The following is a 72,089-nucleotide window of genomic DNA, read 5'->3' on the forward strand; positions in this document are numbered from 1 at the left end:
CGAGTTTTCGTTAAATTATTTGTTGGACTTGAGACTTGACTTTGAAAATTGGCAACCTACATCATATTTCTGAGATTTAGAGCCTATAACTGGTGACATTCATGACCGGTTTATTTAGGAATGTGAGTAGTACTCCTTATGAGACATGTTTCCTTAATTTGCATAATTATGAATTTGATTTACTTAATACCTGTATGCATTCGGTTTGTGGTTTGTCGACACATGTGGTAGAGGGTTCCTTTTATTCATTTTGCCCATAAACTCCACACTGCCAAAAATATCCTTTTTGTCCTATTTACTACATCCTACATTTAGCCTGTCCTTTGTCGAGCTAGTAGTCTGTGTTCTTGGGGTTGTTACTCATTTTTGGTGGCATATGCTCTGTTGAGATGTTGTTGGGAGAATGAAAAAGAAGGAAAGAAAAAAAGAGAAAAGAAAGAAAAAAAAAAAGAGTTCTGTACTGTTCAAAGCAGTCGATCGACCGCTCCTTTAGGTCGATCGACTGAAGTTCGAGAAAAAAGAGAAATCAATTCGCATAGTTTACTCTTTATCTTATGGCGATTTTTGCTCCCATATTTTATTCATATTCTTATGGGGAGTTGGTTGATTTACTATTATCTTGGAGATTGTGAGATTTGTGCTTGCTATAGCACCGTTTAGTTCGTATTGAGCAAGAAGTTGGATATTGTCACATGGTTCTGTTACGGTACTAGCTTGATCACCTGTACCCCCATATTCCCATAAATGTTTTGCCTCTTCTTACCCATACCTCACATATCCCATATGTACCTCGGCGTGTGTCATGGTCATTCGTTGGTTGGAATGCATATGTACGGTCATAGAGATCATTTTCATATTTTATTGATGGCATGTCTTCATAGGTCGCAGTTAGGTGAGAGTCACTACAAAATTAATTCTTCCTATCTTACATATATTCACCTGTACTTATTGAGTGATTTGAGCGACCCGTGAGAGTCCAATTTGATAAGTCTCTACAGTTGACGGTTCAGTGGTTTTTGACGGCCTCATAACTCGTTTGCATGATTCATTTGCTAGTTGATTGTTGATTGTGCATTAAATTGGTTCAGGCTTTACAGTTGACAATTCGCTCTGAGATTGAACTCGTTCCATTAGGTCATTAGATCGAGTCTAGTTCTTGCTTGGGGACAAGCAAGGGTTTGGTTTGGGGAAGTTTGATGCGTGTCTTTTATATGATGTTTTACATCCTTTTTTCCACGCATTTCAGAGCTCATTCATGTAGTTTATGCTGCATTTATCCCTATTTCCGTCTACTTCCGTATTTTGTACATTAATGCAGAAATGTGAAGAATTCAACGGGAAAATCAAGCTAAATCCGTCCCCGGGTATCCTGCATTGCAAATGACGTAAAGGAATCACTTAAGGAACGAGCTTGGTGCGCATTTCAAGGCCCAAAAGACAAATCCACGAGTTTATAAGAGTCGATAGCAGCTCAAGCAGTCGATCGACCATACCCATCAGTCGATCGACCAACTATCGGGATCCAGAAGCTACTGTTCATTGCTATCCCAGTCAATCGACCATCTTGTCCAGTCGATCAACCACACTGCTGTTCCAGACGTGAATTAAAAGACCGAGGAACTTGAAGCCCATTAAGTTTAGGTTTTGGAATAATTGTTACGTATACTTTCTATATAACGTAACTGAGAATACCTAGTTTAGGAGGAAGCTTTATTATCAGAAATTTACATTGAGTTTAGTTTACTAATTAGGGTTTGGGATATTAATTTGCATTGGATTTCCGTTGTGCTTTCAATCACTGCGTTACATTCCTTCTGCGAAATTCGGTATTCCTTATGTTCTAATTTCCAGATTATTACTTATTTCGTCATTAGTGTAGAATTGCTAGTTAATTCCCGCAACCAATTTATTGTTCATGTTAATTGTTCTCTTTGTCGTTTCAAGCATGAATCCATTGGTTAATTTCATTATTAAAGTTATTGTTTTTACCCTTAGCATGAGTAGCTAAATAGATTGTGCTAGGATGTAGGCGAGTTGTAGCATAGGCGGCATTAGATTATACACGGCCTGAACCCGCGTGTTAGTCGATCGACCACCCTATCCGGTCGATCGACTGACCTCGTGAGCTTTGTCTCGTTTTAATTGATTTTAATTGTTATATTTAACGAATCGAATGCATGCGACCAGTTAGATACCTAATTCATGACTGACCCATTAGATCGAAAGATAGGGTAAGTTGTTAGACCATCAATTGAATCGACTAAATTGTGCTAAGATCGAAAGATAGGTATAGTTTAGACCATTAGTCACTTTTCAGAACGAAAGTTAGTATTAGTGATATTAGGGACCTATAGCGAGATCGAAAGATGCTATTTGTTAAGAGTGGACCGAGAGGACCTCTTTATTTCCCGCCTCACCTGTGTTTGATTCAGACCAACTTAGTTTGCTGCCGCCGAAGCTATAATGAACCGACCATCCTAGTACCCCCTTCTTTATCTGTTAAATCTACCTTTTTAGTTTATTGTCTTTTATTACTCTTAGCTATAGACCAATTCAAATCAACCCCCACAATTGTTACCTTAGACTAAATTTAGACAACTAGAATTTACATCTGCCTCTCTGTGGTTCGACCCGACTGCCACTAGCTATAGTTGTAGTTGGAAATTATAAATCTTATTTTTGACACCTCACGACGGGTATCAAGTGTAACTAAAAAGCAATACAAGTGTAACTGTAAAGCAATACGAGTGTAAATTTAAAGAAATATGAGTGTAAATTTAATAAAATATGAGTGTAAGTGTAAATCTGAAATGAGTGTAACTTTAATATAATACAAGTGTAAATATGAAAAAGGAGTGTAATTTTAAAGAAATAAGAGTGTAACTTTAAAGAAATAAGAGTGTAAATGTAAACAAATACGAGTGTAAATGTAAACAAATACGAGTGTAAATCTGGAACAATAACACCAACGAATATTAACAACTAACTTTATTATGAAACTTAAAATAAAAATAAAAACAGATTTTAAAAAGACAAAGTATCTATTTTATAGATCTAAGAATAAAAGTAGATCTAAAAATTTTAAAAACGCTTTTCGAGTGTATCTACTTTGAAGATTTAATAAGAATAAAATAAAAGTATCTCACAATATAAAAGAAGACGAATTTTTAAAAGAGGAGATTTGAAAAATATAAAACAAGACGATACAAAAAAACGTTTAAATCTGAAAAAAAGCAGGAAACACAAAATCTGAAAACGAGAAACAAAAAAAAAACAAAAAACAAAACGACCACATCCACCACCACTCCCTAAAGCCGCGGCAAAGGAGGTTGGCGGCAGAGAAATGAGGGAAGTGACGACGGGAGAGGGAGCAGCAGGAGTGGACTACCACCAATGACCTAGAGAAAACGAGATCTAAAAGGTCTAGAAAAAAATCGAGATCTGGTGGTGGAGGGCGGCAGAGGAGGAGGCGTTAGGTGGTGTTAGGTGGTTAGTGGGGTCAGTTGCGGCCTGCCGGTGGTGGGACATTGTGGGGAGGCCTGACATCGGTGGTGTGGAGGACGACGTTCGTCGGGGTGCTCGTGAAGGAGGAAGGTGGTGAGGCGAGGGAGGCCGTGGTGTTGTTGCGAATGGAGGGGTGTCATATTTGGCCGGAAAAGGGAAGAGGAGGAGGTGGCAGTGGTGGGTTGTGGTTGTGTCGGTGGTTGTGGGCGAGGGAAGCCGTGATGTTGTTGCGAAGGGAGGGGCGTTGGATTTGGCCGGAAAAGGGAAGAGGAGGAGGTGGCAGTGGTAGGTTGTGGTTGTGGTTGTGTCGGTGGTTGTGGGTGATGGAGGAAGAGAGAAAAGAATGAGAATTAAAGGAATGAGAGAGAGTGAGTTGTGTGAGATGAGTGAGAAGTGAGTGGAAGAAAAAATTATATATAGTAAATTAGGTTTTAATTAGAGTGAATTAGTGAGTGTAGAGAGGGAGTGGATTAAATTAGCTATTAATCACCTTTGATCTTAGCCATCCATCTTCCTCTTCTCAATGGCTTGGATGGGGACTTATAGACTCAATGATTTTGGATGGACTTATTAGATCTTATGAGTCCACCTATATATTTGAGTCCCTAAGTCCTCACTATATCCCTTAGATATCTCACTAAGGATGGTTGAGATTGAAAGCAAAAAAGCATACTTAACACTAATTAGTTTCTTATATACTAATTAATTTCACTTTCTCTCTCTAGCTTTAATTATATATTCACTAATTGATTATTATACACAAATTTTTTTTTTAGCACAATTTTTTTTTGACAGAAACTTTATACAAATTTTACGACACTTTCACTGTTTTAGAAGTGTAATTTTAGCGGAAAAAAATGTAACTTTAACAAAAAAAGCGGTTTGACGGATATTATTTTGAAATTTGAAAATTTGAAGCAAGTTTACGACAAATTTTGCGTTTTACGAGTGTAACTTTAGTTTTTACGACAAATATTAGTTTGAATTTTTCAAAATTTAACACAACTCATTGTAAATTGAGTGACTTATAAGTGTAACTTTAGTCTTTTAAAAGTGTAATTTTAGTCCATTAAAGTGTAATTTTAGTTCATTAAAGTGTAGTTTTAGTCCATTGAGAGTGTATCTTTTAGTCCATATTAAAAGTATAACTTTAGTCCATTAAAGTGTAATTTTAGTCCATTGAAAGTGTAACTTTAGTTCATTGAGACTGTAACTTTAGTCCATATTAAACATGTAACATGAGTCCATTGAGAGTATAACTGTAGTCCTTGAGAGTGTAATTTTAATAGTGATAAGTGTAACTTTAGTAGAGAAAAATGTAAACTTAATAGAGATAGCTGTAACTTTGACTTTAAAAGAGAGTAAGTGTAATTTTAATAGAGAAAAGTGTAATTTTAATAGAAATAAGTGTAACTTTAACTTTAATAGAGATAAGTGTAATTTTAATAGAAATAAGTGTAATTTTAATAGAAATAAGTGTAACTTTAACTTTAATAGAGATAAGTGTAATTTTAATAGAGAAATGTGTAATTTTAATAGAAATAAGTGCAATTTTAATAGAAATAAGTGTAACTTTAATAGAAAAAAATGTAACTTTAATAAAGATAAGTGTAATTTTAATGGAGAAAAGTATAATTTAAATGGAAAAAACTATAACTTTAATAGAGAAAGTATAACTTTAATAATAGAGAAAAATATAACTTTAACAAAGAAAATTGTAAGTTTAATAGAAAAAAAATGTAATTTTAATAGAGAAAACTGAAACTTTAATAATAGATATAAATGTAATTTTGAAACATCAAACAAAAGTCGAAAAAAAAGTCATACTAGATCTCGTTTAAAAACCTAGATCTTTTAAAAAAACTAGATCTAAAATTTAAAAAATATACCTAATGTCATACTATCACCCGGAAAAACGAATATAAAAAAGACGATATTTTTAAAAATATAAAATAAGACGATATTAGAAATACTAAATATGAAAAAAAAGACATTTATAAAATATCACACATTTATTTACAATTTAAGGAGATCTAAAAGAAACAAGAAAATTAAATTGACACAATTCCACCAATATCTCAGAATCCTTCAAAAAATGGAGATGTAAAAAAAAAAAAAAAAAAAAAACCTACAAAACATCACGTGAAGAAAAGGGACAAGGTGGATTTAATTTTAAGGGAGGTTTTTCTAACGTTAGGGCACACATTAATAACCTAAATATGATAAGATTTGCAAGAGATTCTCACTAATTATGGTAAAAATGAGTTTATACTTGAATATTTGATGAGAATCTCTTGCAAATCTTACCACATTTAGGTTATTAATGTAGGGCACACGTTAGAAAACCCTTTTAAGGGATTCTGAGATCACCTAACTTTACCACCATTAAAAAAAAAACATCGCCTAACTTTACCACCATTAATTCTTTTTTTAAAAACATTAGATCTTAAAAAAACGAACTGGGGGTGATGTGGATAAATAAAGAAAAATATGGAAGGTGTTGAGAGGCGGCAGTAGGTTTGTTGTTGTCGGTGTCGGTAGCGGCAGTGGGGTTTGTTGTTGTCGGTGTCGTCAAAGGAGGAGGAGGATGGCGGTGGTTCGTAGGGTGAAGAAGTAACGGGTGACGGTGGTAGTGCGGCGGAGGATGGTGGTTGTTGCGATGGTGGTGATGCGCATTTTGTGGAGGTGGGTAATGGGAAATGAGAGAGAGAGTAGCCGAGGTTTCAGGAGGAACGCGTGAGAGGCGAGGGAGGTGAGGTGGTGGAAGTGCGGTGGTGGTTGTGGTGGTGGGTTGCCGTCAGGTGGAGAGGGGTTGATGGTAGTGGTCGTGGCGGTCGGATCTGGAGTAGTGGGCCACACTTGTTCTTGTGGGTGGTGACGGGGGAGTATTGGTGGTCGGTTGGTGATTGTGGCCGTGAGGGCTGGTGGCCGTGTCGGATGACGGGTGTGTGTTGCGGGTCGTTGGTTTTTGAGTGGGTGGTGGGATTTTATTTTTCTCAGATTTGTTTGGGTTTTTTTAGAGAGGATTTATTTAGGATTTTGAGAGGATTGTAGTGTGAAATGAGGGAGAAGTGAGGTGAAGAGATAGAAGAAAATGTATATATATTAAATTAGTGAGGAATTAGTGATTAATTAGTGTTGTAGAGAGAGAGAGAGAGTGTGTGTGTGTTAAAACTCCTCCTTAATCATCATCATATATTATATAAAAGCAGAAACCATCAGCCCATTTGATCGCCACAGGTCAACACCTATTTATACGTCACGTGTAATTTGTTGGATTTATAAGACGTAAATTAAAAAAATAAAATAAAAATATTCTAATGTCAGTCGACAATCATGACAAGAATATTGTGATATTTTCTAATGCAACACTTGCTTATGAATCTTGGAATCTTAAGCTGACCTTACTTTGAACAATTTATGGTAAAAATCAATCTATTTAAGATTATTCAGTTAAAATCTCCCCCAAATTATTCATTCATAATCATATTTAACTTAAAATCTGATTTTAACGGTTTTAGATGCATATCATATAAAATATATAGGTCACTTTCACGTACCTATGCCTACATCGTACTTTCGAAGCCACCATTACTCACAACTTACAATTATCGTAATTTTATTTCAAGATCAGAAGTTTAAAGAGAGAACAAATTTAAAACTTTTTAATAATGAACAACGATGATTTATGAGTTGGAAACGAGATAAATCAATTGGATTTGTTTTATAAGTTTTATTAAATTTTCGATGCACGCTTTTCTTTTTGAATTTCGGATTCGTATCCTTTATAAGATTTGCGCCCCTAACAGATTATTAACGTATAGTTAGTTTGTAGTTTGTACATAATTTAATTGCGGACTACAAAATGTTGATTTTTTAGAGTGTAATTAGTTTGCACATTTTATTGTCATGTGTCGTCCTAAAAAAATGGCAAAATAATTACTATTTTAAAAATTGATACTATCCCAATTTAACTTGCCCAATTAAATGCTTGAAATAAAAAGTCGATTTTATTATGTTAAAGACAATAATAACCGACTAACAATATTTTTTTTACTGATAATAATTTGTATAGAAAAGAAAATAGGGTAACTGGAATATGTGAAGGTAGAATCCATGGTAACTATATCATACATTAAGCATGCCATTCAAATTTAGAATCAAAAGTTCAAAACACAATTGTCTAAGATTTCGTCAAATCCGGAACCTATACATAGGCGAAATGAATTTGGTAAATGTATTTAGCTAACTATTGCGGATGATCCCTAGCGCACACGTCAAAAATAACAGTTTTTAATATTAACAAAAAAAATATATCAGTAAAATGATATTGTTTTATCCCACTTTTTTGTCTTACATTTTATTTGATAAAAAGTTAAGAAACTTGGGTAAAATAACTATTATATCCCTTTAATTGAAATGAACGGGGACAATGTTATTTTGAACAAGGAATTGGACGAGTGGTATAGTTAAAATTTTATGAATAAGATTGGTGGTTGATCAATTTAACATACAAAATTTAGATGAGACAATTAATTTGAAATTTTTGAGAAAATAAGAAAACGAAATTTAGGAGTAATGACTCAAAAACATTATCAAGACAAACATATAACTAAAAAATGAGTCATTTTCTCAACTTAGGGGGCTTGGACCTTAAGAGAATATCATTCAGTCACCTACAAGTCAATTACAAGGTACTTAATCATGAGACTATTATATAATGGAAAGGGAAAATAGCTAATTAAAATTGTGAAATGATGATAAATGACATGAAATGGTTTCGAGGATTAATGAATCTTAACCAGCCCACCAATGTCTAAAAAAACCGATTTTGTTACGAATACAAATTTGTTTATTTGTGTAAAAATATAAACGAGGAAAATAGATTTTAGGTAAATACCAGCCGACCAGTGGCTAACAAAACTGATTAATTTTGTTACGAATACAAATTTCTTTATTTGTGTAAAAATAAAAACGACAAAAATAGAATTTAGGTAAATGGAAAAAAAAAGGTTTACTGGTAAAGGAAATATTAAACTAAAAAAGGTTAATAATTACTTGACTAAAAAAATAATTATTGAAACCTCGGAATGAATATCTTGAGATATAAACTCAATTACATATGAGTTTGGGCAATTTAGATTGTTATTTTGTATTTGTAAACGTAACATTATTTCACGCCTAATATACGAACATTAAATTTAATTAACATTTTTTACTTAAAATTTGTTTAGAACATTTCATTTATCATATGCCATATATAAAATGCAAATGAATGAACGGTGTTGATGGTGGGAGGTCGTGATAGGAAAGGCGTCACAATGGGTAGGTAATAATAGGGTGGGGGAGTCACATAAGGTTATGAGAATTCCATACGTTTAGGCGATGGTGGTGGGAGAGAAAATAAGGGAGAAGGTAGTAGAGAATTTAGAAGAGAACCAACAAGATGGGTAATATGATTAAAAAAAGGTACAACAATGAGTAAAATTAAATCTATATTACGTAAATAAACAAGTTATGAAATCTACAATAATTTTATATCCACTTTTTAAATTTCAGCTCTCATAAGTTAAAAAGTCAAGAGGAAAAAAGTAGAGTACTTCGAGAAATTAAGCAACATAAACTTATCAAAACTGTGTGGATAGGCAAAGTAAAAATTTCTAAAATTTAGTTATTCACTAAAGAAAAATACATACGTTCTTACTTTTAATAATATTTTCGTTACCACCTGTGCAGTGCACGGGTTCCAAAACTAGTTTTGTGTTCAATCTCTCCCATCCATTTTCCTCATCCAATGACTTGGATGAGGACTTATGGACTCACACTTAAGGGGTGGACTTATATGATCCCAAGAGAGAGAGAGAGAGAGAGAGAGAGAGAGAGAGAGAGAGAGATAATGAGTCCACCTTAAGTCATTGAGTCCATAAGTCCCATTTAGAGCCCTTAGATTGTGAGGATGAATGGCTAAGATTACACCAAAAAGCAACTTATAACATTATAATAATATGTAGAGAATTTACCTCTCTCCTTAGGGTGATAGACTTACTGTTCAAATTCTGCATGTTTGTTCCTCCATCAGTCATACGCACGTTATTCAACTTCCCTCCACTATCTCATACAACTCCTCTAATAATTTCAAAAAACCGTCCTTACTAATTCCTGTCTTTCATCTCACATTTCTTCCATTTTCTTTTCTACATATCCTCTTCCTTACCAAATACAACAAATCCATTTTCTTCTCTATATTTTATACCATTCAACCGCTCGTAGTTCCTATCTTTGTTTCTTTACCTCACTTTGAAGGTAATTCATTGATCATCCTTTATTCTTTTCTTTGTTGTAATTTTTTAAATTTGTAAATTATCCTTGAGTCGTAATTGTTATATTGGGGTTATTTCATTTTTGTATTTTGTTATTTATGAGTTTAGGATTTTATTGCATGCTTAAATTTATGTGATTTTTATTATATTTGATTATCCATAAACATTTTGATTCATTAGCATGTTTGAATTTAATTCTAAGTGGGTAGTGTAAATATTATAGTCTTTGAATTGCTAATTGAATTGATAGTGTAAATCTGAACTGATGGGTAGTGTGAATGTATTTGTTAGGGTTTCAATCGAGCCTGTTTTTGGGGATTGTAAATGTGATGTAATTGGGACTGTGAATGTGAGGACAGCCCAAGTGTAAATGTGAACCAATAAACAGTGTAAATGTGAACAAATAGAAAGTGTAAATGTGAATATATGAGAAGTGTAAATGTGAAGAAATAAAGTGTAAATCTGACTAAATTGGAAGTGTAAATGTGAAGATACTGGAAGTGTAAATGTGAGGGTAGGAGAATTGTAAATGTGAACAAATAAAGGGTAAATCTGACTAAATTGGAAGTGTAAATGTGAAGATACTAAAAGTGTAAATGTGAGGATAGAGTAAGTGTAAATGTGAACAAATAAAGGGTAAATCTGACTAAATTGGAAGTGTAAATGTGAAGATACTAAAAGTGTAAATGTAAGGATAGAGTAAGCGTAAATGTGAACACTTAAAGTGTAAATCTGACTAAATTGGAAGTGTAAATGTGAAGATACTGGAAGTGTAAATGTGAGGATAGGAGAAGTGTAAATGTGAACAAATAAAGTGTAAATCTGACTAAATTGGATGTGTAAATGTGAAGATACTGGAAGTGTAAATGTGAGGATAAGAGAAGTGTAAATGTGAACAAATAAAGTGTAAATCTGACTAAATTGGATGTGTAAATGTGAAGATACTGGAAGTTTAAATGTGAGGATAGAGTAAGTGTAAATGTAAATGTGTAGACTGTTATAGGTTGACTGATATTGCGCATTTCTTATGTACTTTTTTTCCTGATTCAGATGGTATCTGATGGAAAACTACCTGAAAACGAAGAACAACCACAAGTGACCCCTACTGTTTCCGTTAAGTGTCCCCCCCCCCAACAGGCTTCACAAGCTTAACATTGCTCAATGAGCCGCCGTACAGAGGATTGGATTTGGGGGGCTGCTTCTCTTAAACTCAGAACTTTCCCGCTTTCACATGTTCCTGAATTTCTCGAGGCTTTCAGCGATGGTTCTTATGTTTTCAGGGCGTCGGAGTTGAAGGAGTTTATGGTTACTAAGTATGATGTCTATGACTATTTCATGTTACCTGTTGGTGAGAGAGAGATAAAAGTAGTACCTACTGGACATATGCCTGGTGCTAAAGATGAAAAATATGTGCGCATAAAACAACTGTGGTGCAAAAAGTTCAAAGTGAAATCAAATTCTGATTCTATTCCTTTAGGAGACGTCTTCAATTATATTGAGTCAGAGCAATTCAAAGATGGAGGGGATGAATTCTACCGCCAGTTTGTACTGCTTAGCATTTCATCATTCCTTACGCCGACATTGAACAACGACATTGAAATGAAACTTTTGAAAGTGGTTGAAGATGTGAGTGCCATACCGGAGTATGACTGGTGCTCGTATGTATTAGAATGTTTAGCTAATGCTGCAGCTGAGGCTCGCAGCGTGCAGTCACATCTGCTTGGTTGTATCCCTTTCCTTATGATTACTTATTTTCAGCGGTATGATTACCGTGGTAGGAGTTGCCCAGACGGCCTTCCACTTATTCAGCATTGGGATCTGAAGACCTTATCGAAGAGGTTAAAGGATGAGCTGGACGTGGGTCCATTGGTTCGACTAACTTTGTCCAAGGTGAAGTATCCCCGATGTCAAAACAAGACCCCTGATGAGAAGGACACTGGTAATACGATGTTGGCCATAGCTGGCGCGCCCAAGGCGCCATTGGCAAGCCCTACGCCTCTTCTGATTTCAACGTTGGGTACAACACCCGATAAGAAGTTTATTCAGATTGAACTCCCCCCCGGTGTTGAAGATGACGATGAGTTAAAAGCTAGGGCTGTAGATGTAAGTATTATGTTATGAATGCTTAATTAATGGCCTATTTTTTTTAATATATATATATATTGAGCAGGTATATTTTGTGTATCTGGACTCTTAAATCTTTTTTTGTTACCAACTGTAGGGTGTACACGAGCTGTACTTGAAGATTCAAAGGAACGTTGTGGCCTTCTATTCCTGGTATGCGGATGCAGCTGCAATGCTTAAGAATTTAACAACATGTGCTACTTCTTCAACTGGTCTTGTTCCGTCACAAGCGACGCAAGCTTTTTTTGAAGATGCAAAGGTGAAGGAATATGTTGAAGAAGTTGGAAATTTAGCTTCCCAATTGAAGAAATCTAATGATAACGCTCCCTCATTGTCAGATGTTGGGAAGGTGGCCAAGAAAAAAACAAAGGCAAGCAAGAAAAAAAAGACCAAGGTTCCTAAGTTCGAGTTTACGTCTACTATAGAGCCTGTATCATGTGCAGAAGATTCTGATTTGGGTGATAAAGTAGGTGATGCGGCGATGTCACAGGTAATGGAGACCGCTGATTTCTACAACACCGCTGAACTTAACGAAGCCTGTCGACGAGAGGAAGAGGAATGCAGGCTAGATTTAACTGACGACTTGACTCAATTAACGGATCGGCAGATTCTAGAAAGAATTTATAGCCCGGATGAAGTTCAAGAAGCTTACACAAAGCCCTCATTGAACGAGGAGCAGGAAAGTTTGGGAGGGGAAGTGCATGTTACTAGTGGTGCCCCTGAGAAAGCTGAACATGTTGTTGAGAAGGGTAATTCAGAAGCAACGAATAAGGTGGATGCGGATGTGGTAGTTCAGGCAACTGAAGATGGTTCATCTTCAGTTCAATTAAAATTTATTTCGACTACTGATATTGAGAACGCGTTGCAAGGTTTGATAGATATTGGTGATGGTGAAGGGGCAGAGGGCTGCATACAGAGAGGTCAGGATGAGTTTGTGCAGGGTATGGATATGGAGCTGGCTCAAGAATAGGGGCCTGTTACTGGTGAAGGGGAAGTGTCTTATTCAAAAGTAGCGAACAAGGTGGATGCGGATGTGGTAGTCCCGTCAATTGAAGATGGTTCATCTTCATTTCAGTTGAAATTTATAGCGACAGCTGATATTGATAACGAGCTGAATAAGTTGTCAGACAGCGGTGACGGTGAAGTGGCACAGGGTGGTGCACCGAGAGAACAGGACGAGGATGTGCAGGGCATGGATATGGAGCCGCCTCAAGATCAGGGGCCTTGCAGTGGGCCCGAATTACAGGTGGTTGGACTAGGGCCTGGCGAGGATGTGGACGTTAGCGATGCACCGAGAGACCTGGACGAGGCTGTGCAGGGCATGGACATGGGGCCCTGCCGTGGGCCCGAATTACAGGTGGTTGGACTAGTGCCTGGCGAGGCTGTGGATGTTAGCGGTGCACCGGGAGCAGAACAGCCCGTTGACCGACCCCAATTTAGTGGTACGAAAGTACCGGATGTTGAGCCGGTCGTTGTTTCGACCACAGACCGTGAAGATGCATCTCAAGAAGGGTTAGAGAGTGGCATGGTCAACGAGCAAGGTGAACGCCCTACTGCACAACCCGCTTGTCCCGGTTCATTTCAGAATGATCACAAGCCCATGGATGTTGTAGAGGGAGCAGATAAGGTGGTTGTTGAAGCACCCTCCTCCGAGTTTAAGTTGCCGGAATTTCAGTGTACGTTTTTATCTACTGGAGAGCTAGCTGAGGCATTTAAGGGGGTTCCAGGTGAGGAGTTTGGAACGACTGATGCGGCAGGCCCTTCTGAACTAGCCGTTCCTGCGAAAGGTCGGGAAATTTATGTCCCTCGGAGTAACCTGGATCACCACCCTTTCCTATTTCATTCAACTGAGCCCTTACAGTGCATGGAAGTGGTCCCTGAGAATCTGACTTGCACCATGGATTGTGGGGAACCCATGCCTGAGCAGGGCTTTGTTACTATAGATCTGCAGCTGAATAAGAAATTATTTAGGAATGTTTTTAAGGAAAGGAAATACGTCCTGGACTACGTATTTAACAAATCAGAAGCTTGGTTGAAAGAGTGAGTCGATTAATTTCTATGTCAAACATATTAATACTTATAAGTCGTCGTAATCATGTTCGGCTTATATAATTTTTTCTTTTTTTTGTAGGGAAGAATTGGCAGTATTTTCAGACTTTTTCTTCGTGTCACGGGAAGACATGTTAACCCTTGAACCTGGACAGGAAGTTATGTCTTCTGTAATCGATTGTTGGTGCCTACTAATCAATAAGATGATGTATGACCAAACTGCACCAGTTGCATCCTCTCGTTGTTTCTTCGGGCTTAGTCACACCGTATTTGTCCTATCCTCACTCAATGCAATTTGTATAGTTTCAATTTAATTATAACGTAAGTGTCTAAATTTAATAGCGCTACCCTTCGTTTGAACAGAGTGCTCGCTGGATATTTGGAAAGCCAAGAAGAAAGGAATTGTTCTTGACAAAAAGGACGAAATCTAGGCTGGGTGGGATGCTTGGATTCAATCCTGTTTGTCTCCATTTCAACTTGGATCTGATATGGTAAGTGTAAATGTGACCTATTGTGAAGTGTAAATGTAATCACACAAAAAGTGTAAATGTCATCACACAGAAAGTGTATATGTGATTTACACAGAAAGTGTAAATGTCATGACATTTAAAGTCTGGATGTGATTAAGAAGAAAGTGTAAATGTCATGACATATGAAGTGTAAACGTGAGACATAGTGAACTGTAAATGTCATGATGTATAGTGATACCCGTCGCTGTGAGTACCAAAGATAATATTTATAATCTCCTATTAAGACTAACCTAGGCTAGTGGTAACAGGGTCGATCCGCAAGGAGGCAGTTGTAAACTTTAGTTGATTTATGTTCAGTCTGAGGTAACTATTTTGGGGGTTGATTTTTATTGGTCGACAGCTAAAGTGAACAAAGACAATAAACTAAATAAACGAGATAAACAGATAAAAGAAGGGTACTAGGATGGTCGGGTCATTATAGCTCGGCGGCAGCAAACTAAGTCGGTCTGAATCGAACACAGGTAAGGCGGGAAATAAGAGGTCCTCTCGGTCCACTCCTAACAGATAACATCTCTCGATCTCGCTATAGGACCCTAATGTCACTAATACTAACTTTCGTCCTGAAAAGTGACTAACGGTCTAAACTATACCTATCTTTCGATCTTAGCACAGTTTAGTCGAATTAATTGTGAAGGAAATGTAGATTCATATACATACTAACATACTCATATATGTCTAAATTAATTTGTCATAAAATTAAATACGGATTTTATGCATGCAAACAAAATATAATAGAGAAGAAATCATGTCCTTACATTGAAGATTTCGGTTATATTGGGCACAAGAGAGATCACCTTTCTCTCTTGTTCTTGAGCTTTCCCTTATGGATGAACAAGATCTAAGTATAAGATCTCTCCCTAAGCTTTATACCCAAGGCTTTCACTTAATCTAATTAATATTATTTGATCTAGTATAATATTAATCTTGTGAAAATTGAACCAAAATATTTTCTAACACTTATATATTTCGGTTTTAATGGAGGGAGAAGTAGAGAGCATTTTATCTCTCTAAAACACTAATTTTGGATGATTGAATTAATGAATATAATACACTACTTTTAGTATATTATTAGGTAAAAATTATAGAAAAACAATGATAGTTTTTCTTCCCCAAAACCGTGTAAGAGGAGAGCCATTGGGGAGCCAATGCATGGAGAAGTTGTTCTTCACAAGGAACAATAGGCTTGCATGGCTAGGCTTGCTTTTAATCATTGTGTTTTCCACTAATTACAATCAACATATAATTAGCACATAAACCCTCTAATTTTCGGCCCACTTGGTAATATGGATTCCATATTATTTTTTTGTCAATTGTCAATATGTCACATGTCATATGTGACATAAATTTTGTTATGTATTTTTAACATATTAAAAATCAACGTATTAATAAAAATACGTCACATACAAAAATTGACTTAGTAATTCCATAATTACTTGTGCCAAAATATTTTACCATTTATAAATCACAACAGATTGTATTTATAATAATTCATTGATTTCGATTGTTTCTTTAAACAATTTATTTCATCCGAGTAATTATACAATTTGATTACTCAGACCGTATCTCATTTAATCACATTTCAATTTGATACGTAAATTATACTTCCAAAATCGTCCGTCAATTTTCAAGTAATTTAATTAACTCGCAACATTATACGATTAATTAAATAATCAATTAAGAGTATTGCCCTTTAGGTATGACCTAGGGGGTCAACTGATCACCACCGTCACACACGAAGTAATGTCAAACTCTAGTCGCCCAATCATTACCGATATATGTTGACCGGTTGATGATTACTTCCCAATTGTATTCTTTAAAATGAGATTTAATAATGATATTTAAATCATGTGATCGCACTATTGTTGAGGACACATTTCCCAACAATCTCCCACTTGTCCTCGACAAGTGGGCGTCACCAATTCTCTTGTCCTATTACTATCTCCCACTCAATGCAAGGTGTCTTTTAGGTCGTACTTGCAAGTGATCATATCGAGAGTGGTTTCCTCGATCCGGAGAATAAGCGATTGACCGGATTTATCCACTCGGATACCTTCCGAGCGTGGCCACGCATTTACGATTCATTACTCCTCGAGTGGCCCCGAGATATTGTTATAACCCTGACAAGGGGATGGACAATTCCTATCGCACTCATTCCCTTCAACTAGCCACAACCATCATAACCCAAAATATGCCCATTTGACCCCATTTACGAAGGTCGTAGTAACACAAATCAAAGTTAATCAAACCGAGCCATCTTAGGTGAATAGTCTTTAGTCAAAAGAATCGACTCATTTGAATACTATAGCAGCTCTCGCCACGACCAGGCTATATAAATTTGCGAGAACTCTATAAGCGGTCATTAGGCCCGACAAAACGTTCCTAACAGTCTGCCTATGTGATCGACTAGTCATCTCACATGACTCTATGGCACTTGAACTTGCCATCAATCGCATCACACTCTAGTCACTTCGAGACGTCACCTCATACAAGTGACTATGGGCGAATACAATGTTAATCCGTGTTCACTTTAACGGGGTTCAATTGTCACTACAACCCGTTTGGATGTAACAAAGTATAAAAGGAGTTTTTAAAGAAAAACTCGAACGACAAATGCGATTATCACATATGAATAGTCAATGCCTGATTACTATTTCATATTCTATAATCTAATTTGATCTTGTATGTAGTTGCTCATTTCAATTCAATTGAAATGACATGACTCATCATGTTAAGCCTATGAGAAGGCTTTGGTTAGTAGGTTTTATCAACTTCTTGTACTTTACTCAACCCTACTACATACTCGTTTTCCTTTGTAATGTATACATTTGCATTACAAAACTTTCCGAGTACGTGTCGAGATCCAATCAAGACATAGGCCCTCTAGCCTAAGAATAGCTCCCACTGTTTTCACAGTGTGCGGGACTCATCCTTCTTGCACATCTCATGATTGCAAATGTACTCAATTTCCGTTATAAATATCTCTCATTGTTCTTTATTGCCTAGAATGATTCTAGAAAATGTACTTCTTAATTATCATAGCCACAATGGTATCTTAACCATCCTAATGTGTTTTGATTATGGTTTTGTCGGAAACCATGCGCAACCTCAATTGTCAATTGTCACTTGTGTAACACCCTTACACAAAATTGCATCATAAACACTTTGCTTTACTTCCTTAATGCTTCTGCAAGCACTTAAGGGTAATCTTTATATACTAGGTAAAGATTACTTAAATTCGATTTTGAAAACAATTCATCATACTCAAAGTATATGAAGTGTTATACATCATTACTCATTTAATTGATCCGGCAGCGGAAGCAAATGGAATCAATCAAATATGTTCAATTTAATTGAACTAGTCATGAATCTTATCAACATAAGACTTCTTACTGACGCTAATATCATGTGGATTTATCTTCATAAATCCGGATATTCAAGATGTATTATAATACTCCAAAAGTCTTAAATCATTCTCAATGATCAATATGTCATCCACATATCGGACTAATTAAAATTTCCGTAACTCCCACTAAACTTCATGTATAAACACAGCTTCTCGACTTATCGAGAAATGTTTCATCACATGATCAAAATGTTGATTCTAACTCATTGATGTCCTACTTAAGACCCTCTCTTAAGTTTCACATTATCTTAGGATTGCAAGAATCTTCAAAACTCAAGACATGTATTGAATACATTCCTTCTAATTGAAGAAGTGGGCTTTAGATTCACTTGCTATGTATTTCATAACCTCATAATGAAACACAATACTTAAGAAGATCCAAATAGACTTAAGCATTTCAATTGGTGCAAAACCCTTTGCAACCGATCAAACCTTGAAATCTCTCTTTATTAGCGCAAAACCCTTTGCAACTAATCAAGCCTTTTTGTTTCGGATTTTCATGGCTCTAAGCCTTATATTAAGTTGTGACTTAAACATTCTTATGTAAGTCATATGTTCATTACTTTCTAGAAGTAATCAATTTGAATCAAACGATTTCTTTGTAAGTTATAAGTTTTTTACTTCCTTAAAAGTAGCATGAATCCATCATTTTCAACAATTTGACGAATTTAACCTCCTAGGATTTAAAGAAACAGCATCTTACACAAAATGTCTCATGTAGCCAAGAAAGACCAGTTTCTTGCGACATAACATTCTTTGTGGCTCTTATCTTACACAAAACGTCTCATGTAGCCAAGAAAGACCAGTTTCTTGCGACATAACATTCTTTGTGGCTCTTGAATAAATTCTCCCACTCTGTCTTCTAGAAATAAACTTGTATTTTTAGAAAGACAGCTTCACGAGCCGCAAACCCGTCGTATTCGTGATAATTGAAAAGGGAAAATGAGCATTTGTTTCTTGTGAAAACTTACAAACATGGTACCCTTACCATTTCATATCTCATATGATTCGTTTTAGTGGAAAAATAATTTAGACAAAAATGATAAAATCCCCAAAAGGATCAAGTAACTCAAAGTAACTTGATAGAAGTCCAAACCATATCGAATAGCATTTGAATTCATATCCAACCACACATTATTCAATAATGCGTGTTAAGAGAGATTAATTTGTGATACTATATCACATTTCCTTTGGCTTATGTCAAAGTCTTCACTTTGATAATCCCATCACGACTAAATCGTGATTCCTTGAACTTTTGAACTTCTTCAAAGATTTCTCTATTTACCTTATTAAGTGAACACACTAGTGTCAACTTAAATCGTTTGTAAAAGAAAATGATCAACCTATTTTGGATTAATGATTTACAACCTCGATCTCCTTTTCAACCAAAAGGCACGAGACATCTTGCTTTGAATACAAGATACGCATATACCATTAACGATCTAATGGTTTCAAGAGTACTCGATAACTCTTTGCGTTCATCATTCCAAAAATTTAAGGTTTAATCTTGGGTTACCAATTTTGAGTTTTGCATCATCTTCATGATATATCATTCTAGTTTGGTTTGGAATATAATCACCTTGATAATGGGCTAGCCATAAATCAATTCGTGGTGTATAAGATCACAAAAGTGAAACCTCTTTTGTATCTTAACAAGTTTATATTCTTATTTAGAGTTTATGTACTTAATAGTCACAATTAAGTATAACTCCAAACCCAAAAACTAGATTTAGTACACAATGACTCTTTCTCTTAACTTCATTGTTGCTAGTCGTCATATTCTAATCATCCTATGTATCAAACATAACGATGAAAACCTCCATTGGTTTCTAATATTGACGAAGTAGTACTAGCAAAAATTTATGTTTAATCAAATAAACATTTTTAAAGAAGAATGTCCCATTAGATGTCCCACAACTAACTTGTTGATTCTTCAATAATTTGGGGTAGTTTCCTTTCTCGTGTCCAACATTTTAAGACAATGGAAACTTAATCGGTCGGGATTGACAGGTTTAGTATCGTTATTCTCAACAACTTTACCTTTAACATTACCTTGTATCAATTCCATTATAATCTTTACTTTCTTGAACCTCGTCCTCATCTTAACGGTTTAAGAGAATGCTCCCACTAAATTCAATGAGTCTTTACTTAGAGAAGCAAAGTTGAATCTTATGAAGATTACTCTTCATTTGTTCGTTTTAGTCTTAAAACTTTCATTGAAGTGGTTGCGTTATTTTGGTCAATTACGAATTTCAGCAAATCTAATTACCAAAACAATTTATCGCTTCGATGTACTTAATGCATTTAAGTACATGGAAAAACAATCCATTGCAAGTAGATGTGTTAGTCAAGAATCAAAAACCTGTTTGATAATGAATAACTTTAATCTATACTCTTTACAAGAGATCCTTAGCAATGGCTCATTTGAGGTTTTAGAAGCAAACTCATATTTGTCTTTAGTTACGATATTTTAATGGAGATTTGAATTAAAAACGAAATGATATCGTATATGAACTGTGGTAAAGAAATAGAACAATATAAAAACGGAATAGTGGAAAACAAAACATTTATCGTTATATTAATACTTGTAAACAAGTATAGCATTTACATAGTGACCTCTACCCAACTATGATAAATGATTCCAAGACCCAAATTCATATCGATTTAGGCACGGTGGGGCCGATACATCCTTCATCAATATAACTCGGTGGATTAACGTTTAATCAATTCTACTTTTAGAACTCTCGGTCGATAATATTACATCAATAATTATCTTTAGCCCAAAACACATCGACAAGGGCACGGTGGGGCCGATACATCCCTTATCAAATACTTTTGTTGAGTTCAATCCAAATTTCGAATAAATGTGTCCATGATCCAAACCCACATTAACTTGGGCACGGTGGGGCCGATACATCCCTCATCAACATGAATTCGGTGGATTAACATTCATCACCCACTTCTCCTACGTAACAAGGTTTGTACCCCGGTGTGGCCGAGTGCACTCCCTCACGAAATAGGTTTTCATGGTTTCTACTATTTGGTAAGGCTATGTCTCAATTGATAGTTTTAGCGAGAGGTCATGTCAATTTATTATCTATCACGTTTTAAGTGAACTAAAGCGGTGAACTACGATAATTCTAATTGACACGGTCGATAAACTCGATAAAAGACAATGCATGTTTAGTTATGGCGATTTAGCAATGCATGTGACATAAAATAAAATGCAAGCATAAAAGAATAAATAAATCCTAGTATGGCCTTTCCTAAAATAGAAAAAACTCTTTAACTATTACATATTCGGAAACCAACTCCATTGGTCCCTTGAACTTCGGTTGTGGCACGCATCTCGATGTAACACCGTCTTTATGTATCGCCATTCTTGAAGAAATCCGTTTTTAGGAACTCCGGAATGAATAAAATTACATAATAAATTACATAATTCCTATTATACATTTGTAACTAAAATAAAATAAATCTATTAAATTACAAAACGGTGATACGAGATCACAATAAAAATTACAACCGAATCGATACTCCCATACATTTCGGGAAATACCAATTAAAATCTAAGGCCATACTAAGTAAAATTACATAATTCAAAATTACATAAATTAAAATTATGACAATCATAAGAAAAATGCAGCATTATAATATGTATGAACATGCTCAATTTTATGCTAAATCGCCTTTAAATTGCCAATATCGTATATTACTCGGTTTTTACGGATTTGCGTGATTTCAACATTTTATAATCACAAAAATGCATAAACTCATATTTATGCACTAGTTAATTACCCTTACCACTTAGGACTCAAAATATAGTCTTCACTAATAATTTGACCATAATTAACCCATATCTTATAAAATTGTTCATAAATGGACCAAAATTACAAAAATAAGCTATTAAACTTCAAATAAATCACAAAACTTCAAATAAATTCAAAATTTTGAAATTTAAATTCATGAACATTCTGGAAAAATACCATGACACTCATAATGTTCAAAATCTTAGGTTAAAAATTTCGAAAATTTCCGGGAAAAACAATGTTGCGGTTTATCGATTTTAACTAAAATAATCATAAAACATGAGGAAAAGTTATATTCATTAACTTTTCAATTTTAGATCTGAAAAAGACAATAAAATGCAACATTTGAGGTTTTTCCTAAGTCATAGATTATTTTTATTAATTTTTTCACTAATAATGTCACTATTTATGCTATTTTTCTTCAAAAATCCATAAATCATGCATAAGGACTTATTTATGGCCAATTATTTTACACACATCTTGTAAAATTGCATGTGACAACATGTAAAATTTCTATGACCAGATTCGAAATTTAACTCATATTAACCTATTTTTCACTTTAAATCCGAATTAAAATTGAAAAATCCATTTTTCGAGCATAACAAGTCCTAAAATTATGAAAATTTACAGGTTATCGCAAAATAATATGTATCACAACATATCCAAAAATCAATGAAAAATTCGAAGTATAGCAAGTTTTAGACCAAAAATGACATTTTTACTCATAAAATCACATTTAAATGCCATTATTGTAAATTATGAACAATAAAAATCCGAAAAATTAACCAAAATATCCCAAAACACTTTAGGACCAGAAATATTAACATGCATGTAATGATTTCGTGATATATCATAATAACACAAAATTTACAAGTTTTATTTTGTTATTCTTATAACTCGGAAAAACTTTTAACCAATTTGCATGCAAACAACCGTGGCTCATGATACCGATTGAAGGAAATGTAGATTCATATACATACTAACATACTCATATATGTCTAAATTAATTTGTCATAAAATTAAATACGGATTTTATGCATGCAAACAAAATATAATAGAGAAGAAATCATGTCCTTACATTGAAGATTTCGGTTATATTGGGCACAAGAGAGATCACCTTTCTCTCTTGTTCTTGAGCTTTCCCTTATGGATGAACAAGATCTAAGTATAAGATCTCTCCCTAAGCTTTATACCCAAGGCTTTCACTTAATCTAATTAATATTATTTGATCTAGTATAATATTAATCTTGTGAAAATTGAACCAAAATATTTTCTAACACTTATATATTTCGGTTTTAATGGAGGGAGAAGTAGAGAGCATTTTATCTCTCTAAAACACTAATTTTGGATGATTGAATTAATGAATATAATACACTACTTTTAGTATATTATTAGGTAAAAATTATAGAAAAACAATGATAGTTTTTCTTCCCCAAAACCGTGTAAGAGGAGAGCCATTGGGGAGCCAATGCATGGAGAAGTTGTTCTTCACAAGGAACAATAGGCTTGCATGGCTAGGCTTGCTTTTAATCATTGTGTTTTCCACTAATTACAATCAACATATAATTAGCACATAAACCCTCTAATTTTTGCCCACTTGGTAATATGGATTCCATATTATTTTTTGTCAATTGTCAATATGTCACATGTCATATGTGACATAAATTTTGTTATGTATTTTTAACATATTAAAAATCAACGTATTAATAAAAATACGTCACATACAAAAATTGACTTAGTAATTCCATAATTACTTGTGCCAAAATATTTTACCATTTATAAATCACAACAGATTGTATTTATAATAATTCATTCAGTTTCGATTGTTTCTTTAAACAATTTATTTCATCCGAGTAATTATACAATTTGATTACTCAGACCGTATCTCATTTAATCACATTTCAATTTGATACGTAAATTATACTTCCAAAATCGTCCGTCAATTTTCAAGTAATTTAATTAACTCGCAACATTATACGATTAATTAAATAATCAATTAAGAGTATTGCCCTTTAGGTATGACCTAGGGGTCAACTGATCACCACCGTCACGACAAGTAATGTCAAACTCTAGTCAGCCAATCATTACCGATATATGTTGACCAGTTGACAGTATTACTTCCCAATTGTATTCTTTAAAATGAGATTTAATAATGATATTTAAATCATGTGATCGCACTATTGTTGAGGACACATTTCCCAACAATCTCCCACTTGTCCTCGACAAGTGTGCGTCACCAATTCTCTTGTCCTATTACTATCTCCCACTCAATGCAAGGTGTCTTTCGGGTCGTACTTGCAAGTGATCATATCGAGAGTGGTTTCCTCGATCTGGAGAATAACTGATTGACCGAATTTATCCACTCTGGATACCTTCCGAGCGTGGCCACGCATTTACAGTTCATTACTCCTCGAGTGGCCCTGAGATATTGTTATAACCCTGACAAGGGGATGGACAATTCCTATCGCACTCATTCCCTTCAACTAGCCACTGCGCCTTAGGTGAGATGGACGTTATCAATCTCATCCGGGCTGAAGTGGTGTCGATCCTTATCCTGAGTGACCATAACAAAGTGAGGGAGAGCGTTCGCGCAAGGATAACCCAATTCAGGGAAAAGTATGGTCAATGCCTGAATTCGGTCTCCAATGCTGCACAGAAGCGGAGTCTGGACGATGAGGAAGAGATTACGTACAGTAAACGAACCCTATTGCAGATCCACCCCCTAAACGCATAGAAGGAAGCCTTGTGGTTAAACCTATAGCCATACCGGTGGAAAGCAGCCCCGTCGTTATTCAAGCGTCAGTGCAGTCTTCAGGTAGCCAACCTTTGTCAGCCGTAAGGAGCCGGAGGGGGGGGGGGGGTATCTTGGGATGCTTAATTGATCAGGGTGCTGTACGCGAGACTCTTGTTGTCTCGACCTTCTTACGGAACAATCAAACTTTGGTCAGGGGTGTTCGATCACGTCGAAAGCATGCGGTGGACTATTGCTTGTTAGACGACTAATACTTTGAAAATTCATTAGTATCTCTCAGACTCTTATAACAGGGCCAATTAGTTACGATATTTAATTTGTAACTAATTCTCAATTTCTTACTACTATACGTGTGTTTCATTGCAGCGAATCAATCTCTTGGTACAGTAGGCATGCCGCGCTACGCCGGTCCGACATCATGTCTATGCTTCCTGAGGTTGTAATGTCGCCTGTTGTCATTGAGTCCTGGGCTGTTTTGCTGAACCATTTGGAGTCTTCTGAATACTTACTTCCTAGGATTACCTTCTTTGGGATACGTCATATGGTACCCCCCCCCCACACACAAAGCCAAAAAGTCATAAATTATTTTTACTTTTATTATGTAGGCTTACTCACTTCTCTGAACAGGAATGTATCATGCAGCTTTTGGATATACGTGAAGCAGGCTCACAGTCTAATGACATCATTGATCATCTGTATCACATTTGGGATACCTTCATCCAGGACTGTGATAAAACTTTCAACCTGGATGCCAAGTTTATCTTCGTACCTGTCAACATTGGTGGGCACTTTGCATGCGTATGTATAAATTTTGGAGAACAAACTGTTGATCTCCTTGACTACCAACATCATGCCAACTGGGAGCAGTCTGAAATGTGCAATGTTACTCGCCAAGTGGTAAGTCTGATGCCAATAATTCATTTTCGAAGAGATGAACAATATATGGTTTATTTAATTGTTAGTGCTTTAATGGCATGCATCAGCTGTTAGCGATTATTTGGATGTCAGAACGGACAGGGGGTACGAGATTACTAGCTTTGACCATCGGCAAATCCCGTTCAGGCGCCAAACACCCCTTCCTAACATAACAGAATCAAGGATTTTCTGTATGATGTATATGCTGATGTACAAGGGTCAACCTTTTGAGCATCCAGACTTGGAGAGGAAGAGGAATCGACGGTACTTGGTAGTCGAGTTGGTGGCGACCCTTGTACTAGCTGACATAAATGTCAACAGAGACGTTTTTGAAGCAAAGTTGAATGGGTTTATCGCTGGAAAAGAAGATTTATGGGGCAAGTTACAAAAGAAGCGCAAAATTAAGGCTGTGTTATCGAAAAAGTAAACAATTTGTGGACATATTTTTGATTGAAATGTATTTTGTTTAGCAATGTTGAAGTTAGAAAAGAATGTTGACTATTTGTATTTTGGTTGGCAATGTTTACACTAATGTGTGTAATGGTAAATTGCAAGTGTAATCATTACAGTAATGAAGTGTAATGGTTGACTATTTTTTGGCAGTTATAATCATAGTTTTTTCAAAGTGTAAATGTGACTAAATTGCAAGTGTAACTGTTAACACACTTGCAAGTTAGTCACATTTACACTTTAAGTGTAACTGTTAACACACTTAAAGTGTAAATGTAAACACTGAAATTGAAGAATAGTTTCATTCAGATGAAACTATTATTGAAAGTGTAAACTTATCATACTGAAAGTGTGAATGTAAACACACTGAAATTGAATTTCAGTTTCATTCAGATGGAAGGTAAATGTGAATGAAAGGTAAAGGGTAAATGTGGTGACATGGGAAGTGTAAATGTTAACACAATTTACTTGAAAATAAGTGTAACTGTTACTTGAAATAACATAAGTAATCCAAAATAAGTTCAAGTAACACAATATTTGGCTATCTAATAAAACAGAGAGATTTTGGTCTTATGACAGTGTAACTTTAACGTTGGTGTTACTAAAAGTTACACCAACTGCAGTTCAAAGTTACCCTGCCATGAGACCAATTCCTAATCGCTCGCTCCAGTTATAGCACATCAAAGTTTTAAGTTACACACTCAAAATATATAGAGCAACATTTGTCACTGCTCTGACGTCTATTCTTGTTCTGATTCCAGCTCTTCCTCCTCCTCTCCTTCATCCTCTTCTGGTTCAGACGACCCTTGGCACAATGGCGTGTGTGCTAAGAAGGGGTTAGGGCAGTTCCTCTTGTCGTGATTTGTCATTCTCTTGCAATTCTTACACTTACGTTTGGGTTTCCTAGCCAACACCATTGCTTTTGTTTTGGTGACACACAATCTTTTCCAGGTACCCTTGTTTTTCGAATTCTTTGGTGGCAATATCGTCACTGCCTTACATGCCGTACAATTCAGAAATTTCTCCATTTGTTGATTTTTATTCAACACTTCCCCTAATGGTGACATCGACTCTTTAAATGCCCTAATTACAACGGAAAAGCTGTCAACATCAGCTACTCCTTTGTCTTGAAGGAGCCCTACAGCTTCATGAACTTCTGACCACATTATTGACATTGCAATTTGTTTTTCATCGATGACTTGTATGTTTTATGTCCCTTCACCATTACTATTAAAAATCCTTAATCGGAGATACTCTTTCATCCATCTATTTACAACATAATCTTCTGGTATAGTCTTTACCCCAATTGCTGAAAAAATCCATATTATATGGCGACATAGGATTTCGGTTCTTTCAAACATCGTACAACTGCAGCTTGCTTTACGTGTACCTGTGTCATCAGTCAAAGCTAGCATGTAAGTGTGAATGTTAAAAATAGTGTAACTGATTATATAGAAATTTAAATGAGATAAAAACAGAAACTGTAAATGACATATCATGGAAAGTGTAAATGTCATATGATGTAAAGTGTAAATGTCTTGAATTATAAAGTGTAAATGTTAAGTTATTAGAAGTGTAAATGTAAACTTATAGGAAGTGTAAATGTCATGAACTGTAAAGTGTAAATGTTAAGTTATTAGAAGTGTAAATGTTAAGTTATAGGAATTTAAATGAGATAAAAACAGAAAGTGTAAATGTCATATGATGTAAAGTGTAAATGTCATGAACTGTAAAGTGTAAATGTCATGAAGTGGAAAAGTGTAAATGTTAAGGTATAGGAAGTGTAAATGTAATATCATGGAAAGTGTAAATGTCATATAATCTAAAGTGTAAATGTCATGAACTGTAAAGTGTAAATGTTAAGTTATAAGAAGTGTAAAGTGTAAATGTCATATAAGAAGTGTAAATGATATGTTATAGGAAGTGTAAATGTCATATCATTGAAAGTGTAAATGTAATATCATGGAAAGTGTAAATGTCATATAATGTAAAGTGTAAATGTCATATCATTTTAAAGTGTAAATATCATTGAAAGTGTAAATGTCATGAAGGGGAAAAGTGTAAATGTTAAGTTATAGGAAGTGTAAATGTCATATCATTGAAAGTGTAAATGTAATATCATGGAAAGTGTAAATGTCATATAATGTAAAGTGTAAATGTCATATCATTTTAAAGTGTAAATGTAATATCATTGAAAGTGTAAATGTCATGAACTAGAAAGTGTCAATGTTATGAACTGGAAAAGTGTAAATGTTAAGGTATAGGAAGTGTAAACTACCTGGACTGTATGCAACTTCAAAATTCTTCTTCCTGGATGAATCTTTGACAGTATTTACCTCTAGCTCGCCTCTCTCAGTGAAACCTCCTGTTCTACATGTATCAATTGAGAAGATGGCTTCTTCTTGATAAAATTGGCAAATTACTTAAAATTCCTAAGTTTTTAGAGCCGTATAACTGGTGTCATTTGTGACCAGTTCATGTAGGAATTGAGAGTAGTTACTCCTTGCATAACATGTTCATTAATTTGCACTTTTATGAAATTCAATTACTTTTTGCCTACATACATTCGGGTTTGTGGTCGGTGTCACATACAGGGAGGCGCTTGCAATTTCCCTTTCTTTCATTTTCACTCATTTAGCTCCACATTAGCCAAACTTAGCCTTTTGACCCTTAACTACACCCAATCAAGCCTGCTCGTCAAGCTAGTTTAGTGTGTTTTACGGTACATATTTTGTTGATCAAGTTTGGTTCATATTGTATCGTTTTGGAGTTGGTAGAAAAAAACAAGGAAGGAGGATGTGTAGAAATTGAAAAAAAAAATGAAAAGAAAAAAAAAAGAGAAAAACGTGAAAGAAAATAAAAAAAGGACCGTGTTGAAAAGAAAAACAGAAAAGTTTGTGTTTGTGACGGTCTCACTCCTATGCCTTACTTATACCTTTTGAGGAGTATATTGTTGGTTAGTGACTGTTGTGCCAATTTAAGGGCATTATGCTTGAATTTTGAGATGGCTAAGAATCGGATATTGTTCAGTATGGTTCCGTTAGGTAGCTAGCTTGACTATTACCTCACATATCTCATAAATGTTTGGGTTATTTAACGAGAATACTCTAAACTATTACACCCCTTCTTAAAATACCACATACTTTAAATTAACTACGAATAACACCAACTAATGCACCCCCTCCCATCTAACAAAATTGCTTTCTTTTTTACCTGATACAACAGGTAATTTGTTAGGTGACGTCACTTTTTTCTTCATTAAGAGTTTCATCTTCTTCCGCTCACCTCTCCCAGGGATACCTGCAAATTTTTTTATTTGTAAATTATCTATCTCAATATACCCACGTCACTATTCATCCAATTCATCATGAATACTCAATTTACAAACTCCATAAGTTAAAATTATCATCTTCACAAACTCAAATAAAAACAGATTTTACCTTATTCAGATTCACCCAACAAAGACCATGTACAAAAGAAGGCACAAACCTTGAAAACATGATCGATTCAACAAAAAGTTGCAAAAATTAAAAAATTTCAGCAACAATTAAATTTTTCTGATTCATCCAACCAACTTCTTCCCCAAATCAACATTCACCATTAAAACACTACTCTTGTTCATTTTTTTTCTTCCCCAAATTAGTGTTTTGAAACAGGAATGCAGATTCATACATAACAAATTCAATTAGCTTCGCAAATAATACACAAAATTAGTGTAGTTTAAATCAAGCAAAAGATCCAGATTCAATTAAATATCCAGATTTTCTGACGAAAAATCCGAAATTTGCTCAATCAAATCAAGCGATTAATCGTATATTTCAGATTTAAATAAATAAAAACAACAAATAATTAATTAAAGCACTTCAAATGAAAATATTAACTTTGAAAAAATTAAATTTTTAAAAAATAAATAAGTAGCAACACTAATCAATTGAGGCCGAAATTGATTTGCCTTGAATCAATTGAGAGCGAAATTGAAATAGAACAGCCTTCGCTCAGATGATTTGTGTAGAGAAATGAATGGCGATGAAGATTGATAATGAGGATGATGGATGAATAGGTGGAGAGTACAGGAGGGAACAAGAAAAAGGAAGAACAAAATGTAACAAATGAAGGTAGAGGAGAGTAGGAGACGTAAAAGTGAAAACATAATGAAAAATTAAATATTAAATAAAGGCAACCGGTAGAACAGGTAGCCCTTCCACCCGTTTTATTATGTGAGAGATGATGCTTTAGTTGCTAGTATTCTGAGTTAATTTAAAGTATATAGTATTTTAAGAAGAGGTGCAATAGTTCAGAGTATTCCTATTAAATAACCCTAAATGTTTTGTCTTTTCTTACCCATTGCCTCACTTTCCCATATTTTTGTAAGCCCTCGGCTGTGACAAACATTGTTTGGTTGGAATGTATGTATGGTGATTAGAATTGTCTGTCATATTAGTTGCATACATGTTTATGTGGGTCGTAGTTCAGGTGAGCGACTGTTTTTCTTTCTGTAGATACCCAGTATCTGCTGAGACTCCGACAAACACTCGATGATTATCGGACTATAACATATTTTGGAATCGCGGCGTTTGATCGACAGTTTGTGTACAACTTTACGTCGGAAAACTTAAAACGATTTTGAAAATAAAACATCTCAAAACATTTCAAAAATACCTGGAGTGTTTAATGCACGACGACGGGGTCGCAATGACACTAACTAGAGTTAAAACCGACACCGGACCAAAAACCGACTCAAAAATTCAAATCCCGACTCCAACAACGAGTCAAACCGAGTCAACCACCAAAAACAAAACATTTCAAACCTTCTACTTTAAGTTTTCCCGGATTTATGTTTGGTCAAGTACCAAACATATGACTACAAAACCTAGGATAGAACAAATCATGATTGCATTTGTGTGAAAGCGACAACACACCTCAAAGACCCGCGACGTGGCTCGCGCCTCTTTGAGCAGCCCAGGTGGCCACGTCGCTCAAAACTCACACAACCACTCATTTTACTATAAATACCCCTCAAATGCCCCTCATTTAAGACTTACGCGAGTGTCCGCCCCCTCTTTTCTCCCTTACAATTCTCGACTCGACTTCTTAAGTCACAATCCGACGTGTATTTACGACCTACCGATCGTAAATACAAGCCTTACACATTGTTTGGTACCGTCATCGTGCATTAAATCACTTGACTGACCACTTCGACCACTACACCGTCACTAATCTTAAAACACCCTTTTTACTTACCAAAACGGTTTTAAACCGAGTTTTTTCCGACCAAACGAGTTGTTACACTTACGTCGGTCACTCGCCATAACCAAACATGTAAGTATGAGGGTGTAAAAATCCTCTTTTTATCATGTTTTCATTTGTTTCATGACTATATCATGCTAAAACGTGCATAACATGAACCAAAACGTGGGATAAACGAGCCAAAACTGATTTTTGGTCTGAGGCAGAAGCCCCTTGGTTCGCCGGCTTGCCCGCGCCTAAATGGGGTGTTCAGGTCAGAGATCAACCGTGTTTGTTCTCGTCTTTCCCCTTTAATTCAATTTCATATTTGTAATCGGTTTTTACCATTTCAAATATTTTCAAACCTTTTTTATTATATTTGTTTTAACCATAAAACATTTTTCACCCTTGGGTCGTCATACCATGACGGTTAAATCCGTGTTTCGGTGATAATATTTGGTTAATGACATTTAAAAGGCATTTAAAACCTTTTATTTCATTTCTTTACATTTTGGGAGGTATTTTAAAGCCTTTCATCATTTCTTTACATTTTCGAAACAAATATATTAGTCACCAACACAAAGTCATCCTTGGTTCTACATACCATGCCGGATTTTAACCCGGGTACGATCATGAGTATCGACTAATTATAGTCAAATGAACTTAAAACAATTAGTTCATAATCATTTTCAAAACTATTCATGTCAAGCTTGTCAAGTCGAACCCGACACCGAATATTATCAAGATAATGATGATTATTCGAGTCTAGTTCTTCAAATCAACAAATGCGGTCTAAACGACCCTTTCAAACCAAATCGGGTTCAAATACCCATTTCTCAACACGTTTTGTAACGTTTTCAAAAGGTCAGAACATGTCATATAACCGTAGGCTGACCCGCGCCTCAAGCAGGCCTTTTCTCTCTCGTTTTCAGAACCAGGGGAGGCCCCTTTACACCGCCGGTTGGCTCGCGCCTCATGTAGCCGTCTGATACAGTGCCTGTTCCCTTTCCAGCATTAGTCTAGGACGATCCCGACTCCGGTTAGCCCGGATATAGGACGGATCAGATGACTATTTGTTTATTCCAAAATCATATTTGCAAATTGCCTTACTAAGACAAATGGATCACGTTATGCACCCTAAACCTAATACGGTAAATGGATGTTTAGTTATCGTCTTGTATGCAAATCAATCATTAATCCAACCCGACATCTTATACTTGATACTTGGATTAAATCAATCGACTTAGAAAGCTCTCACATGTTAGGTTTAAATTATTGGATGTGCATTCATGCATTTAAACTGTTTTATCAACTTTTGCATTCAACCAACCAAGATCGATCAGCAGAGGCCGCTACCGCGGGCGGGATTGGGTGTCTGATTAAAGGGCTTCCCAATACGTACCTTCACCTCTTACTTAGAAACTTTGGATAGTGGACGACATTATCCAGAGCGTACGAGAGTCATTCTAGAGATAGGATGCTAAAGAGGGACGATTTCTTTATCTTTAGTACCTATGTCAAACGCTGCTTTGTGCTTCGATTTGACCGAGGTATAAAGTGGATTTCGAACGGGTTCCAAGTATCCCACAAATGCTTGGTGGCGACTCCGAACATCTCTAATCATTTCGAGACCCTTACCGAGACGAAACCGACCAATCTAAAACGATCCGGTCGAAAGCATTTTTACGCCGCCGAGCGTGGCTTTCAAAAGACCGCTGCATGTCCACGGATCTAAGTGGGCTCGCAGGTGGGCCATGTCCACAGATTGGCGACTCCGCGGCGGAGAACTAGGACACTTACGTCTTTGTGATTCCTAGATGGTGAGACTCGAACGAGGTCTTGATTGGAATGCATTAATTGATATTACGGTCACGGTCGGGTTCCTTGTCCGGGCCCATAACCTAACCCTTTTCGACCAGTTGGCTCGTCTCGTCGGCGTGAGTTTTCTCATCCCCGCGTTTCGAATCCCGATTGAGTCAAGCATACCATTGACGTTACACATTTCTGTTTCGTCAAAGAGCTTTCATCACTTTCGAGCACGAGGCTAGGGCACCCTCCTTACACATTTTGTTTGGATTGGTATCCCTCTCACAAATCGGGGTTTGATCGCTTGGTGTGTAACCCACCCTCTTAAGCCAAAACCCGTGTCAGCATAATGCATAATATAATGAACTATGATTGCTTATGTGCTACTTGATCATAAGTCCTTCCGTGTCATTTTGAAAACTTTCAAAAAACACCCTTTTGCGCCGTTATAATGGCCGTTTCAAACCTCGGTCTTTCGCCGACCGTTGCACGCCTTTCCAGGCCGTCGTAATGACGATTTTCAAACCCGGTTTTTATAACCATTTCAACACGCCTTTCAAGGCCGTCGTAATGACGATTTTCAAACCCGGTTTTTTTCACAACCATTTCAAATCACCTTTTTACGCCATTGTAATCACCGCGTCTAGACACTGATTTTAACCTGTTTCGCGCCGATAATGGCTCTTTCAAAACCCGAGAAAAGCACACACCCTTTTCTCGAGACACTTTCGAGATCCCGAGGACCATGCACCGTCCCCGAGACCTCTTCAAACATTTCAAACTCGATTTTCAAAACATACAATTTTGAATTTCAAAACCGTATTGGGAAACAATACACTGTTTTCCGAGCCGACTCAAACTCAAACCGTCTTTTGCAAATAAACTTAAGATAACCCTTTCAACTTACCGACTTGCGGAGATCTCTATCTTCGGAAGCCGTCCATAAAGCGACGAATGAATCTTTTTGAAAATTTCTATTTTCGAAAACTTCAGTCCACCATTCCAATTCCGCCTCGTGTCTATCGAGTCGAAGCAAACTTACTTATGGGTCTTTACTTATGAGTCGTCTCACCACGAGACCCGTCCAATGGCGTCGTGCCATTATGTTGGACTCGTGTCAAAAGTTCGGTCGACACCGTCACATCATAAATCGAGTCAGCACCGAGGAACCATATACGGTCACCCTCGTCTTGTTGAGTCTGATCTTTGTCTCGTCCTTTGTGTTGTCTGCGTTCATTCTTCGAACCGTGTCGGATTGAGTTGTAATGTGAGCCATTTTTTACTGCCTCAGAGCCATGGCCCCGTCTTCAACTTCGTCTGTCAACAACAACAACAATGATAACAACAGGGATGTCACAACTGATCAGCTAGCCAGCCTGCTCACCGCTCTTAAGGTCACCCTGAATCGCGTCGAGACCCGTATCGACACCCTGGAAAATAAAGAAACTGGATAACATAACGCTCCACCTCTGACTGAAACTGAGAAGAGGCAAAAGCTCTTGGAAGAACAGCTCCTAACCCGGGGTAACAATATCCATCTTGAGAACAACCGAAGGTTCGAGCCTGTTGGGGATCAATTACCTGACAACTTTACCCTGACTGACGTACCTAAGTTCAAAGGAGTGGAGGACCCGCTCAATCATATCCGTGCCTTCAAAGACTACATGGCCATTAAAGGGGTCAAACATGAACTTTTCACCCGGATCTTTCCGTCCTCTTTGGAACCGATCCCTCGCCAGTGGTATTACTCCCTTGATCCGAAAAACCTTACTACTTGGGATGAGGTCGCAGTTGAATTCGCCAAACAATACGCTGACAATGTTAAAATCCAAGCCAATACCCGTACTCTTGAGGTTCTAACCCAGAACGATAAGGAAGGGTTCACCGAGTTCTTAACCCGTTGGAGGAGGGTGAGTACTCAATTGGTCAGTAAACCGAGTGAATCAACTTTGGTGGAAAAGTTCGTCAACAATCTCCGCCCAGTGTATGCCAACTTGCCGAGGTATCAAAATATTAAGACATACCAGGATCTGCAAATTCTGGGGACACGCATTGAAGATGACCTCCGGAAGGGTGTCTTGGCCAAGACTACTGGAAGAGGCCACCAAGGATCCACCTCGACCGGGTCTCGCCCTTACGGCCAAACGAACAAGATTGATGAGGTCAACCTCATTGAACCATCTGCTAAGAGGGCTGAGCGCCCCCAGAGAGTGTTCACTAATATAGGGCCAACTTACGCAAGTGCTCTGAAGAGGCTCATGGACCAGGGAAAGTTACAACCAATCGGACCCACCCCGGATCCGACTGATGCTAAGAAGTCCCGGTTCTGGAACCCCAATGCCTACTGTCAGTACCATCAAGGGAAGGGCATGATACTGAAACCTGCTTCAAACTCAAACACATCATCCAAGACATGATTTAGAAAGGGGATTTGCCTTTACCCCCGCCGACTAAGCCAAACAACAAAACAAACCCTCTGGGGATCCACGCCATCTCCGACGATGAGCCAACTTTGGACTGCTCACACCTCATCCTGCCAGTTGATGACGAGGTGAATGCCTTGGAGAAAGATCCCTCGGATGGGGTATTCGTGTTCAGTGCCGCCACCATGCTCACTATGTTCCAACAGGTCAAGGAAGCTATAGCCAGTCTCTCCGAGAGGATCACCCGACTTGACGATGCCTACCGTCGACTTATCTTCAATCCTCCACCGCCACGCCCGAGGGAAAGTCCCCCGAGCGCCCAAAACTACCCACACCAGGACGGATTGCTCCCGCGACCATTCTGGCATGCACCTCACAATAATCAACCCCACAATAATCAACCTCACAATAATCAACCCCACAAAAACTACCCCCACAAAAATTACCCTCACAAAAATATCCCTCACAAAAACTACTCACCAAGGAATACCCCTCCAAGGCGCCTTCGAGATCCTGAAATCAACGGCATCTGGAGAGACGACGTTGAAGATGTCTACCTTGTCCCAGAAAAAGAGAGACGGGCAAAAAAGATCGGTCACCTTACCCGGTCTGGACGCCCCTATCAGAATCCGAACAATCCAACGGTCGTTCCAATGACGAATGACCAAGTCGTCCCAGAAGTAGACACTCAACAGAGGGCTCCTGAGAATTCAATCCTCAAACAACTTCAGAAGGCAAAAGCCGAGATCTCAATCTGGCAACTGATCGCAAAGTCATTTGAACATCGACAGGCTTTGCTACAGGCCTTGGGAAAATTAACCGTGCCCTCCACCTCTTCCCCTGAAGAAATAGTGGCACATATGACAAGGGACGCCCCTGACTTGAACAACCCAGTCGTCTTTTCTGACGAAGATATCCCTCCCTTCGGAGCCAATCATAACCTTGTCCTGTACATTACCGTACAATGTCTCAAGAAGAATGTGCCCATGGTCCTTGTGGATGACGGATCCGCGGTGAATGTCATTCCCCTCAAGACTGCTCACAAGCTGGGTATTAAGGAAGCCGATTTGGTCCTGAAAAATCAAGGAGTACGCGCCTACGACGGCACTCGTCGCAAGGTCGCGGGGCTCATCACTCTGACCGTCGCAACCGGACCGCTGGAAAGACAAACCAGTTTTCAAGTGGTCGACATCGACGCCTCTTTCAATATGCTCTTGGGACGTTCCTGGATTCACGCCGTCAAGGTGGTTACCTCAACTCTCCACCAGAAGATCAGGGTCCCCTTCAACGGGAAAACAATCACAATTCCTGCTTCCCCGATCAAAGCTGTCATGAGAAAGGGAATAGCCTCCCTGGCCATTGAGGAAGATGATAATGAAATGTGGGGATTCCAAGCTGTGAATGCCATAACTGATGAATCAACACCCTTTGATTGTAACCCGTTTGCCAACCTCACAGTCAACCGCATCATGATGCGCCAGGGTTACTTCCCAGGTTTGCCCCGCAATCCACTGAAGAGCACCTTACCTCCCTTGAAACAGGCTAAGGTCCCCAACATTCCCTTCGGGCTGGGATTTGAACCTACCGATGAAGATATCCAGGAGATAAACCTCCTAGTACGAAAACGCAAGAAGCACGAAGTTATTCTCCGTCCCTATCATCTGACCCTCAATGGATACTTTGTCCCCGAGGGAGAGTCAGAGCACTACCATGGCTTTCCGGAGCCGATCTATGGCTCTGTGGCCATGGCTAGGTACCCGTGTGTGGAAGTCTTCCAGGACTGCTACTTCATCCCCAATAACACCGAAGCTGCTTCAACCGAGTCTAAGCCGTCGTCATGCCTTGATGGACAAGCTAACACTCTCCTATTTGGGGAAGATAACATTAAGCACCTCGACTATGAGGACATCATCAACATCACCCTGAAGGACAATCAATTTGACCCAACCGCCTTGATCTCTAACACTGACCCAGAGAAAGCTACACAGGGCTGGAGGAAGACCGTCAAGTGGACCGATCGCCAAGGCCGCATTCTCAAGATCACAACTGGAGAAGGCCCTATGTTCAAGGAGGGAAGTGAAGAAGAATCTGAATCTGAATCTGAGTCTGAGTCGGAGTCAGAGTCTGTCATAGCTCCTAACACTCCTGATGTCCCAGTCAAGGTCCCCTTCCCACTATTTTATCACAAGGTCGTGGCTGATTCAGAGGCTGAGTCTACTAGAGTCACCCCCACTCCCATTAAAGGTGATAACCTGGAGCACATTCCGGGGCCACCTCCTCTCTTTGTGTCGCCCGACCGACCATGGGATGTCTGTCCTCTCCGAGCTTTTCGCCCGTGTCAACTTAATGAACGCTAAGTTTCCTTATGACTCGTCTCAATTTAACTGCAATGCAATTCTGAATAACTATGAGGAATTTGACTTGAGTGACTACCCACCTCACCTAGCCAAAGAACTTGACAAACGGGAAACCAGGACCCCCATCATTGAGGAGACCGAACCTATTAACGTAGGGACCGACAATACACCTCAAGAACTTAGGATAGGGACAACCCTGGACCCCTCGGAAAGACAACGGTTAATTGACCTCCTCCACGAATACAAGGACGTATTCGCCTGGTCGTACAGAGACATGCCTGGGATTGTCAGGGAAATTGTAGAGCATCGGATACCCATTAAGCCCAGAGCTAAACCTGTGAAGCAGAAGCTACGCCGGATGCGTCCTGAATGGGCCCTAAAAATCAAGGAAGAAGTGGATAAACAGTTCAAGGCTGGTTTCATCAAAGTGTCTGAATACTCTGATTGGGTGGCCAACATTGTGCCCGTACCAAAGAAAGACGGAAGAATTCGGGTTTGCGTCGACTTCAGGGATCTGAACAAGGCGAGTCCAAAGGACGACTTCCTTTTGCCACATGTTGACATTCTGGTGGACAACACCGCCGAATATGCCCTCCTATCATTCATGGAATGGTATGCTGGATACAACCGGATTAAAATGGCTGAGGAAGACATGCACAAGACAGCATTCACTACACAGTGAGGTACATATTGCTATACGGTCATGCCCTTCGGTCTTATCAACGTCGGGGCTACTTATCAAAGAACCGCTACCACTCTCCTACATGATATGATGCACATGGAGGTAGAAGTGTATGTCGATGACATAATCGTCAAATCAAAAGAACGGAACGGCCACATCGACGCCCTTCGGAAATTCTTCGCCCGTCTGCGGAAATATAACATGAGACTAAATCCTCAGAAGTGTGCATTCGGGGTCACCTCCGGAAAACTCTTGGGGCATGTCGTCAGCAAAAGAGGCATTGAGATTGATCCAACCAAAATCAAAGCCCTTCAGCAAATGCCTCGGCCTAGGAACGAGAAGGAGATTCGGGGATTTCTCGGCCAGGTCCAATACATCAGCCGCTTCATTGCCAAGCTCACCATGATTTGTGAACCGATATTCAAGAAGCTTCGCGCTTCCGATCACACCGATTGGGACAACGACTGTCAAAAGGCCTTCGACATGATAAAGGAAATCCTATACAAACCTCATGTCCTCATGCCACCTCAACCGGGGATCCCTGTATCCCTATACCTGACTGTTACCAACACAGCCATGGGAGCAATGTTAGCGCAAAGAGTCGACGACGAAGAACGAGCCATCTACTACATCAGATAAAAGTTCATTGAGTACGAGACGAGGTATACCTAACTGGAGAAGACATGCCTTACCCTAGTGTGGTCAACAAAGAAGCTGCGGCATTACATGCTCAGCTACACGGTCCACATCTGCTCCAAGATGGACCCGGTCAAATATATCTTCGAAAAACCCGTACTAAACGAAAGGCTGTCTCGGTGGACGCTCATGCTGTCTGAGTTTGATCTCAAGTTTGTACCCCTCAAGGTTATCAAAGGAAGAGCGGTTGTCGATTTCCTAGCTGAAAATCCCGTCAACGAGGATCCAACGACTGACACGTGGTCACTTCCTGACGAAGACATCCTTTGTGCCAATTCCGACGCATGAGACCTATACTTCGACGGTGCATCTAATCAGAGAGGCTTTGGGGTAGGAATCCTTCTAATATCACCAGAGGGAGAACATGCTCCGATCTTAGTCAAACTAGACTTTGCCGTCACCAACAATGCCGCTGAATATGAAGCATGCCTCATCGGCCTACAAGCAACCATCACGCTTGGCATCAAGAGACTGAGGGTCCACGGCGATTCCTTGCTCATCATCAATCAGGTGTCCGAATCATGGAAAATACGATCCGACAGCTTAGCTTCCTACCGAGCAAAGATCAATCAAGAGGCCGAGTTCTTCGGCCAAGTCTATTATTTCCACTTGCCGCGAGAGGAAAATCAATTTGCCGATGCCCTGGCAAAACTTGCCGCACTCGTCAGCATACCTGACGACATGACATCGATGCCCCTATGTGTCGAGAGAAGGAGCGAGCCGACTCACGTTTGTGCCATCATCGACGATGAGGAAAGCCATGATGAACCTTGGTACCAAGCCATCCTCAACTACAAAACCAAAAACGAATTCCCTCCCAACTCTGATCAAAGAGGACAAAGAGTCATCCGCTTACTTGCATCACAATTCATGATAAACCAAGATCAACTATACAAAAGAACACCCCAAGGAATTCTCCTCCTTTGCATTGACCATCACAAATCCAAAAAAGTAATAAGAGAGGTCCACGATGGAGAATGTGGCCCTCACATGAGCGCAATGATGCTTACTCGAAAAATCACACGGCTAGGCTACTACTGGACCACCATGGAAGCCGATTGCTGTAACTACGTCAAACATTGCCACAATTGCCAAATCTTCGCCAACATACAACACATACCACCATCCCTTTTATACACCATGACGTCACCCTGACCTTTCTCAACCTGGGGCATCGACATCATCGGGAAAGTCAACCTGGTAGGCATCAAGGGGCATTGCTTCGTCCTCGTCGTCATCGACTACTTCACCAAATGGGTGGAAGCACAGTCATATGCAGTCTTGACCGCCAAACAAGTGGCCAACTTTATCCAGAACAACATCATCTGCAGATATGGGGTACCCCATGAGATCATCAGCGATCAAGGCTCACACTTCCGGGCGGAAACTCAAGCTTTGCTGGAAAAATACAAGATCAAATGACATCGATCATCCCCCTACCGTCCCCAAACCAACGGAGCGGTGGAGGCAGTGAACAAAACTCTTATCACCATTATCAAGAAAATGCAAGACAATTACCGCGATTGGCCGAGCAAACTCCCATTCGCACTCTGGGGATACCGAACCTCCATTCGAACACCGACAGGTGCCACGCCCTTCTACCTAGCATACGGTATGGAGGCGGTTCAACCGGTAGAGTTAGAGGTCCTTTCTCTACGCATCCTACTGGAGAGTCAAGTCCCTGAGGCGGAATGGACCCGTCGAAGGTACGAGCAACTCACTCTTCTAGACGAACGGCGACTCAACGCCTTGCACAACGTCCAGCTATACCAACGACGTATACAATGGGCATTCAACAAGAAGGTCAAACCCAGGAACATCAAGGAGGGCGACTTGGTCCTCAAGTCGGTCCGAGCACTGCTGCCCGTCGATCCGCGGGGAAAATTCAAACCTAACTGGGCCGGGCCATACCTGGTCAAGAAAATACTTTCGGGGGGCGCAGTGAGACTGAGTGACCTAGATGGGGAGGACTTTACAAACCCGACCAACCTGGACCAACTCAATAAATATTACCCTTGAACCATAGCAACCAACGACCTAAGCCTAGTTTTACAACTAGCAACCACCTCGACCCTTTTTAAGTCAAGTTCCTCAAACGCGTTCTGATTTGAAATTGCATGTTTTATCGAGTCTAAGTTGCGGCACCTTGCCCGTTTCGAATGTCCTTTGATCTGTCAAAGGCAACATCCATTTGCACTAAAACAAAAACCCCTGAACTACGAGCATGGTTTGATTTCACCTCTTCAGGTGGATACGTAGGCAGTCCCTCTTGTGCCTGAGGTGATACCGTCGTAGGGTACCAAAGATAAATTTATAATTCCAAACTACTACTATAGCTAGTGGCAGTCAGGGTCGAACCACAGACAGGCGATGCAATTATTAGTCGTATGATTTTAGTCGAAGGTAACAAATGTGTGGGGGTTGTTTTGAATTGTTCTATAGCTAAGGGCAATGAAATTAAGAGTAAACTAAAGAAAATGTAAGAAATCAAATATTAAAAGGGTGCTAAGATGGTCGGTTCACTGTAGTTTCGGCGGCAACAAACTAAGTAAGTCTAAAACAATCACGTGAGACGGGAAAATAAGAAGTCCTCTCGGTAGATTCTTAACAGGTAGCATCTTTCGATCTAGCTACAGGTCCCTAATATCACTAATGCTAACTTTCGTCCTGAAAAGTGACTTAAATGCCTAAATTAATTTATCTTTCGATCTCATTAATCTAGTCGTCTTAATTAGGTAGTCTATTTCCCTCCCCTATCTTTCGATCTTATCGGGTCGGTCAATTCCTAAGCATTCAACTAGTCGCGTGCACTCGATTCGTCAAATATAGCAATTAAATTAATTAAGTCGAAGCTAATCTCACGGGAGCCAGTCGATCGACCAGGTAGGCCGGTCGATCGACCATGGCGCGATCTAGGTCTTCCTATTTTTTGCCGCCTACACTACAGGTCCCCTACATACTAGCACATGGGGTTTAGCTACTCATACTAGAAATAATAGCAACAATAAAATTTACTAATAAAGCAAACGAATTCATACTTAAATTAACGAAATAATTAACTATCATGAAACGATAATTTGGCTTTGGGTAATCTAAACTAGCAATCCTATCCTATGAACGAATTAAAGAAACAAGTATTAAACGAAGGAACAGAAAATACCGTAGGGAAGAAGAATTGCAGAGTAAAGATCAAAACCAATGCAAAAGGAAACTTTATTGATGACGAAATAATCTAAAGAACCCTAATTATTTTCCTGACTAACTGATGATAATAACTTAATGATAAAACTGGATCCAAATCTCAAAACATCAGGTTACGTTATATAGGAATATAACGTAACACTTATTCCTAAACCTAATATACAATGGGCTTCTTAATTCTCGATCTTTTTATTTGCGCCAGCATCACGATTTGGTCGATCGACCACTGGGACCGGTCGATCGACTGGACTGCATTGAACAGGAGCTACTGGAAGTCGTACCCTGGTCGATCGAGCATAGGCATCAGTCGATCGACCACTGTAGCTGGTAGTCCGTTTCCAAATTCTTCATAAAGTTGTCTTTCAGGCCTCGAAATGCGCACCAAGTTCGTTTCTTGAGTAAATACTTCACGTCAAATGCAATGCAAGGTACTTAGGGACGGATTCGGCTCGATTTCCGCTGGATTCTTCACATTTCTGCAATATAATACAAAAACACGAAAGTAGACGGAAATAGGGAAAATAGTAGCATAAACTACTTGATTGAGCTCTGAAATGAGTGTAAAATGGGGTGTAAAACATCATATTTAGGACGCGCATCAAACTTCCCCAAACCAAACCCTTGCTTGTCCCCAAGCAAGAACTAGACTCGATCCTAAAACCTAATGGAACGAGTTCAATCTCAGAGCGAAATGCAAACTGTAAAGCCTAAACCAATTTAATGCAACAACTAACAATCAATTAGTAATATGAATCATGCAAACGAGTTATGTAGTCGTTAAAAACTGTTGAACCGTCAACTGTAGAGACTTATCAATTCGGACTCTCATGGGTCGCTCATATCAGTCAATGAATACGGGTGAGTATATGTAAAAGATAGAAAGAAGTCATTTTGTAGTGACACTCACCTAACTACGACCTATAAGAACATGTATGCAATCTAATATGAAAATGATCTCTACAACCGTACATATGCATTCCAACCAAACAGATGACCATGACACATGCCGAGGTATATATGGATATGTGAGGCAATGGGTAAGAAGGGGCTAAGATAAATTTGGATATGAGGAGTTAAAGCCAAGCTAGTAACTACAGATCCAAATTACGGGAACATCCCAACTTCAAACTCAGGATCAATAATAAAACCGGTGCAAATGATTAGCACTAATCTCACAATCTCCGATATAATTGTAATTCCCCAAATGATGATAATAAAGCATGAGAATAAAATCACCAACTAATCAAAACTCCAACCATGTGATTTATTCGATTTTTCTTTTCTCGGGCTTCAGTCGTCGACTAAAATGGCCAGTCGACCGACCGGATTTCTACAGTACATCACGCATTTCCTCTTCTTCTTTTTCGAATCATTTTTCTTCTCTTTTTTTTTTCTTTTTCTTTTTTTATCTTTATTTTCAAACCTTTTTCTTTCCTTTCCTTCCACCATTTCACCAATATCTCGAAAAAGAGTAATATAACCAAACCGCAGTAAACACATTCCCAAAAACTAATACTACTAGCTTGACAAAGGCAGGCTAAATATAGGATGTAGTTAAGGGACAAAAGGCTAAATTTGGCTATGAGGGGTTCATGGGCAAAATAAGGAAAGTGAAACCTCTACCACATGTGTCAACAAACCACAAACCGAATGCATACAGGTATTAAGCAGATTAAGTTCATATTTATGCAAATTTATGTAACATGCCTTACAAGGAGTACTACTCACATTCCTAAATAAACTGGTCATGAATGTCACCAGTTGTAGGCTCTAAACCTCAGAAATATAAGTAGTTTGCCAAAAATCTAAGTCAAGTTTAAAGTTCAGCGAATAAATTAACGAAAACTCGTAGACTATGCATATATGATTCTACTAATAACCTGTCAATTAAGCAAGGCTTAGGCGTAAACAAATGCAAATGCAATGTCATCATTGAAATACTACCGTTCCGACTCGACCTATATGCTAAAATAAAAATGCATTTTTTGAATTTTTTGAAAATTTTCAATTTTTTCTGGTATTTTGTGTTGGGAAATGTGTCCTCAACAATAGTGCGATCACATGATTTAAATATAATTATTAAATCTCATTTTAAAGAATACAATTGGGAAGTATTTATACTGTCAACTGGTCAACATATATCGGTAATGATTGGTGACTAGAGTTTGACATTCTTTCGTCGTGTGACGGTGGTGATCAGTTGACCCCCTAGGTCATACCTATAGGGCAACACTCTTAATTGATCATTTAATTAATCGTATAATGTTACGAGTTAATTAAATTACTTGAAAAATTGACGGACGATTTTGGAAGTAAATTTACGTATCAAATTGAAATGTGATTAAATGAGATACGGTCTGAGTAATCGAATTGTATCATTACTCGGATGAAATTATTGTTTAAAGAAACAATTGAATTTGAATGAATTATTATAAATACAATCTGTTGTGATTTATAATTGGTAAAATTTTTGGTACAAGTAATTATGAAATTACTAAGTCGATTTTTGTATATGACGTATTTTTATTAATGGATTATTTCACATGAATAATCCATCCTATTGCTGTCCCACCTATATTAATCCATCCCTTACATTATCTCACATTAATCCTACCTATTCAACGACCTTCCCGTTTTACACCTAAGTGAAGGGCTACCTGTTAAACAGGTAAACCCTTGTTAAATGAACTAAAATTTCATTTTCTTACCTTCATCTCTCTCACCTCTCCCTCTGCCGTCAATGTCATCTTCATTCTTCATCATTCATGAAACACAACATTCCATTTAATATATTCTTCATCATTCATTAACATAATACAATATACACTTTATCATTTCATTAACAAAAATTTCATTCTTCACCAAAAACCCTCAACTTTTTTGGCGAATTTGGGAAATCTGAAATTGATGAAACCCAGAAAAATTCACCATTAATAGCAAATTGATTCGAAATTGATTAAATCCCGCAAAACCTTCATCAAGTTGTTGTTTTCTTCAGATTTCGTGACGAGTTCCTCTATCTTCAGTACATCGCCAATTTCACAATCAAGTTAGGGTTTTGTCAATTATAATTGGGTTTTTTTAGGTAATTTCAGTGTTGAAGGGAATTTTCGACGGCTTTTCTCGCACCAAAAACCCGATGAAATGTAATAAAAATGGTTATCAAATCTCTGAAATATTAGTCCAATTTGATAAGGTTAAAAATGACGGTTCTATGGTAATTCTTTGTGTTTGGTGTCCGGTGATGGTGCTGCTATAAGGTGTTTGGGGATGGTTGTTTGGCGATGGTTCTTGGTGTTTGTGGGTGTTGGTATTGCTGACAGGGTGGCGGGTTCAGTAGCTTGGTGGTTGTGTTTAGTAGTTGGCGATGGAGGACAGGAGGAGTATGTAGGGGATGAAGTAAATGAATAAGAAGAAGAAAGGCAAAATATAAAGGCAAAAAAAAATATGGACCGGAATTAGCAGGTCACTTAAGTGGTTAAGTGCAAACAAAGAAAGTCGTGTAATAGGTAGGATTAATGTGAGATAATGTAAAGGATGGATTAATATAGGTGAGACAGCAATAGGATGGATTATTCCTGTGAAATAATCCTTTTATTAATACGTTGATTTTTAATATGTTAAAAATACATAACAAATTTATGTCACATATGACATGTGACATATTGACAATTGACAAAAATAAAATGGATTCCATTTTATCTCCAAATGGACCGAAATATGGGTGTGACTAACAAATTGTATTGTGTTAATTAAGATTAGTGGAATTCATTATTATTTCTCTAATATAGGCATGCATACCTAGTGTCTTTTGTGTAAGAGCACAAAGGCCATGCATTGGCCATCCCATTCCACCCTACCCGGTTTTCCCTTGAAAAGAACAAGGGTTCTTTTGCTTATTTTGATTATTGTTCACCATATGAAGGGTGAGTGATAATATTATTATTCATTCAGTCACAAAACAAGTTTTAGAAAGAGAAAAATAATCTTCCATCTCCTCTCCTCTAACCGGTTTTAGAGAGCCAAAATACCAAATTATTTTGGGTCATTTTTCACAAGATTAATATTGTACTAGTTCACATAATATTAATTTTATTAAGAGTAAGCTTTGGGTATTATTCCTAAGGAGAGATCCTACACTTGGATCTTGTTTCTTCCATTAAAGGAAAGCTCAAGAACAAAAGAAAAGGATATTTCTTTTGTGCCCATAAGAACCGAAATTACAATGTAAGGGTGATTTCTTCTTTATTTAGCTAATTTGTTTGCATGCATAAGACCTTTATTAATTTATGACAAATTAATTTTAACATATATGAGTATGTTAGTATGTATATAGATCTACATTTACTTCAATTGGTATCAGAGCCATGGTTGTTTGCATGCAAATCGGTTAAAAGTTTTTCCGAGTTATAAAGAATAACATATAAAACTTGTATAATTTGTGTTATTATGAGATATCACGAAATTAATCCATGCATGTTAATATTTCTGGTCCTAAAATGTTTTTAGGATATTTTGGTTATTTTTCGGATTTTTATTGTTCATATTATACATTAATGGCATTTAAATGTGATTTTATGAGTAAAAATGTCATTTTTGGACTAAAATTAGCTATACTTCGAATTTTCCATTGATTTTTGGATATGTTGTCACATACATTATTTTGAGATAACCTGTAAAGTTTCATAATTTGTGGACTTGTTATGCTCGAAAAATGGATTTTTCATTATTAAATTCGGATTTAGGTGAAAAATAGGTTAATATGAGATAAATTTCGAATCTGGTCATATAAATTTAGTATGTTGTCACATGCAAATTTACAAGATGTGTGTAAAATAATTGGCCTTATTGAAGTCTTTATGCATGATTTATGATTTTTTGAAGAAAAATGACATAAATAGTGACATTATTAATGAAATATTGATAAAACATGCTCTATGACTAAAGAAAAACATGATATGTTGCATTTTAGTGTCTTTTTCAGATCTAAAATTGAAAAGTTAATGAATATAATTTTTCACATGTTTTTATGATTATTTAGTAAAAACCGATAAACCGCAACATTGTTTTTCCGGAAAAATTTCGAAATTTTTAACCTAAGTTTTTGAACATTATGAGTGTCATGGTATTTTTCCAGAATGTTCATAAGTTTAAATTTTGAATTTTGAATTTATTTGAAATTTTGGTGACTTATTTGAAGTTTATAGCTTATTTTATGATTTTAAGTCCATTAATGAACAATATTAGAAAATATGAGTTAATTATGGTCAAATTATTAGTGAAGACTATATTTTGAGTCCTAAGAGGTTAGAGTAATTAACTTATGCATAAATATGAGTTTATGTAATTTTTGTGATTATAAAATGTTGAAATCACGCAAATCCGTAAAAACCGAGTAATATACGATATTGGCTAATTAAAGGCGATTTAGCATAAAAACTGAGCATGTACATACATATTATAATGCTGCATTTTCTTTATGATTGTCATAATTTTAATTTATGTAATTTTGAAATTATGTAATTTTACTTAGTATGGCCTTAGATTTTAATTGGTATTTCCCGAAATGTATGGGAATATCGATTCGGTTGTAATTTTTATTGTGATCTCGTATCACCGTCTTGTAATTTAATAGATTTATTTTATTATAGTTACAAATGTATAATAGGAAATTATGTAATTTGCTATGTAATTTTATTTATCTCGAAGTTCCCAAAGACGGATTTCTTCAAGATGGCGATACATGAAGACGGTGTTACCTCGAGATGCGTGCCACAACCGAAGTTCAAGGGACCAATGGAGTTGGTTTCCGAATTTGTAATAGTTAAATAGTTTTTCTATTTTAGGAAGGCCATACTAGGATTTATTTATTTTCATGCTTGCATTTTATTTTATGTCGCATGCATCGCTAAATCGCCATAACTTAAACATGCATTGTCTTTTATCGAGTTTATCGACCGTGTCAATTAAAATTATCGTAGTTCACCGCTTTAGTTTACTTAAAACGTGATAGATAATAAATTGACATGACCTCTCGCTAAAACAATCAATTGAGACATAGCCTTACCAAATAGTAGAAACCATGAAAATCTATTTCGCGAGGGAGTGCACTCGGCCCTACCGGGGTACAAACCTTGTTACGTAGGGGAAGTGGGTGATGAATGTTAATCCACCGAATTCATGTTGATGAGGGATGTATCGGCCCCACCGTGCCCAAGTTAATGTGGGTTTGGATCATGGACACATTTATTCGAAATTTGGATTGAACTCAACAAAAGTATTTGATAAGGGATGTATCGGCCCCACCGTGCCCTTGTCGATGTGTTTTGGGCTATAGATAATTATTAATGTAATTTTATCGACCATGAGTTCTAAAAGTAGAATCGATTAAAACGTTAATCCACCGAGTTATATTGATGAAGGTTTCATCGGCCATACCGTGCCTAAATCGATATGAATTTGGATCTTGGAATCATTTATTATAGTTGGGTAGAGGTCACTATATAAATGTTCATATCTTGTTAATTTATTTGCAAGTATGATTTAAAAAGACAAATGTTAATATTTCCTTTTTCCTCCATACTTGTAGTGCATTACAATGAATCCATCAAATGCTACCGCACCGATAACTATTGAGTCTTACCACAATGTTTCTGACGACGTTTGCTCCAACCATGATTTCGACACTACTAGAGAACTTCATTTTGGGATAGGTTCGGATGGAAACCTTAACTTCATCACTTCTTCTAAACCACCTACTACTACTAGACCTCGTGTGAGTCCGTCTCAGGAAGACTACCTCATACAATCTATTGGGTCTTTGTCTCTGGAAGATAAAGATGCCAAAACTAGTGGGAGCTCAAGCAATCAAGTTCTTGCTTCCAAGGGCAAAAGGTTCAAGAAGAAGGGAAAGAAAATCAAAAACTTCAAGCAAGTTAATGATGAGTGCCATTATTGCTGTGGCTTGGGACATTGGCTTAGGAATTGTCCCGTATATTTGCGAAATATAAGGGAAGGAATCATCACTCCGAAAGGTAAAATTCCTAAAGAAATTTATGTTATTGATATAAATTATACTTCCACTACGACATGGGTACTAGATACCGGTTGTGGTTCTCACCTTTGTAATCATTTACAGGGTTTAAGAGATGTGAAGAGGCTTAGCAAGGGAGATGTGGATCTACGCCTTGGAAACGGAGCTCGGGTAGCGGCCGAATCCAAAGGAACTTATGTTTTAGCTTTGCCAAATGGATTTGAGTTGTATTTACATAATTGTTTTTATGTGCCTACACTCTCTAAAAACATTATTTCAATCGCCATGCTAGACATGGACGGTTTTTGTTTTGTCATTAAGAACAATCGTTGTACTTTTTCAATGAATGATTTGGTTATAGGCCAAGCTTCTTCCATCAATGGCATTTACATTTTAGAGACCTCAAATCCGACTAATGATATCTATAACATTCAATCAAAGAAACTCAAATCAAGTGACCCAAGTGAAGCGTTCATTTGGCATTGTCGATTAGGTCACATAAACGAGAATCGCATCAAAAGATTAATTTCGACTAATGTGATTACACCATTTGATTATCAATCATATGGTACATGCGAATATTGCCTACTTGGCAAAATGACTCGTAATCCTTTTAGTGGTAAAGGGACATGAGCTAGTGAGCTATTGGGACTCATACACACCGATGTGTGTGGACCAATGAGTATCACCGCTCGTGGTAATTATGACTACTTTATAACCTTCACCGACGACTTAAGTAGACATGGGTATGTCTATTTAATGAAATATAAGAGTGAAGCGTTTGAGAAATTCAAGGAATTTCAAAACAGAGTAGAGAACCAATTGAACAAAAAGATAAAAGCACTACGTTCCGATCGTGGTGGAGAATATCTTAGCCTTGAATTCGATTCACACTTGAAAGATTGTGGTATTATATCACAACTTTCTCCACCTGGAACACCACAATTAAATGGTGTTGCCGAAAGGAGAAATCGAACCCTACTTGATATGGTTCGATCCATGATGAGTCAAACCGAGTTACCGAACTCGTTTTGGGGTTTTGCGATTCAAACCGCAATTAGATCTTTGAACAATAGTCCCACTAAATCCACCGAAAAGACTCTATATGAGATGTGGACGGGAAAGGTTCCCAATATATCCTATATGAGGATTTGGGGATGTGATGCTTACGTCAAAACTAAGAATGACCACAAGCTTGCCCCAAGATCCGAAAAAATGCACCTTTGTAGGTTACCCCTCGGATTCTCGAGGGTACTACTTCTATAAACCTCAAGAAAACAAAGTGTTTGTGTCTTGCGAGGCTGTCTTCTTAGAAAGCCAATTCATTTCTAAGAGACAGAGTGGGAGAAATTTTGAACTTGACGAAGTTCAAGAGCCACAAACCGAGAAAGAGACGCAAGAAGATGTTCCTTCGTCGTCTAACACGGTTGAACCTCCTCCACTAAGAAGAACGAGTCGAGTTATTCGCCATCCGGATCGATATGTGGGACTTATCGAGGAAGATGGAACACTCGATGTGTTGCTTATGGAAAGTGATGAGCCCGCCACCTACAAGGCCGCAATCTCTAGTCCTAATTCTTCCTTATGGCGTGAAGCCATGAAGTCCGAGATGGATTCTATGCATGAAAACCAAGTTTGGGACTTGGTAGATTTGCCTAAAGGGGCAAGACCTCTTCAATGCAAATGGATATTCAAAGTCAGAAATGGCATAGAAGGACATGATGATGTCTACAAAGCTAGGCTAGTGGCAAAGGGATTTACCCAAGTCCAAGGTCTCCATTATGATGAGACCTTCGCCCCCGTAGCCATGCTAAGATCCATACGGATTTTGTTAGCGATCGCCGCATTTCATGATTATGAAGTATGGCAAATGGATGTCAAAACCGCTTTTCTAAATGGGCATTTAGAAGAGGAGGTGTACATGATACAACCCGAAGGTTTTGTTGATTCTAAAAATCCTAACAAAGTATGCAAGCTAAAGAGATCCATTTATGGTCTTAAGCAAGCATCTAGAAGTTGGAATCATCGATTTAATCATGTGATAAAAGAGAATGGTTTCACTCGAAGTGTTGAGGAACCATGTTTATACATGAAATTCAGTGGAAGCAATGCTGTGTTCCTAATCTTGTATGTCGATGACATACTACTCATTGGAAATGATATTCCAATGTTGTCTTCTGTTAAGAAGTGGTTAGGTAACCACTTCCAAATGAAAGATTTAGGAGAAGCACAACGCATATTAGGTATCCGGATCCATAGAGATAGATCCAAGAGGATATTGGCACTAAGTCAAGAGTCTTATGTTGATAAGATTCTTCGACGGTTCAGCATGGACAAATCCAAAAGGGGATTGGTACCTATGGTAACCGGGATGATATTGAGCAAGACTCAATCTCCCTCCGAACCCCATGATGTTGAACGCATGAAGTCGATCCCTTATACTTCCGCTGTTGGATCAATCATGTATGCCATGATATGCACACGTCCTGATGTCTCGTATGCTTTGAGTATGACGAGTAGATATCAAGGAAATCCAGGTGAGAGTCACTGGATAGCCGTCAAGAACATCCTTAAGTACTTGAGAAGAACTAAGGATTTTATCCTAGTGTTTGGAGGAGATACTGAGCTACGTGTTAATGGATACACGGACTCAAGTTTTCAAACAGATAGAGATGACTTGAAATCACAAGCTGGTTTCGTTTTCATGCTCAATAGATCTAGACATGTACTTAGAAAATATCATGTAATAAGAGATTTCATTGAAAGAAAGGAAATTGCGATTTGTAAGGTTGGGACGGATGACAACATAGCCGATCCGCTCACCAAGCCTTTATCGCAGGCTAAACATGATGGATATATGGCGTCCATGGGACTTAAACATGTACCAAGTCTATGTTAGATTTTGAAATGAAATAAAAGTGTTGTTTTTGTTCATGTTCATAATCACATTTGTCTTTTATCTTTAATTTATACATTGTTACATCCTAACGGGTTGTAGTGACAAATTGAACCCCGTTAAAGTGAACACGGATTAACATAGTATTTGCCTATAGTCACTTGTATGAGGTGACGTCTCGAAGTGACTAGAGTGTGATGCGATTGATGGCAAGTTCAAGTGCCATACAGTCATGTGAGATGACTAGTCAATCACATAGGCAGATTGTTAGGAACATTTTGTCGGGCCTTATGACCGCTTATAGAGTTCTGGCAAATTTATATAGCCTGGTCGTGGCAAGAGCTGCTATAGTATTCAAATGAGTCGATTCTTTTGACTAAAGACTATTCGCCTAAGATGGCACGATTTGGATTAACTTTGATTTGTGTTACTACGACCTTCGTAAATGGGGTCAAATGGGCATATTTTGGGTTATGATGGTTGTGGCTAGTCGAAGGGAATGAGTGCGATAGGAATTGTCCACCCCTAGTCAGGGTTATAACAATATCTCAGGGCCACTCGAGGAGTAATGAACTGGAAAATGAGTGGCCACGCTCGGAAAGTATCTATGATAGATAAGTCCGGTCAATCAGTTATTCTCCAGATCGAGGAAACCACTCTCGATATGATCACTTGCAAGTACGACCTGAAAGACACCTTGCATTGAGTGGGAGATAGTAATAGGACAAGAGAATTGGTGACGCACACTTGTCGAGGACAAGTGGGAGATTGTTGGGAAATGTGTCCTCAACAATAGTGCGATCACATGATTTAAATATCATTATTAAATATCATTTTAAAGAATACAATTGGGAAGTATTTATCACAATGGTCAACATATATCGGTAATGATTGGTGACTAGAGTTTGACATTCTTTGTCGTGTGACGGTGGTGATCGATTGACCCCTAGGTCATACCTATACGACAACACTCTTAATTGATCATTTAATTAATCGTATAATGTTACGAGTTAATTAAATTACTTGAAAAATTGACGGACGATTTTGGAAGTAAAATTTACGTATCAAATTGAAATGTGATTAAATGAGATACGGTCTGAGTAATCGAATTGTATCATTACTCGGATGAAATTATTGTTTAAAGAAACAATTGAATTTGAATGAATTATTATAAATACAATCTGTTGTGATTTATAATTGGTAAAATTTTTGGTACAAGTAATTATGAAATTACTAAGTCGATTTTTGTATATGACGTATTTTTATTAATACGTTGATTTTTAATATGTTAAAAATACATAACAAATTTATGTCACATATGACATGTGACATATTGACAATTGACAAAAATAAAATGGATTCCATTTTATCTCCAAATAGACCGAAATATGGGCGTGACTAACAAATTGTATTGTGTTAATTAAGATTAGTGGAATTCATTATTATTTCTCTAATATAGGCATGCATACCTAGTGTCTTTTGTGTAAGAGCACAAAGGCCATGCATTGGCCATCCCATTCCACCCTACCCGGTTTTCCCTTGAAAAGAAAAAGGGTTCTTTTGCTTATTTTGATTATTGTTCACCATATAAAGGGTGAGTGATAATATTATTATTCATTCATTCACAAAACAAGTTTTAGAAAGAGAAAAATAATCTTCCATCTCCTCTCCTCTAACCGGTTTTAGAGAGCCAAAATACCAAATTATTTTGGGTCATTTTTCACAAGATTAATATTGTACTAGTTCACATAATATTAATTTTATTAAGAGTAAGCTTTGGGTATTATTCCTAAGGAGAGATCCTACACTTGGATCTTGTTTCTTCCATTAAAGGAAAGCTCAAGAACAAAAGAAAAGGAGATTTCTTTTGTGCCCATAAGAATCGAAATTACAATGTAAGGGTGATTTCTTCTTTATTTAGCTAATTTGTTTGCATGCATAAGACCTTTATTAATTTATGACAAATTAATTTTAACATATATGAGTATGTTAGTATGTATATAGATCTACATTTCCTTCATTTTGTATATATGAAAGAAATGAAATAAACAAATGCAAACTGAAATGCAGTAAACGTGAAACAGAAATGCAATAAAACATGTGAATGCAATGCAAAACCCTTCCCTAAACCAAATCACACAATGTCCCCATTGTGCAAAATCATGTAATGAAATAAAAGAGAAACGGGAATTTGCGTTAAATAAATAAAGAAGACATAAAGGTGTCATGGGAAACTCACAAGACTTTAAACGCAGCAAAAGGAAACCTCCCCAAACCAGCGTGAGCTAGGAGGTTTCAGTAGCCAGCAGTGCTACCATAGGTACCTGAAAGGACAGAAAATACCGCGCGTAATTTCGAGAAAACAATTAACGAAACGCAAGATTATGTGTGAAATAAGAAAACAGAAGAAAACAGAAATGAAGCGGAGAATAAAGTGGGGAAAAGACTCCCTCAATTCCGCAAATCAACCAAACACAGCAGGGGAATGGTCGTGAACAGGTACAGCAGCGAAAGTGGTCGATCAACCATATCAGGCAGTCGATCGACCAGAGTGAACAGGAACAGAAGCTCCTGGAATCGCAGCTCAGTCGATCGACCATAGAAGGCAGTCGATCGACCGGAAAACCTGCTGTAAATTTCTGATTTCTTCGAATTAGCTCAATAATTGAGCTAATATGGTCTATAAACCTGCAAATACACATAATAACGCGCCCAAAATTGCGCAAAACCCAAAGTAAAAAACTAAAGTATTTAAAATCCTAAGCAAACTTATTAAAATGCGAAGTCTCGCGCACACAAAAGCAATAAAAAGAAGTCTTAAAAATGCAATAAAAGAATGTTTTTGAAAAAGCATTTGATCAACTAATAGTTGATCAAGAATGGACACGGAATGGCCCACTTGCTCGGCTTTTGGCTACAAGAAGTAGCCTCTACAGTGCTCATCTTCTCAGCTGCACTCCTATCAATTCCAACATCCGGAGAACTCAACGGATCAACATTTCGGACATCTTCCCAATCAACGACCTCGTCCGGCTCATTAGAATCCAAATCGGATTCCGTCACTTTGACTGGCTCATCATCAGGCTCCTCATAAGTGCCATAGTTAAGACATCCTAAGCCGCCTTTTTGAACGATTGGCTCCTTTACAGCTGGAGCAACATGCGGCTCTTCCTTCCCCAAACCAGCTCCTGCAATATCCAAAATAGAAGAATCTTCCTCCAATTTGCTCCCAATCTGGGGCGGAGGTGTTACAACAGAAACAGGTAAGGGGGCAGGCACATCAGAAAGCACAAAATAAGATTTCTTCTCAGAAATCGTATTACAAGTGACTGGCCACATAGGATCTTTCTTCTTAGCGGGCTGGGCAAAAACGATGGACTGCTTCCCTACTTTAAAGGTCAAAGTCCCTGAGCCTACATCTATAACTACACCAGCAATGTGCAGAAATGGTTTACCCAAAATGATAGGAATATGAGCATCCTCGGGTATATCTAGTACAACGAAGTCAACAGGGAAGAAAAACTTTCCTATTTGCACAGGAATGTCCTCTAAGACTCCTATAGGCTGGACCGCAGAACGATCAGCCATCTGTACTGTCATGCTAGTAACTGCAAACCTAGTCAATTTCAATTTTCTAGCTAGACTCAAAGGCATAACGCTAATGCTAGCTCCTAGGTCACATAATGCCTTCTCAATAGAAAAGGTACCAATATTACAAGGAACGGAAAAGCTACCTGGGTCAGCTAACTTATGTGGTGCAGTATGGGTCAAATAAGAACATGACTCCTCAGTTAGTGCGACAGTTTGCACATTATCAAGTGACTTCTTTTTGGACAAAAGTTGCTTCATAAATTTCGTGTAAGCAGGCACTTGATTAACTAATTCAAGGAAAGGAACTTGCACATTTAAGCTACGAATAACATTTTCAAATGTGTTAAATGATACATGTTCCTTTGTCGGCACCAATCTCTCCGGATAAGGGGCTGTAAGAAGCAACTTGGCCCTCTCCTCTAAATCTCTCATGCCGGCGTCAGTGGATTTAGGCTGAAAATCCACTACCTTGTCTTTGTTGTAGCTTGAACCTTCTTCTGACCGTCTCAGGAATGAACCATTAACCGTCATCGGGTCATACTTTGGAACCGGAACTGACCCATCAGCATTTGGGTCTTGCCTCAATATTTTCGGAGTCGTCATACCCCGAAATAAGTGGTCCCTCAAGTTATCTGGCATTGGAGGACGAAAAGGTTCAACATCAGCAGCGTTTTCAGTCGATCGACCATGAGTGTCAGTAGATCTACTGGCTTCTACAGGACCAGAAGCTGTGTTATTTCGCAGACTGGTCGATCGACCGGGTATGTCAGTCGATCGACTGACATACCTGCTGATCGTTTTTTCTTGCTACTGTTCGTTACGGCTTTGTTCTTGCTTGGTTCCGCCTCATCTTTTCCAGTAGCATCCTCAACCATAGCGGGCCCATCAAGGGTAGACCCACTCCTCAAAGTAATTGCATTTAAGGTCTCTTTCTGATCCGGCTGCAACGGTAATTTCCCCGGAACTCGAGTTGCACTCTTGCTAGCTAGTTGAGCAATTGGAGACTCCAACATTTTCATCCCGGCCTCTCTAGCTTGAGATTCCTTTAGCAATAAGTTTTTCAACTCAGTAAGATCATACCCTTGGAATTGCTGCTGCTGCTAAGGGACATACGGAGGCTTTTGGTACGGCTGCTGCTGCTTATGAGGGGGCACATAGTTCTGCTGCTGCGGAGGTGGAGTCGGATTTTGGACATTCTGGCTAGACCACCTCAGATTCGGATGAACATTCGGCTCAAAATACGTGTTTGTCTGCCTATAATGTTGAAAAGCAGCACAAGACTCATAGGGACTAGGACAAAAATCTGCAACATGTCCTTCTCCTCCACATCTCTTGCAGACGAAAGGACCGTCTGACACAGCATTCACTTGATAAATCCCTCCTTTTGAAGCTCCTCCCAACTCGTACTTATCAAATCTCGCCGTAAGAGCCTCTAATGCAGCTACAGAAGGGGATTCAGCAGCTCTCCTTTGATTTCCCCTGGAATTTCCATGCTCAGCTTTATGGGTGGCCATGTCTTCGATGATCTTCCACCCCTTAGTCTCTCCAACATTCTCCTGGAATCTGCCATTAGCTGCAGCATCCAGGATAGCTCTCTGATCGTCATAAAGCCCATTATAGAATTGATTGCATAGGCTCCATTGCGCAAACCCATGGTGCGGAATGGTTCGCACCAGCTTCTTGAAACGGACCCATGCCTCATAAAAATCCTCATCAGGACCTTGCTTGAAGCCTGTGATCTGAGCTCTAATGGCATTGGTCTTCGAGGCAGAGAAATATTTCTTGTAGAATACTAGGGCCAGCGAATTCCAATCAGTGATCTCATTAGCAGCTCGGTCCAGATCTCGGTACCACTCCCTAGCAGCATCTGTTAGGAAATGTGTCCTCAACAATAGTGCGATCACATGATTTAAATATCATAATAAAATCTCATACTAAGAATACGTGAGGGATGATTCTTTATACAGTCGACTGACCGTCATTAATCGGTAATGATTGGCTAACTAGAGTTTGACATTATCGTCGTGTGTGACGGTGGTGGTCGATTGATCCCTTTAGGTCACACCTATAGGATGAGGCCCAAATAGATATTAATTAATTATATGCGATACAGATTAATTAATTCCTTAATTATGGGAGTGCAATTTTGCGTCTTATTTTAATGTGATTAAATACGATTTAATTTAGTAATTAAGCGTTAGATTACTAAATTAGTTGAGGTATTATATAAGTTTTGAGGTAGAAGTAATTAGTTATTTAAAGTTACAAGAAGTTGTAATTTTAACCAACTAGTAATTATGGGACCCATTATATGATGATATAATGGTAGTATACTACTCAAAAAGTGGAGTGTATATTATATTATTAATTGTAATATTTAAGTGTTAAATGATTACATTAATAATTAAAAATGTAAGATAATTAAACATATGACTTATAAGCATTTGTGGGACAAATGACAAAAGGCAAAAATGGACCAAATAAGGTCCAAATTTTCGGCCATATCAAGAGCACAAGAGATGCTCTTTTGTCTTATGTTGATGTTGGTTATTGTGTGATTAAGACATATCACACTAGGCTTTACATACTACATCTTACAAGCCTACATCCTACACTCTACCTATAACTAAACAATAGACTAAAAACAAAAGCACAAGATTCCCTACATGGGAAGAGGGCCACCGATTTTTGGCCTTAATAAGAGAGCATTTTTGCTCATTTTCTAAGTGTTGGTGCTTGTGTTGTTTTCTCTCTATTTTTCCTCATAAGCTATTGCAACAAACTCTCTACTATACTAATACTCTCCAATCTATTACTAGAGGTAGTAATACAAGAACATTAGTATTATTAAGGTAATATTTCTACTACATATCTAGTTAATATTAGTAGGAATTTTTAGGATTAATCTTGGGTGCAATTTATTGAAGTGGCTTCTATACTTGGAGTCTTGGAATATCATCCATCATTATAAGCTCAAGAACAAGTGAAGGAAGGTGACCTTACTTGTGTCCAAAATTTCGAACCAACCAACAATGTAAGGAACATTGTTTTTCTTATAAATCTTTCATTTTGTTATGCATGCACTAGATCTAAAGAACATATTATTAACAAGTTAATTAGTTCACTATTAGAGGAGTCTAATAATAGGTATATGAACCTAACAAGTGGTATCAGAGCATAAGGATGTTGCATGCATAATCGGTTATTGTTTTTCCGAGTTAAAAGTTAACATATAAAACTAAAAATTTGTGATTTATAAGCATAAGCCACGAAATCACCATGCATGTTATATATTCTGGTCCTAAAATTTTTGTTAGGTCATTTTTATGATTCATGGAAATTTGTTGCTCATTTTAAGGATTTTTGGTCATTTTATTACATTTTTATGACTAAAATGAGAATTAAAATGCTAAAAATAGTTAAATTTTGTTTCTGACCTTGGAAAATTTATATGACCTCACATGCATATTTTACAAGTTGTGTGTAAAAGGACGAGTTAATTTGATTAATATTGCATGATTTATGATTTTTATGAGATAAAGATGGATTAAAAGAGGTAAAATGGTTAAAAATACTTAAATCTCGAATTAAGCCATGATCTTTTAATATGATGTCACATGAAAGATTTACAGAGTGTATGTAAATTTCTAGATTAAGAGATCTTTTTTAGCATGATTTATGGATTTTTGAGTAAAAATGGCATAAATAGTGACTATTTTAACAAAAATTAGCTAAAACGTATTGCATGACTTGAGAAAATTATTTTAAGTTGAATTAATATCCCAATAATCAGATATAAAGTTGTAAAAATTATTGGTTTAATTTCCGTATACTTTATACATTTTATGAGATAAAAACGATAAAAATGCAACTATATTTTCTCAAAATTAATTCGAAAATTTTAACCATGATTTTTGATATTATGAGTGTCATGGATTTATTCCAGAATGTTCAAAAATTTAAAATTCAAATTTTGAAACTTTTATGATTTAATTTAGATTTATTTCATAAATATTGTGTTTTTAAGGTCAAAAATGAGCATAAAATTAAATCAAGTTGAATTATTGTCAAAAATTAAGTGATGACTGATTTTTGAGTCCTAAAATGTGTTAGAATAATTAACTTGAGCTTAGATGTGATTTAAGTGTTAATTAGTGATTTTAAAAGGTTATTATCACGCATTTCCATGAAACCGGGTTATATGTACGACATAAGTTAAATAGGGAGATTTGGCACATGATTTTGCATGATAGGTACATATTATAATGCTGCATATTTCAATTGTTGAATGTCTTTTATTTATATAATTTTGAATTATGTAATTTTATCTTAGTATGGCCTTAGTTTTTATCAATATTACCCGTAATGAAAGGGAATATTGATTCGGTTGTAATTTAATGTGATCTCGTATCACTTTTATTTTTATTTCATTAGTTTTTCCATTTTACAAATGTATAATAGGAATAGTTTTGTATTTTTATTATTATTTGTAATTATGGAACATCTTCAAAGTCGGTGCCATTCGGAAAGGTGATCCGACAAAGACGGTGTCTTGAGAAGCGTGCCAATTGAAGATTCAAGGGACCAAAGGAGTTGGTTTCCGAATATGTAATAGATTATTTGATTTTCTATTTTAGGAAGGCCATACTAGGAATTTTATTTATTGCTTTGCATTTCTTTTAATATGTTACATGCATTGCCAAATCGCCATAACAACACATGCATATCATATCGAGTCATCGACCGTGTCAATTATAATTATCGTAGTTCACCGCTTTAGTTCACTTAAAACGTGATAGATAATAAATTGACAAGACCTCTCACATATAATAATTGAGATAAAGCCTTACCAAATAGTAGAAACCCATGAAGTACCAATTTCATGAGGGAGTTAATCCGGCTTCACCGTAATACAAACCTTGTTACGTTGGCGAAGTGGGGTAATAAATGTTATTACATCGAAATTTGGATTGAGCTCAACGGAAGTATTGTTGACCGTAGTCGCATGTGTTCCGGGCTAAAGATGAGAATTAGAGTAATTTTTATCGACCAAGAGTTCTAAAAGTAGAATCGATTAAAAAGTTAATCCACCGAGTTATATTAATAAGGGTTTAATCGGCTCACCGTGCCCGAGTTGATATGAATTTGGATCTTGGAATCATTTATATAGTTGGGTGGAGGTCACTATATAAATGCAATACTTGTAGTTAAATTTACGAGTATTATAAAAATGATAGATGAAAATTAATTCCTTCATTTCCTATTTTGTAGTTAATTATTCGCAATGAATTCATCATATACTCCTACACCCATCACCTTAATTCATAGCTCCTGTCTTACGATGAAAAATGCTCCGATTATGACAATGATACAGTTAGAGAATTACGCATTGGCATTAGTGAGGATGGAAATCTTTGTCTTTTTACTACTTCTTCACATCCCACTCACATACTCATGCCTACCTCTCAGGTAAGAGGATCATATGAGGGGAATCTCACAAATTCCAAGATATCCTTATTTGATGAAACATGGAGAAATGTCAATTTAAGTGGGAGTTCTGGCAAGAGTGTCCTTGCAAATGAAAGGAGTATTGGTATTAATAAAGGAAAAGCAAAGAAAGGTAATGAAACCCAAATCCGATTGTGAATTGGGAGTTGATAGTGAGACTACCACAAAACCAAGATGGGTATCCAATTCTACCGTGAATATCATTATTTTAATGTCATGGGCCAATGGAAGCATATTTGCCCCAAGTATTTGGAAGATATCAAAGTTGGGCTTGTTACTCCAAGTAGTACTTGGAAATGTGAAAAGGCTAAACAAGAGTGATATGAATCTCCGACAATGAAATGGAGCTCAGGTAGCCGCCACTTCAAGAGAAATTTATATACTTGTTTTTGCTAATAGCTTTGAGTTATGATTTACATAATTGTTATTATGTTCCCACTTAGTCTAAAAACATTATTTCCATGTGAGACATGAAAGGATCTATATTTTGTCATCAAAGACAATTGTTGTATTTTATTGAAAATAGACGTGGATGTGAGCCATGTCACTTATCTTTATGATATACAAGTTTTAGACAGTTCCAACTCATGTAAAGGTATCTACATAATACGCACCAAAAGACTCATAAATGGTAATCCAAATGATTTGTACATTTGATTTTTCAATTTGGTTACGTAAATGAGAAACGCATTAAACGCTAGTGTCGACTAGAATTATTGGACCATTTGATTTTCAAACATATGGAATATGCGAATCTTGTCTCCTTTGCAATATAATTTGTACTTCCTTTAGTGATAAAGGGACACAAGCAAGTGATTTGTTGAGACTAATACATGCCGATGTATGTGTTCTAATGAGCATCACCGCAAGGGGAATTTATGAATACTTCGTCACTTTTACCAATGATTCAAGTAGATAAGGGTATATTTACTTAATAAAATAAAAGGTGAAACATTTGAGAGATTTGAGAAATTTCTAAAATGACGTAGAGAACCAATTGAATAAAGTTCTAAGCATTACGATCCAATCGTAGTGGCAAATATCTAAGTAATAAATTTGATTTATTAAAGATGGATTATGACCTAGCGTCACTACCCATAAGATCAAACTGATAAGAGTTGGTTTTGAGTTGTTGAACTCAATTTTGGGAATTTTCAATCCAATACGGACAAGTAATTCTAAATGGATGGTCAACCATGGGATACCTAGAATAGAGAGTCTATTAAACCAAATCACATGGATCAGACTGCCAAATTACATGTATCAAGCTGCCATGTTTGGGATGGCCTTTTGATAGCTAATACATAGACTAGGTAAACTCCTAATACTCCGTTATATATATATTTTTGTGTCTCACAAAACTATCTCTCAAGAATATAGATGTATTTCTGAGAGATAGAGTGGGAGAAGATTGTATCGTCACAAACATCTCTTATAGTTGAAATGTTACTTTGTGAAAGTAATAGAATTATAGAGTTGGAGTGTAGATGAACTATAGTCTATGAAGATAGATTGGAAGTATAGTTCAGTGGGAGTTTATCGCACATGTCTTATTGTTTAAAAATATTACTTTGTGAAAGTGATAGTATCATGACCTTGTTACATACGAGCCGAAGCATTACAATCCGAAAATTGTTGCTCAAGAGTAGATTTACTTTAAGGCGCGGGTATCCTCAAAAGTATTATAATAGAACTCCAGAGTACATAAATGCATAAGATTTACATGAAGATGTTGATCAAAATAAATTGTGTTAGGAATTGCCGCATTTCATTTTAATGATGAATGGCAAATAAAACTCGCTTTTCTAAAATGGGAATTTTGAGAAGGAAGTGTTTGAAACACAAAACCTTAGATGAAGATCTAAGAATCCTAACATATTATGCATAGCTATCTTAAGTGATCACAAGATGGTCTTAAGCTAGCATTAAAGGATTATACTTTTCGTTCATGAGATTATAATGAATTGTTTCATTCACATGATTGAAGAATCATGATATACATGAAGTTAAGTGGGAGCTATAATTGTTTCTCCATGTCTTATATGTAGATAACATATTACTTATTGAGAATAATATACCAATGCTCTCTTCTGGTTAGAGTAATTGGGAGACATGGAAAGGGATGCAAAGTATTCTAGATTTTGAATCTATGTGAGAGAATATTAGCATAGAGTTGAGAATCTTATGAGGATAAGATATTTCACATCTGTTGTACAACAACAAAATTGAATGGCTTATTCATGATGATAAAAGTGGAATTACTATGATGGAATCATAGTCGTTCACTGAACCCATTAAGTTGTTGATTACATGAAATCGATTGCTAATGTTTCCGCCATTAGAACGATTATGTATGCCAACAGACGCACGTGCAGTGATGAAACATATGCCTAGGGTATGATAAGTCAATAACAAGATAATTCCCATCATATGGCTTGTGAGAGTCTTAAAGAACATCCTTGAGATTCTTGAGAAGAATTAAGGATTCATTCATATGTTTGGAAGATAAACTATTTTTTGTGTTGAAGGGTTGCAGAAACTTTAGTTTCCAAACTATAAGGGATTTGTTGAAATCCTAGGGTGTCTTGTTGACTAAGGAGTAAGAGACTAAGAAAGGTGTTTTAGTTTCGCGCATTGCAAATATCTACAAAAGGAATCTAAGTAAGTTGTGATAAAATAGTCAACGTAGGGATTAAGGGTGAATCCCTCTACAAATGACTTTATCACAAGTTATGCGATAACAGTGGGAGCATCTTTCAAGTCAAAGAGCCCATGTCTAGCATAAGTCTAGACAAATACTTAGAAATAAATTCATGTCATTTGAGATGACGTTGAATGGAAGGAAATTGCAATTAATTAAGTTGGAATATATAGATATCGGGTATATCCACTTGCCAAGCTTGTATTGCATTTTAACTAGTGTTATAATACACTATAGATTATAAAATATGAAGTAGTAATAGTGTATTGACTGTTCATATGTGATAATCACATTTATCATTTGAGTTTTATTAAACTCACCCGCTACCTTGTCATATCCGAATGGGTTGTAGAGACAAATTGAACCCCATTAAAGTGAACTGGATTGACATGGTATTCGCCCCTAGTTGCTTATATGAGGTGACCTCTCCAAGTGACTAGAGTGTGATGCGATTGATGGCAAGTTCAAGTGCCATAGAGTCATATGGGATGACTAGTCGATCACATAGGCAGACTGTATGGGACAATCTGTCGGGCAATGACCGCTTATAGAGTTCTGGTAATTCATAAAGCCTGGTCGTGGCAAGAGCTACTATAGTATTCTTATGAGTCAATTCTTTTGACTAGAGACTATTCGCCCAAGTTGGCACAACTTCTGATTAGCTTTGATTTATACTCTACGATTTCGTAAATGAGGTCAAACTGGGTATATTTTGGGTTATGATGGACTGTGGCTGAACGAAGGGAATAGGGCGATAGAAATTGTCCACCCCTTGTCAGGGTTGTTTAAAATCTCAAGGCCACTCGAGGAGTAGTTAACTGGAAATGCGTGGCCACGCTCGGAAGGTATCTATGATAGATAATTCCGGTCAGACAGTTAATCTCCAGATCGAGAAAACCACTCAAGATATGATCAAATGTAAGTACGACCTGCAAGACACCTTGCATTGAGTGGGAGATTGTAATAGGACAAGAGAATTGGTGACGCACACTTGTCGAGGACAAGTGGGAGATTGTTGGGAAATGTGTCCTCAACAATAGTGCGATCACATGATTTAAATATCATAATAAAATCTCATACTAAGAATACGTGAGGGATGATTCTTTTATATGATCGACCGTCATTAATCGGTAATGATTGGCTAACTAGAGTTTGACATTCTGTCGTCGTGTGACGGTGGTGGTCAGTTGATCCCTTTAGGTCACACCTATAGGATGAGGCCCAAATAGATATTAATTAATTGTATGCGATACAGATTAATTAATTCCTTAATTATGGGAGTGCAACTTTGCGTCTTATTTTAATGTGATTAAATAAGATTTAATTTAGTAATTAAGCGTTAGATTACTAAATTAGTTGAGGTATTATATAAGTTTTGAGGTAGAAGTAATTAGTTATTTAAAGTTACAAGAAGTTGTAATTTTAACCAACTAGTAATTATGGGACCCATTATATGATGATATAATGGTAGTATACTACTCAAAAAGTGGAGTGTATATTATATTATTAATTGTAATATTTAAGTGTTAAATGATTACATTAATAATTAAAAATGTAAGATAGTTAAACATATGACTTATAAGCATTTGTGGGACAAATGACAAAAGGCAAAAATGGACCAAATAAGGTCCAAATTTTCGGCCATATCAAGAGCACAAGAGATGCTCTTTTGTCTTATGTTGATGTTGGTTATTGTGTGATTAAGACATATCACACTAGGCTTTACATACTACATCTTACAAGCCTACATCCTACACTCTACCTATAACTAAACAATAGACTAAAAACAAAAGCACAAGATTTCCTACATGGGAAGAGGGCCACCGATTTTTGGCCTTAATAAGAGAGCATTTTTGCTCATTTTCTAAGTGTTGGTGCTTGTGTTGTTTTCTCTCTATTTTTCCTCATAAGCTATTGCAACAAACTCTCTACTATACTAATACTCTCCAATCTATTACTAGAGGTAGTAATACAAGAACATTAGTATTATTAAGGTAATATTTCTACTACATATCTAGTTAATATTAGTAGGAATTTTTAGGATTAATCTTGGGTGCAATTTATTGAAGTGGCTTCTATACTTGGAGTCTTGGAATATCATCCATCATTATAAGCTCAAGAACAAGTGAAGGAAGGTGACCTTACTTGTGTCTAAAATTTCGAACCAACCAACAATGTAAGGAACATTGTTTTTCTTATAAATCTTTCATTTTGTTATGCATGCACTAGATCTAAAGAACATATTATTAACAAGTTAATTAGTTCACTATTAGAGGAGTCTAATAATAGGTATATGAACCTAACAGCATCACGGAGTGAGAATATAAACATCGTCTCCTTTACCTGGTCCTGGTTCACACCTGCTGGTGAGGGTATGGAACAGCAGTAATCAATTAATGTCTCCATATGCTTGGCTGCATCTTCATTTGCAGCTCCCCCAAATTGGTTCCTCTCAACCAAGTTAATGTAAGACGGTTTCGGCTCGAATTTTCTGTCCATCCCTGGTAATGCGAATCCTTTATGAAGATTCGCGGCTGTTGGCTCGGAGTGACTAGCTATGCTCGCTTCCTGGGCCATCTCTAGAAAATCTGGAGATGTGATGGTCTCAGCTGATGAAGTAGAAATAGGAGATGAAGGTGGATCCTCCTCAAACAGCTCGTTCTCGTAGTAACTGGACAGAGTACTCAGCTCTTCCTCTGTCGGCAATACTCTAGATGATCGTCTCAACTCGCGCAAAGTCCTTTCGATCTCAGGATCTAATGGTCTCAATTCACCACTCTGTGACCTGCGCATAAGAGGAAACTACAAGTAGAATATAAGAAAAGTTTAAGGAACAGATGTCCCTTAAACTAAGATGTTTTGTGTGGATTTTGCGCAGGGCGAAATCAGGTCAGTGTGATATTGTCTAGGGTTAACTAGCTCTAATTAGATTATTGGTCAGGTCGTCAGGGTACGATATTGAGCTATAAATAAAATAACAACAATGACAAGACAAACAATTTTGTACGTGGAAAATCCTTTGAATGGGAAAAAACCACGGGCACCAAGCCAGGTGACACGTCTGTCGCGTACCTGTCAAAACTACCAACTGGCTCTAACTAATATAGCTAGGGAAGTCGGGTCGAATCCACAGAGAGGTAGGAAATTGTCAGCTAAATCTAAGTTCGTCAAGGTAACCGAATTGGGAGGTATTAAATGTGATGTTCTAAACTAATATGAATAAGGAAGAGAGAATAAGAGAAAGGAATTAAACAGATAGAGAGAAACAGCTAAGACAAACGGTTCACCATAATCATTCAGTCAAGTAATCTAAGTCTCAGGTCAATGCAAATACGATCTAAGGAGCAGTGAATATCTCCTTTCGGTCTCAATTCGCCCTAAAGCGTAAATAGCTTAGCTTTCGCCCTCACTACAATACCCTATTGTTCGTTACTAGTCTCGCCTTTTCCAACCTTTCGGTCCAGGTCAAGGATCACTAAGATATAAATGCCTAATTGCGTTGACTCAATTAGACGGATACAGTTAATTGTAACATTTAACCAACAAAGACTATACTAGCATTAACCCAATAAATCGATTACTATTCCCTCATAATTATGGATCCCCTATAGTCTTAGCATAAGGGAATTAGCTACTCATTACCATCGAATTAACAACAATGACAAATAGATAATTGGAATTAAACATAATAACAAGCTAATATAGGTCGAATTAAAGCAATTATTACGATAACAATAAAGAGAGAAGAATTCAAAGCAGTAAGTATAATTAAGGATAAAAGAAGAATAATAATACCAATCGCAAATCCGAATCCGAGTAGCAAAGTATAGAAGAAAGACAAAAATCCAAGTAACAGTCGCAAGAACTAGAGTAAAAATGAATGTGACCGTCCAAGAGAAGAGAGAGTCGTAACGTAGTCCCTTTGCTCTATCTTATACGAAAAATCCATCCTAAAACCTAATCTATGGACTACTTACAAAAGCCCATAAAATAATTAGGCGGAAATTAACTAAGGCAGGAAAAACCACTCGATCGAGTAGAAATAAACTACTCGATCGAGCAGACCAACACCAAACCACTCGATCGAGTAGAAATAAACCACTCGATCGAGCACTTCATGTAAAATCTCCTCGATTGACTCCTTAAACTGCTCGATCGATCAATCTTGAGTATATAAAGCATTCGATCGAGTAGAAAACTACTCGATCGAGCACTTCATGTAAAATCTCCTCAATTGACTCCTTAAACTGCTCGATCGATCAATCTTGAGTATATAAAGCATTCGATCGAGTAGAAAACTACTCGATCGAGCTATTTAAGCACGCTAGACTTTGAAATGCCTTCTGAAACCAGCTCACGCGTCTCCAAAATGTTAGATTCCAAGCTCCGGCTCCTTATTCTCCATGAATGTATGCAATTGGGACAAATCAGGTTCGATTTAGCTCCTCTTTGGTCAATTCCTACAATTTACATAAAACGAACCAAAGTAGAATATTCGGGGGTATTTGCAGCTAGATGCTACATAAAAAGCACAGAAATGCGTGTAAAAATGAGGTAAAAACCTTATATAAAAGACACGCATCAAATCTCCCCAAACCAAACCTTTGCTTGTCCCCAAGCAAATATGAATGCAACTAATAAATAACAGTGGAACGGAACCAACGCATCAGCTACAAATCACCCACGAAAACCAATTTAATGCAATAACTGACAAAGTGGCAAAGGAAAAGTGCAAACGAGTTAAATCAATGTCTCAAACTTACTGAACCGTCGACTTTGCAGAGCTCAAGAGCTATCGGACTCTCATGGGTCGCTCGTCACTCAAAATTAGGCACAAGGTAAGTATATATGTGAAAGATAGAAAGAAGTAAGACACTTACCTAACTCGACCTATAAGAACATGCGTGCAGTTAACATGAATAAAGTCTCTACAACCGTACATACGCATTCCAACCATACTAGTGACCAAGACATATGCCGAGGACTTACATTTGGGTAAGTGAGGTAATGGGTAAAAAGGGGCTAAGATGAATTTAGATATGTGGAGTTAATAGCAAGGCTAGCAACAACGAACCCAAACATAAACTGCATCCCACTTCGTACTCAATATAGCAAGATGAAACGGTGCAAAAACCACGCACTAAACTCGCGAAACACCAAAACTCGTCAACTCCCCATAAGATATAAGTGAAACGTGGGAGTGAAAATTATTCATATAATATCCCTTCATTTTTTTCTTTTTCTTTGAATTAATATTTTTCCTCTTTTCTTTTTTTTTTTCGTTTTCTTATTTCGCCTCTTTTTTTTTCGTTCTTTTTTTTTCTTTCAATCAATTCAACATTCTTTTTCTTTCCCTTCAATTCTTCCACCATCTTCTGAAATCAGATAAAATAACCATAATGCAGTAAAACATTCTAACAGCTACTCGTCGCTAGCTCGGCTAGGGTAGGAAGTATTATAGATAGTAGCTAATAGGACAAAAAGGCAATTTGGCTATGTGAGGCTCAACGGTAGAAAGAAATAAAAGGAACTGCCTCTCCTAACATGTGTCACCATCCACAGACCGAATGCATACAGGTATTAAGAAGACTAGACTCATGCTATTGCAAAGTAATGTTACATGCCTTAAAGAGAGTACTACTCACATCCTAAATGGAACCGGTCATGAATGTCACCAGTTTATAAAGCTCTATCCTCAGAATGTAATGTAGCTTGCCGACATATGAATCAAGTCTATTCGTTCAGATAAGAGGGAAACAAAAACTCGTAGATTATGCACATAATCATGCCAGCTAAATGTCAAGAATATGCAAAGCTCAAGTATGGATTCAAAGTAGCATCAAAGTTCAAACGTTCCGACTCAAATTAAACATGAAATTTTTTGAAATTTTTTGAATTTTATGATTTTTATAAGATTTTTGAAATTAAAAGCAACGATGCATGCGATAATAAATAAACGTGCAAGCAGAAATGCAATAAAAACATGCTGACACAAATATGGATGCATACCTCCCCAAACCAAACCGTACAATGCCCTCATTGTACCAAAAATAGGGAAAGAAATGCAAACTGAGGAGAAAAGGAGAAGTGGAGTCGGAAAACTTACAAAACGTCGTAAAGAGGGACCTCCCCAAACCGACCATGAACATGGGAGGTTAAAGAAAGTCAAGCAGTAGCTCCATAGACGTAAAACAGCAGCTGGGAAGCAATATTGCTCGATCGAGCAGCTTGGGATGACTCGATCGAGTGAATTGGCAAATGGAAAGACTCGATCGAGTAGAAAACTACTCGATCGAGTAAGTGTGATATTGACTTTGGTCGATCGAGGAAAAATATCACTCGATCGAGTGAAAACTACCTCAATAAGTGCTCGATCGAGGACAAAACCACTCGATCGAGTACTTGGTCCTGCAAAACACGCATTCCAAAGCTAGAAAAGCATAAGGAGTTCGTAAAACAGCGTCTAAAGTTCAACATAAAGCTAAAGAGAAATAAAATGTTCAAAAGTACAATGAAACAGTCCGGGCTGCCTCCCGGAGAGCGCTGGTTTAAGAGGTCCCGCACGACCTTTCTGGCATCAAATAACTGGTGCGTCAAGCTCGTCGAAATGCAAGACTTCAACGCGATTGTCTGCTTCGTTCGCCTCGTGGTAATGCTTCACATATTTTCCATTCACCTTGAACTTATGACCTTCGGAATCTTCGAGCTCCACGGATCCGAATTTGGTAACAGCTGTCACCGTATAAGGACCACTCCACCTGGACTTCAGCTTGCCAGGGAATAATCTCAATTGGGCGTTGAAAAGCAGCACCTTTTGCCCAACATAAAACTCACGAGGTAGAATCCTCTTGTCATGCCATCTCTTCGTCTTCTCTTTGTAAATGCGCGAGCTATCATAGGCATTAAGCCTAAACTCTTCCAACTCATCTAGCTGCAAAAGACGATTCTGACCACATAACTTAGGATCATAGTTAAGCTCACGAATTGCCCACCAGGCCTTACATTCTAATTCAACAGGTAAGTGACACGATTTTCCATAAACTAGCCTATAAGGTGATGCACCAATTGGTGTCTTAAAGGCAGTTCTGTAGGCCCATAATGTGTCGTCTAACTTAAGACTCCAGTCTTTCCGTGATTTAGAAACTACCTTTGACAAGATCTCCTTCAGCTCACGATTAGAGACCTCAACCTGACCACTAGTTTGGGGATGATACCCCAAACCACGCCGGTGTTGGACACCAACTTTAGACAGAATAGAAGTGAGTTTCTTTTCCTTAAAATGCATTCCCCCATCACTAATGACGACCCTAGGGACACCAAATCAGGGGAATATGATCTTTTTAAACATCTTTATCACGGTCTTTGCATCACAATGAGGTGAGGCAATTGCCTCAACCCATTTTGATACATAGTCTACAGCCACTAAGATATACCTGTTACCTTTACTGGATGGGAACGGTCCTTGGAAATCAATGCCCCAGACATCGAAGACCTCAACCTCTAAGATGTCGTTCTGTGGCATCTCATGTCTCTTTGAAATGTTCCCCGATCGTTGGCAAGCATCACAAGCTGAAACAAAAGACCTAGCATCAGCAAACAAAGAAGGCCAGTAAAAACCAGACTGAAGTACCTTAGCCACGGTGCGCGATGGACCGTGGTGACCACCATATGAAGAGGAGTGACAGCCTTCCAGGACTACTTTGGCCTCCCACTGCGGAATACACCATCTGTAGAGATCGTCTGCACATTCCTTAAACAAGTAAGGATCATCCCAGAAGTACTGCTTAGCGTTATACAAGAAACGCTTCCTCTGCTGATGAGAAAGGTCAGGCGGCAGCTTGCCACTGACAATGAAGTTAGCTATATCTGCATACCAAGGTTCTTGGTTAACAATAGACGATATAACAGCAATTAAAGTATCGTCAGGAAAGGAATCATCGATAGGTAAAGAATCTTCCCCTTCTTGTCGCATCAGTCGCGACAAGTGATCAGCTACAATGTTCTCAGCTCCCTTCTTATCCTTAATCTGCAAATCAAATTCCTGAAGGAGGAGTATCCATCTCAGTAGCCGTGGTTTAGCCTCCTTCTTAGCAAGGAGATGCCTCAAAGCTGC

This window comes from Silene latifolia, chromosome X, assembly GCF_048544455.1.
Source record: "Silene latifolia isolate original U9 population chromosome X, ASM4854445v1, whole genome shotgun sequence".
In the NCBI taxonomy this organism is placed as follows: Eukaryota; Viridiplantae; Streptophyta; class Magnoliopsida; order Caryophyllales; family Caryophyllaceae; genus Silene; species Silene latifolia.